This window comes from Leptodactylus fuscus, chromosome 5 (assembly GCF_031893055.1).
Source record: "Leptodactylus fuscus isolate aLepFus1 chromosome 5, aLepFus1.hap2, whole genome shotgun sequence".
NCBI lineage: Eukaryota > Metazoa > Chordata > Amphibia > Anura > Leptodactylidae > Leptodactylus > Leptodactylus fuscus.
The window spans coordinates 96,148,496-96,220,584 of NC_134269.1; the positions used below are offsets into that span (position 1 = coordinate 96,148,496).

The 72,089-nt window shown below is 41.2% G+C and overlaps 2 protein-coding genes across 4 annotated transcripts; one reads left to right on the forward strand and one right to left on the reverse strand.

Annotated features, from left to right (window-relative positions):
• Nucleotides 1-1,089: 1,089 nt before the first annotated feature.
• On the forward strand, nt 1,090-28,272 carry ETFA (electron transfer flavoprotein subunit alpha). Of its 2 annotated transcripts, none has more exons than XM_075276244.1 (12): nt 1,090-1,234; nt 1,397-1,546; nt 4,009-4,090; nt 4,609-4,691; nt 5,172-5,271; nt 12,745-12,855; nt 13,347-13,448; nt 13,993-14,061; nt 18,135-18,217; nt 22,902-22,967; nt 24,500-24,580; nt 28,080-28,272. In XM_075276244.1, exons 1-12 carry the CDS (start codon nt 1,199-1,201, stop codon nt 28,116-28,118), a joined length of 1,002 nt encoding a protein of 333 aa, XP_075132345.1. In that variant the 5' UTR covers nt 1,090-1,198; the 3' UTR covers nt 28,119-28,272. The 2 variants fall into 2 exon arrangements, with proteins under 2 accessions (XP_075132345.1, XP_075132346.1); XM_075276245.1 differs by having other exon boundaries at nt 1,122-1,234; nt 1,400-1,546.
• A 1,270-nt stretch (nt 28,273-29,542) lies between these two features.
• On the reverse strand, nt 29,543-53,477 carry TMEM266 (transmembrane protein 266). 2 transcript variants are annotated; one of them, XM_075273847.1, is made up of 11 exons: nt 53,400-53,470; nt 50,674-50,761; nt 48,856-48,952; nt 42,526-42,680; nt 42,215-42,288; nt 42,046-42,102; nt 41,722-41,860; nt 40,696-40,811; nt 39,987-40,164; nt 31,997-32,059; nt 29,543-30,382 (listed from the first exon to the last, which is right to left on the reverse strand). In XM_075273847.1, the coding sequence occupies exons 3-11, from the start codon at nt 48,867-48,869 to the stop codon at nt 29,850-29,852; spliced, it is 1,329 nt and encodes a 442-aa protein (XP_075129948.1). In that variant the 5' UTR covers nt 48,870-48,952; nt 50,674-50,761; nt 53,400-53,470; the 3' UTR covers nt 29,543-29,849. The 2 variants fall into 2 exon arrangements, with proteins under 2 accessions (XP_075129948.1, XP_075129947.1); XM_075273846.1 differs by lacking the exon at nt 50,674-50,761 and having other exon boundaries at nt 53,400-53,477.
• Nucleotides 53,478-72,089: the final 18,612 nt, after the last annotated feature.

Below are 72,089 nucleotides of genomic sequence, written 5' to 3' on the forward strand. Positions count from 1 at the left end.
TCAGAAATGCCTTTCTGACTGTAAAGTGCTACTTTACCGGGACCGATAGCGCTTTACACCGGGCACAGATCGGGAAAGCCGATAGTGCACACACTGGAAAATAACGTAAGAGTGACGATCCTTAGAATAAAAGATATATGAGCATAATTGGAACATGGACAAAATATATTCTGATGTTATTTCAGATGGCTTATTGTTTGACAGATGATAACATTGGTAATAAACAGGCTGGGTAAAACAATTTATCAAGGACATCCAAATAAGAACTCAGCGTGGTTCTGTAAAGCTATGGCTACACTGAGGGTTTTGATGTGCAATATTAATAGGGTTATCCAGCTTCCAAAAATGATCTGCAAGTACATCCCCAGCAGTGCTAAATTCTCTGTTCCCTTGTGCACCCTTTACTTGCCTTTATTGTACTTGCTGCACCTTGTATTACTTTTATTTACATGCAGTCAATCTGTGGACAAACTACATTTCCTGTGATTCCTCTCCCTCTCTGTGTAGCCCTCCCCTCTCCACTGTAACAACATCAGATGTAATAAATCAATCCCACGTCCGAGGGTGATGTGGTGTGATGTTTCGTTTGCAAGCTCACTAGATTCGTGATTCCCATTGAGCAACCAAAGACTAATGTCTCCCTGCAACTCCTTCACTAATATAAATGAATGGAGCCGCAGTGTAACTCCCCAGGGTGCTGCAATTGCAACTTCTATTGGTAAAAATACCAAGCACTGCAGGAGTATTAGTGATTAGAAGTTGCAGTAACAGCCCATGAGGGCTGCAGCCTGACTCCATTAGCTGACTCTAGTGAAGGGGTCACAGCGCAGTATGGAGGTTGAACTTTATATTTTGGCATGTAGCCCTGACCTAACTGTAGGAGACTCTCAATAAGCTCCATACTACGATATAAGCGTTTAGTCTGTAATATAAAGCTGAGCCTGCTAACACTATGCTGACTGTACGGTGTAATAAGCAGGAGCTACTTATAGGAGCGCACTAACGATCACAGGACCCCATAACCACGCCTTCCTCCTTTCAGCTGTATCAATCATTACAGCAGGCGTCTAAGCACGTGACCCCATACACTAGCGCTGGAAGGATGATGTGACGTAATTTTCGTGCGCCTTCCTAGTGTCCGTCCTAAGGTGTAGACGTCACTGTCCCGGTCACCTCTGTGTCAGTCTGTCAGGCCGGCATGTATCGAGCGCTGAATACGTGCACACAGCGGGGGGTGAGATCCTGTTTATTTGGGTTATGTGATGAGTTTTGTAAGAGTGACGTGACGTTACCATCGTGTCAGTGTGTGGTAGGGGTGGTGTATGGGTGTGTTATGTATAGCATATAGTGTGTTGTTACATAAAGCAGTATTAACTCATGGATTATTCTTGTCCAGTCCTCCACCCTGCGCAGATTGCTGAGTACTCTGGTTATTGCAGAACATGATACCCAGCAAGTGACCCCAATTACCCTCAGTGCAATAACTGCTGCTAAGAAGCTGGGAGGCGATGTCACCTGCCTGGTGGCCGGGACTGACTGCTCCAAGGTAACTTTGTACTGGATCACTTGAGTCTAAAAGTCTTCTTTTTAACCTGACTGCTTCTGAGAGACATCAACTGTACGGAAGGTCATGATGGGATCCTTCTATGATATGTAATGCAGGGGTCAGGGGAATGTCGCTAATTTGTCATGAAGGCTGGGTGACAGCCAGTCTGGATTTACAGCTAGAGTTGAACAACTATTCTTGGTGGTTAGGTAATAATACATATCTTGCACTAGCTGCTTGTCTAGGTATAACATCCTTTGTAGGAAACAAGCTTGTAATAGATATGTCTGAATCGTGTAACAGAACTAATAAAAAACTTTAGGCTAAGTCTCTTTCGGTGCCATTAGTTTCGGCACTGATATCCTTCCACTGTCAGGAGGTCGGGCCTTACTGCTTAGTGTCATTGCTGGGCTGTGAGGAACACTTTTCTGACAGTACTCTTCCATAGACTTGTAGTGTTAGCTGGGGCGTTCCTCACAGCCCCGTTATGACACTAGGCTGTAAAGCTTGCCTTTCTGACACTAACAGCCAAAACTGATATCTCTGGCACTAGAGCACATGAAGGATAAAGCTGACACTGTACTGAATTCAGCGCGCTGCCAGTTTTCAAGCACTATATAATACTGCTGATGTTAGAGGACATGAATGACCCTCTTTAATTTTCTGTATAACCAAGCCATAAAAAAATTAGAATTGGGGAAATAAAACAACAACCAATGGCTGCACCACTTTCTTACGTGTTCTGTTTTGACAGTGTGTATGCCGGTTGGTATGAGTAACACAGTTTTGTATAGTGTTGGTTAATATAAACACAGCAATACCAAAAAGCGAAAACATTAGTGGAAAAAAAAAAGTTTAATCTTTTCATTGTAATTTTCTGACCCAGGCTGTTGAGTCCAAAAAATGTTACAGTCTTTAGTTTCAAAATAAAATGATTAATTATTTTCAATTATAACATACAATTATTGGTATTGTATAGTTTAATGCATAATTTGTTATATATTTATTATATAGTTTTGCAGAAGAAGAAGTTGCAGTTGGACTGTAGAACAATAGGAGTCTGAGTCGGTGGTTTGGCCTACCAACTTCACTGCCCTGATTCTAACACCTGTAACTTTCATATACTGTATTTCTGTGTATGGAGCTGTACAAAGGCTCATTTATTGCAGTAAAAATCTTTTATTGATGACATTTTGGGGAATATCTGACATTTTGAAAACTTTTTTTTTTTTTTTTTCTAACATTATTTTGGGTGGAAAATGGCAAAACAAAACAACCGTTGCACCATATAGATTCTTTTTTACGCAGCTATGGCATTCACTTTGTGCGATTAAATATTTTAATAGGCCGACCTTTTTGTGCTGTGGTGATACCTAGAGTATGTGGGTGTGTTTTATTTATTTTTGTATGCATTCCAGAGCAGGATTTGGCCTACTGACTCCGCATTCTTGATGAATTCTAGGGAAAGAATTTGATTTTTTTTTTTTTTTCCAAGAATCTTAATTAGATTAGTGATTTTTATATTGCTTATACCATAGACTGCAATATATAACAGTATTGGGAAGCAGTCTATGGGAAAATGATTATATTACTATTGAGCCCTGCCTTCAGAATGCTCCCAGCTGAACAAACTGGCTCCTGCAATCTTGTGTGGGAGCTGGTAACATCCTGAAAAAGTGAATAACTTCTCAGATAACCATGGTCACATCTGACCACAGCATCTGAGGAGTTAAATCTACACTATAAAAGAGATCTCTATTCACTGCCAAAAAGTAAAACAGCAGAGATACAGTGGCTGTGGCTACTGCTCATGTGCCATGTTTAAACACAAAACTTCTACTCTATTGGCATTAAACGGATAACCCTTTTGGTTGTATACTCTCTTTTTCTTATAGACAAATCCAAATCACAATACATTGGTTTTATATATTCGAGTACTATGTGATATGCAGCTAAAATACTGGAATTTTTCATTCTGACAGGTCTACTTGTGTTAAATTTCTTTGCACATGTAGATTTGTCATACTAACTATTCAATCTGTGATATATAGGACTTGATGCTTTATTTCTTGTTAGTGGAGTCTATTTTTTTTTGGTGCTGCTGATAGGGCCTGTTCTTCTGTTTCCAGTGGTAGCAGCTGCAGTCTTCTGTTTCCAGTTCTCATTTGTGCCAGATGATCATTTCATCCAATGACAGACCTCGGCAGTGACCTCTTCACAAATGACATGTCATTGCTGAGACTAGTCAGTCACATTCTGTTGGTGAAGATGTCACTGCTGAGGTCTGTGATAGTGTCTAGCAGTCAACTGGCAAACAAAAGTCGCCAGTGGAAATGGTAAACGTCAGTAACATTGATTTTATTGGTCCTATCAGCTGCACAATTGAAATTTTTATGGAAAGGGTCTAAACACCCCTTTTGTGATATATTGCTTTATTTTGTGTTAATTGGTTATGTTTGCAGGTAGTAGAGCAGTTGGCAAAAGTTCAAGGCGTTTCCAAGCTGTTTGTTGCTCAGCATGAAGCATACAAGGGTTTTCTGCCAGGTTAGAAGTTTTTATCTTAGTTTCTGGATATAACAATTGTTTGCAAATTTGACACCTTTACTTATTTTGTCTATTTAATTATTATATTTGTTATGACAAGTGAAATTTGATTTATAACTTTCATTATTTTGTATTAGTAGTCTTCAACACTATGGCCCAGATTTCTTAATAATTAAACAGTGTAAATTTAGACAGGTAGTCTAAGTTTATCACAGAAGCTGAGGCTGGATGATAAATCTGGTGTACGTCTAAGCTGTCTAGTCTGTTTAGAACACCTTTCAGTTGGCTTATTTTGAGCTAGACGTTTACTTCAAAACTTTCATGATATTTTATGCTTTTAAGCCATGTCTCTTTCATAGATAAACAGATCTTTTTAACTGAATCCAAACCCTCCCCCCCTCCGGTTGGAAAAAATTTGATCTAAAATTAGATACATAAAAATGTGCCAAGGTTGAGTTGCAACCACAATCGTATAATTCGTTGACAAATCAAATTCAATTTATGCCTTTTATTTTCAGAGGAGCTGACTCCCTTGATTTTGCAAGCCCAAAAGCAATTCAGTTTCACTCACATCTGTGCAGGAGCATCCGCCTTTGGAAAGGTGAGTGGCCTGTATGGTCCTGTGTAGGAATGTCCCAAAATGAAAATGTCACTCCGTGATATATAGTTTCATCATGGTGATCTTGCAGATTAAAAATAGGAAACACATAAACCCTAAACTAAGGGGAAATATTTCTAAAATGCACACGTCTTAATTCACAAAGCTGTCAATAGAAGGCTTCACCTTCTCATCAATTACAGCATGCATCTATAATCATGAATGAGAGAACATTGCAAATTGTTTTACTTAACATTCTCTGTTTTGTCTCCCTTTTTGTTTACTCATAAGTTTCCATGATAACAGATAACAAATAAACTATATGTAGTCTGATCCTGCAGTCATAAGGCCATTCATCAGACTTGGAAAGTTGCTTGATTTTTCAGTTTGGTTGCATTGAAGTAATACATAATTAATCAGTGACTGCTTTGATTAGACTTATGCAAAACTGATAACATATTTTGCTTCTGTGTTTCTTTGTAGAGTCTCCTGCCTAGAGTAGCAGCAAAGCTTGATGTAGCCCCAGTGTCAGATGTAATAGACATTAAGTCACCTGATACATTTGTAAGGACAATCTATGCTGGTAAGTATCCCACGTGTTTATATACAGTATCTCACAAAAGTGAGTACACCCCTCACATTTTTGTAATTATTCTATTATACATTTTCATGGGACAACATTGAAGATAGGACACTATGATGCAATATAAAGTAGTCAGTGTACAGCTTGTATAACAGTATAAATTTGGTGTGCCATCAAATTACAGTGTGCAGTCCATATTATATGCTGCTACATGCCGGCAGAATTCCCTTTGTCCACTGTTTGTGACGTGTGCTGGCCAGCACCTCCTGTTTGACCCGTGCCCCATTATACATACCTTTTCTTCCTGGCAACTCTGGATTTGGGACATCATCACCGGCTGGCACCTCTTCTTTATGACATGTAGAGAGCCAGCGCACGTGACAAAGAAGAGGTGTGGTTGGTGATGACGTCCTGGGTGCGGAGCTGCCAGGAGGAACAGGTAAGTATAATTGGGCTGGTCTTTTCCACTCATGTTGTGGGTGTGGATATCGATTAGACTAAGCCCCAACAACATCTAATATATGTCGGTCACCAAATGCCACCAAAATGGGACATTGTACCCTTCATTTGGCTACATCTCCAGCATAGATTAGTAGAGTTCTGGAACATAAAATAGAGGGTTTTCTGGGACTCTGTACCATCTGGAATGTATTTTGTAGTTTGCTTCCTGTGCTTGACATGAGATGGAGAACTTATGGCAAGATTTAAAAGCTGCATGCCATTGGACTGTGGAGTAAGATGTTCCCAGCTTTTCCTCCCACCTCCTAGTGAAGGACATGCATGTGGTCTTTATTTACAGTAATGTCTAGCTAAGTTACCATGAGTGTCATCTGTTTGTGAACAACCAGTAAAGCAAAGATTTTCAGTTTAAATGCCACAACAATACACGTGACATGTATAGTAACAAATACTAGGCATTACTGCAGTTAAAAAGTCCATGCAATTCTTTAGGAAAAGCACCGTATGATCCTAGCCTTAAACTACTGGAATAGTGCTCCAGTCCTCAGCAGTCAGAGTTGAACTGAAGCTCAGATCTACCTGATAAAGAACACCAAAACCACCATTTTTTTTAACTTGTTTTATTGAAGTGTGCAAGCAAAAACACATTACAGTGAGCCAATGAATAATATATCAAGATATAAATGGAGAGGGAAAACATAAAGAATAAACAGAAATACAAATGTGTGAAAATTCGGGGTGGAGGGTTGACAGATCACCAGGTAGACAACCCAGTTCCTATAGTAAAGGCAGCAATTACAGTGTCACACTGCAGACAAGAAACATTGGGCGAGAGCATGGAGCAAGCATATGACTGAATCTAACAGAGTACAGGCACATGAGCAGTTATAGAGGTCATGGATCCTCCTGCCGGTCTCTTGCTTAGACAAGGAGAGATTGTAAAGTTGACCTATAGGATGGAGCCTTGTATAAAGACTTTTTGTAGCTTCTGGGGATAGCCTCTATCCTTATATACCGCTAGGTTAGAACCACAAAAATGTAATAGAAAACTGTGAAACAGCAAAAATGGCCAATTATATCAGGCTTTCAGAAAGAGTCCACAGATGAGTGCAGGTTAAACCCCAGGAGCTATTTAATATGCTCCAATTATGGACCCACAATACTTTCCCTCCACCACCTACATAAAATATATATATATATATACCAGGATCACCCTATAGAGTGTCATTGGAGTAGTGCTAGAGTTTGCACATTCCTAAATTATGATGCTGCCAGACATCCGTGCCAATGGGGAGTGGCAAATATGTTGAATGTACAATGTTACAATGTGACTACAATTAGAATGAATAGCAGTGCAGAAATACATTATATGTAATCCAGCCTTCAGTATCAATAGGTGTAATCGTGTTTCAGGATTATTATTTAGCAGTGTAATGTGCAGGCTCTAGCACTACTTCAATTTCATTTCATCAATGTTATTATTTTGGTTTTAGTGTTCTTTATCAGGCAGATTTAAGTGTGTTTTAGGAACACAAACCAAATTTATCACACTATTGTAGTCCGGTTTTTTTTGTACTGAATAAAAACTAATATCACTTTCCATCAATCAGTTTTGATCTATTTAACCAAAAAAATGGGATAAAAAGTGTGAACCCAGTATAATGGAGTTCCATAATAGTGGAGGGTGTATGTTAAAATATAATAATTTTAATGAAGTAAACCGAAATTGGAAAATATAGTTTGCTTCCTAAACGGCACTTCCCTTGTCTATGGGCTGTGACTGATACTGCACTATTCAGTTAAATGGTGTTAACCTAGAAATCGCAGCCTTATATGCATGTTCCATTGTGTTGTTATGAGGTGCTGTTTATGGAATATAGTACATTTTGGCCCTTTTTTTCTCCAAAAATCCTGCAAGTCTGCATTAAAATGCAGTGAAGTGCTGCTTTATTTGGGGTCTATTTGATTCAGATCCAAAATAATCCCATGTGCCTTTAAAGAGGTTTTTTGGTGGCTTTAGGTATTGATTACCTATCTTTAGGATATGTCATTGATCTCAGATTGATTAGTGTCTGACACTCCAGAGCTGAATTGCAGTAATTTGGCTGCTTCTGGCTCTGTACACTGTTCAATCCAACGGTCCCAACCTAATAAGTCATTAATATCTTAATTAAAAATAAATCCCTTTAAGTATATGTCATTGGATTATGTGAATGTTTTTAATTATTTTGGGAATAATATGTACATACATTAGATTGTTCCACAACTATTTCCATTGACCTGAGCAAATCATAATAAATTATATTCATGATAGACTGTCAATTATGAACATTTCCAGCTACAACCTATTTATCTATAAAGGTTTTCAGAAACATTTTGATTTGTTCCATATAAACTCACCTATATGGCTTATTACATTAGGATATGTTGTAGCCCAAACCAGGTTAAGGGTATGTGCACAAGGGAGCCTTCATCATGGAATTGTCAGTGGAGTATGGGCAGCGTTTTACAGTACAAGCAAAGTCGACCTAATCCACAACTTGTGCAAAAAGTTGTGGTGTGGATATCAAAAGCTGAATCTGTGGCAAATCTGTATGAAATCTACAGCAAATGATATATTTTTTTTTTTTTTTTTTTTTCTTGCCGGAACAGATTTCAGGCCTATGTGCCAAATCTTTCTTCGAAAAATTGTTAGCGAACATGTCCCATAACAAGTGCTATGTTTTGTCAGTCCATAAAAATTGAGGAAAGTTAATGTAATGTTGCAATACCTAGTTCTCATCCATGTGACTTGGCGGATTTCCATGGCTGTAGTGGTCATTGTGCTCTGCTAGTTATTGATTAGCAGCAGCCTGTGAATCATGTCTGAACCATGACATGGCAGATGCTAGAGAAACAGCCCCAACTTCGAGAGTGTTTCTCATGACTGCACAGATTAGAAGGATTATATGCCTTCTATGGGTCCTGGTGTACATGGACTGTGGTTCACGTTTGTTTATGATTGAACGAGCTGCTTCTGTTCTTATATTCATGTTGTAGTGGCTATACTCAGACGTTCACTAATATAATGTGTATGAACTTTTGATATTACTAAAAATAGCAGGGGTGTTAGCTTATTTTTTCAGGTTCTGCAAGATAATTATAAAAAGCGTATCAATTTAGCTGTGTGGATTTACCAACTGAGAATCTCATCTTTCATATGACACCAGAAGCACATTTCTATATTATTTCTAATGCCTAAGATATAATTGTTTGAAGTGACCACCCTATTCTTATTTTCCCTCCTTTACACACAACAAGGCAGTACACTATACACAGTAAGAAGCAGGTACAGCTGTCAATAGAGAAGCAAGGGATCGAAAATCCAGGATTTCACAGAAAGGAGACAAAGTATATTAATACATGCATTAATGACACAAATTCTTACAGGAAATCAAAAGTTGTTTGAAAGATTTGTTATGCTTTAATGCTTACCTCCAGTTACATATGACTTAAACTTGTGTAAATGAATAGTACAAGTGAATATAAGAAACTTTGTAATATATCTTAATAGGGAGCTCTGTTTCCTTCACTGCTTGTTAGGCTGCTGTTGTCCTCCTTTTCTTATGACCTCATTCTGTGCACTGGTCGCCTCTTATCTACACGAATAGCAGGGATAAAAGAGATCCCCAACTCACAAACATAGCAGAGTGTAGATGCAATTATTTCAGTGCATTTTACAGCAGCCCCCCTTCAAAGAGTAATATGTAGAAAGTAACTGCCTGAGAAGTGGGGAAAGAAACATTCCGTCAATCAGATCTATGACCATTTCTTTTATTCACCTGTACTATTAATTTATGCAAAGATGTTTATAATTGGAGGTATCCTTTAACCCCTTAGTGACCACTGTCTGTCTTGTACTTTAATGACAGCCAAATTTTGGAAATTTGCCCTGTGTGATTTTATCAGTGAATAATTATGTAACAGTATATTGCATCCTAGCGATTCTGACATTGTTTTTTCGTGACATGTACTTTACTGAGAAGGTAAAATTAGACTGATATAACTTGCGTAAACTTATGAAAAGACTTGCGAATGCTGAATATTTTGAAAATCTTTAAATTTTTTCCATTTTCAGCCGCGATATCTCTCATATACACAATAACACAGGGCAAAAAAGTTAGTAGTTATATATTTCCAAATGTTCCTTTTGTGTTTCAAGCAGATTTGAAATCATTTTAGCATATTTGAATAATTTAGACAATTTACAAGTTTATAAGCAAATTATGGAAATTTTGAGTATGTGATTTTTTTTTTTTTTTTTTTCCTGTACCAAGCTATGTTTGCAGACAGGAATAGGTGGCATAATGATAGAACCTCCCATTAAATGACCCAATTTGGAAAACTAGACCCCTTCAGGTATTCTTTGAGGGGTATAGTGAGCATTTTGATCAAACAAATATTGTTTTGCTAGAATTATTATAAATTACGAAAATAATAAAATTTTCATTTTCTTCAAATATGTGTCATTTTAAAGCCAGTTTTTTTTTTTTTTTTTTGCAAATAATACATCAAAAAGAAGAAACACACCCCAAAATATATCACCCCACTTCTCCCGTGTTAAAAAATGTACACTTTGTGGCCTTAGTCCTATGTATGCACATACAGTAGGGCCCAAGAGGTAGGGTGGGCCGACTGGATTGCAAAACACAAATTTTGCTTGCACATATTTTATGCCCATTGCACATTCAGATTTGGGGGGGGGGGGATTGTCAATATGTAAATCAAACTTTATTATGTGTGTTTTGTGTGAGGGGCTCTGTGTAAGTGGACCCTAAGTTTAGAGTTTTTAAGCCACATCTCCAACATTGATCGGAGATGTAGCCTAAAAACTCTAAACTTAGGCGACTAATAAAAAAAAAAGAAAATGGCGGCCGTCACTATGCGTGACCAAGGACAGAAAACTTCTGTCCTTGGTCTCACAAGTTCTTGATGTCTGATACCTCCAGTAGGGGGGTGGGGGGGTGTTAAATGCAGAGATCAGCGCAGCGGAAGGTAATTATAGGCCTAATCTATAGTTATTAGGCCACATCTCCAACACTGATCGCAGATGTGGCCTAAAAACCACAGATTTAGGCCACAAGGCCTTCCAAGATGGCAGCCGTCACTATTCAATGAATAGTGACGATCACCGGACTGGGGTCGGGTACTGGCCAGCCCACGGATGTTCACAGGGTTGTCAGCTAACATAGCTGAAAACCCGGTGAATTTCGGCACTGATAAGGTTAAAACCTATCCTGACTGCCGAAGTAATTTTACTATAGGGCGGTCAGGAAGGACCTGTCAGTGCCGATGTAATTTTACTATGGGCCGGTCGTTAAGGGGTTAATCTATTAGAAGAGTTTTTGGCCACATTGCATTTTTCATGCTTATGACCTGTCCACAGGATAGGTCCATAATTGATCAGGGTCTGACACCCGGACTACACACAGATCACCTGTTCTGGCAGCCTCTAGGTGCTGGTAGTTGTGGTAGTAGAAATGGGGTATGCGCAGGCTGCACATTTAGAAGTAATAGGAGCAGAGGTGCAACCCAATTTGTGGGCATCTGAAGCTCTGAACCTATTACTTGAATAGAAGCAAACTGCATCCAGTGCCAGTCCGGTGCAGTAGCTTCTGGCACCTCCAGTCTTTTTGTGGCTAGAAAACCCCTTTAGGGAGAGGCTTCCTTTGTGGAGTTTGTTTCATTTATACCTATAGGGAAACCACTGTTGTTTCCGTAGGTATAACTGACATGCTGCAATTTCAGAAACTGCCGTTTTTTTTTTAAATTGCAGTGTATCTGCAGCATTTTTTTTTCCAAGGTGTGGATAGGATTCCCTATTCCACATCTTTTTTTTTTTTTTTTGTTACAAAACCCTCTGAAATGTGAAGTACTACAAAGCATGCGTCTGTTGTATAATTATTGATGTTAAAGATTCATTTTATTTAATGCTACATTTCATCAGTATTAATGTTGAAGAGTCTGTAAAGAACTGTATAATATAAGGTGATATTTCCAGTAGTTAGCATATATCGTATGGCTGAAATGGTTGAATACTCCTGCTTCTATGTGGCTAAAAAGTTTATGCTTGGGAAAAATATTTAGTAGTTGCATTCACCCCATATGTACGTCCCTATCACCAAGTAATATCAAATGCTCGCCTCCCCCCACATGTCCTTTTAATTATTAATACATCCTGCTGTTCGGAGATCTCGTCGCTACAACATACAATCCGTGTCCTTGGGATGAGAAATCTCAGTGGGAGGACACAACACCGTATCCAGCTCCACCAGCGCTGTCCCATGGGTAAAGCTCAGGGCAGCATGGTACAGCTGTCACACAAATAGCCATTGTGTCATTCCACAGTGGTGGTAGAGAACTAAAGTTCTGTGTCCTGCAATCTTTTTAGTATAACATCAGTTAAAGTTCTCTCACTTCATTAGTATCAATGTCATTTTTTTATGTGGCAAATGACTGTTCTATATGGTCCAGGACAGAAAGAAACATGGCAGCTGGTTTACCATTTCGTGAAAGACCTAAACACTTGGAAATCTGAAGTTTACCCTTGACAATTTTCCAAATGGCTCTGATTCTTCAGGGAATGAGCAGATGTAGTTGTACAGCTTGTGCTATGAACCTGGATGTTATACAATTGAGCGTCTTCTGAGTTTGGTGAAGATGCCACCGGCTCTTTTAGTAAACTGGATTCTAAGCAAAATGTCCATTACAGCTGTTTGTGCGTTGGTAGCTTCCTTCCCTGCCAGCTGCTGCTCTGGGTATATGGCTTTTATACAATTTTCACAGCTGTGACCCTAATGGCTGCTGGGTGGATAGAAAGGGTGCTGGGAATGTGCATCTGCTTGTTTTCTATGTTACGCATAGAATATTGCTAACTTATAGTATTTAATGAACATGTAAATAGGATTCCTCTCTTTGTTCACTGTGATTGGGTTAGCTAGTGTTCTTGAATGTGTCAATGTTCACCTTTTATAGGAAATGCGTTGTGCACGGTAAAGTCTGATGAAGCCGTGAAGGTGCTCACTGTCAGAGGCACGTCATTTGAAGTTGCTCCAAGTTCAGGAGGCAGTGCTAGTGTTGATAATGGTAAGTGATTCTGAACCTCTATGTAATATACATCCTCCAGTTAATTGGGTGTTCCTAATTTATAATGTTATGGGATGTTACTAGGATTCAGCGGTTAATCAGTAGTGTTGCTGGGTGGGGAAGTATTGCAAAGAAGTAGTAGTGCTTAAAGGAATCCTTTCATTAAAATGTTTTTGTTTTTTTTCTGAATAACACATAGCTATTCTTCTCATACCTACCTCTTCCCGCGTTTTCTTCCGGTGCTGGGGTCAAACTTCTACACATGTGCAGTCAGCTCTGCCATTGGGCCTCGGACAGAGCCGACTGAACATGCACGCGGCCATTTTTTTTGAGGCCACTTACTACCGCTTAAAACCTGACTACTAGGTTTTCCTGTGACTATAGGACACTTGGGCGACTGTTATCATAGATTCAATAGTATAAAATAAGCCTGTGTAATTGATGAGCAAGTGAATAAATCATAACTTATAAATATATTTTCAATATTACAGCAACTCCGCCTGCAGCGGTTGGAAAATCTGAGTGGTTACAGCAAAGCTTGACAAAAAGTGATCGTCCAGAATTGACCAGTGCAAAGGTTGTTGTTTCTGGAGGTAAGTTCACAGAATGTGTTGAGACATATATTTGCACTGGGTGATCAGAAGTTGTTTGTTCTTCTTGTCTCTTGTTTAGTAAGTCTTCTGCATATTTGTGGACTTATATAAATACTATTGAAGCAGGAACCATGAAAATGTAAAAATAGAACTTGTGAATGTGAAAATAGAAACTGAAGAAGGTGTCAGTCCGTCCCCTTAATGCATAACCTAGAATGGAATTAATTTTCCCTCAATCCAGCTCTGAGGTTTCAGTAGCGCCTACTATCCTCTGTTTTGATCTTAATTTTTACTGTATTTTATGGCACATGTTGCTCTTTGTCATACAGATTTCTGAAAGGACATTACTTTTGCAGCTTTTAGTTGGTGATTTATTTCTTGAATAATATTATAATTTAATATTGAATTTATCATCTTTGGTTTTACAATGTCCTTCCAGCACGTGGAGTTAATAAAACATGAATAGTGTGTATTATGTTTTTTTTTTTTGTTTTTTTTAATGATTATTATTATTATAGTCTGTTCTTTTTATGTTTAATCCTAGGTCGAGGGCTAAAGAGTGGAGACAACTTTAAATTGCTGTATGACCTGGCAGATCAACTGCATGCTGCAGGTATAGGTGGATATATGTGTCTTTTTCTAGATGGATGGATGGATGTGCAGAAGCTGTAGATACGTACAATTAAGATATCAGCGGATGCAGAGGAGTTGAATACAGCGGTGTCTTAGGAACAAGAGGCTTGATGTAGAAATCTGGAGGGGGGAACAATCTATACTGTGGGGGCAACTGGTGGGGGGCATTATAATTTCTGTGGGGGGGGAGGGGGGACAGGTTAATGTCTCAGGAGCCACATGAATGGACAGGTCAATTTGTTAGGGGCCACAGGAGTGGGCAGGTTAATGTGTGATGGTCCATTATCTTAAATGGTGCCACTGCACTTGACTGTGTGATGGGCCAATGAGGGCATCAATGTGTTTAAAAACCGCCCTTCCTATACTATTTATGGAAAGTTGTACTTGTAGGTACACAATTAGGGCACATATTATTGGATGTTAGACTATAACCCCTTTTCTTGCTAAGCCAAGGCCCTTTCCATCTGAGCTTCAGCACCTTGTTGCGTTAGTTGGAAAAAATGGCTTTAAACTAGATATGACACAAAGCTCCAAAATGTGATGAATCTAAATAAAACTGTTTCTGCACATGAAAACTGTAAAAGTGGGCCATAGTCTTTATAAGGGAGATTAACCCCTTCCCGACATGCGCCGTAATAGTACGGCGCGTGTCGGGTCTGTAACTATGGCGACCGCCCGGGAGCCGGGTGGCCGTCATAGCTGCCGGGTGTCTACTGCTTTAAGCAGTAGACAACCGGCTCTAATACCTCCGATCGGTCCCCGGACCGATCAGAGGCATTAACCCCTCCGGCGCTGCTGTCAAAGGCGCCATTTTGGCCGGGATCGCCGGCTCCTGGAGCATGCTCCAGGGCCGACCCCCCATTGCCATGACAGCCGGGAGCCTTGTTAAAGGCTCCCAGCCGGTCTGCAAATTCTCTCTTTTGCAGGCTGGTGTATACAGCCTGCAAAAGAGATGATGCTTTTTTGCAATGCATTAGCATTGTAATGCATTGCATTAGTGATCAGACCCCCTGGGGTTCAACACCCCTAGGGGGTCTAATAAATGCAAAAAAAAAAAATAAAAAAAAAAAGTAAAAAAAAATATAAAAAAATATAAAAAGTATTAAAAGTTCAAATCACCCCCCTTTCCCTAGAACAGATATAAAAGTAGTTAAATACTGTGAAACACCTACATGTTAGGTATCCCCGCGTCCGAAATCGCCCGCTCTACAAATCTATACAAATATTTTTCCTGTTCGGTAAACGCCGTAGCAGGAAAAATAGTTAAAAGTGCCAAACCGCCGTTTTTTCACTGTTTTAATTCTGATAAAAATTTGAATAAAAAGTGATCAAAGCAATAACATTTCCCGAAAATGGTAGAACTAAAAAGTACACCCGGCCCCGCAAAAAAAGACGCCCTATATATCCCCGTACACCTATGTATAAAAAAGTTACGGCCGTCGGAATATGGCGACTTTTAGAAAAAAAAAATTTTAACACAGTTTTGGAATTTTTTTTAGGGGTCAAAATGTAAATAAAACCATATAAATTTGGTATCCCTGGAACCGTACCGAAACACAGAATATAGGGGACATGTCATTTTGGCTGCACAGTGAACGCCGTAAAACCAAAGCCCGTAAGAAAGTCGCAGAAATGCATTTTTTCTTCAAATCCACCCCATTCTGAATTTTTTTCCTGCTTCCCAGTACATTATATAGAATAATTAATGGTGGCATCATGAAGAAAAAATTGTCCCGCAAAAAATAAGACCTCATATGACTCTGGGAGCGGAGAAATAAAAAAGTTATGGGGTTTAGAAGGAGGGGAGTCAAAAACGAAAAACAAAAATCAAAAAATGCCATCGGCGGGAAGGGGTTAATCTCACTGCAAGCTTTTACCTGTCAGGAAAATACACACAGTCCTTTCTTAATAAAACATGAAAATTATTACAAAGATGTTAAGCTCCAAGGTCCTTGACTGTGCGTCTTGAGTTGCATATAATCCAATGTGTCTTCGAGAGTAATTTATCATATACATATGTATGGCTGGACCATTGGTTAAAACATCATTGAAACCAAACATCAACCAGGATACCCAACACAAATTTGTTCACATCTGTTATTTTGGCTTGGTTATTACAATATTTGCAAGGTTCTACTTAGAGTTTTGTTTGTACTGAACGCGTCCAAATTGGAACTGCTATTATACTAACAAGTAGAGGCCCAGGAGACCTAAAAAAAAAATCATAGAAACAAAAAAAAAAAACCTCTCCTGGGCTCTGACCGTTGACGCCAGTGATTGGTTCAAGTGGTGTTGTGACACATAGACACTGCATGACCCATGTGACCAGCCCCTGACATCAGTCAGAAGCATCAAAGACAACAGGGAGTTGCTTAGAGCCCAGGAGAGGTGAGTGACAGTTATTTTATTTTTTTATTATTTTTTTTATGTGTAATCATTTGCCTTGAGCCTCCACTAATTATATGCTAGGGTCTTTTTCACCCCAGAATATAATAGCAGTTTCAATTCAACCAGGTTCAGTCTGAGCCAAACCGCTGGGCGAGCCTTGTGAGATTTACCAAAACACCCTATATAAGGAGCATGAACTAAATAATTGCCATTAATTGTAATCAAGTTGAAAAGCCCGATTAATGGCGATTTTGATTTTGGCCATAATTGCCCAGCTCTATTTATGTTCTCTACGTCACCTGCTCACTATAATGTAGAGCAGCGATAGGCAACCTTCAGCACAGCAACGAATGTGGACAACTACAAGTCCCAGCATGAATACTTTCTCTGCTCTTCTTGGAATATAGATGTGAATGGTGGGTACCAAGAGTTTTATAGCAGCTGAAGGTTGCTGACCCCTGATGTAGAGGGATCTTGTGTCTGCAATATGAAATAATGATTTGTAGAAGGATAACATGACTCAAAGCACCACCATGAGCATAAAAAGTACAAAGGAACATACCCTGAAAATCCACATAACAGAAATATCAGAAGTCATCACCTCTTGTTTAAGGGCTAGTTCACATGGGGGCGTACTAGCAGATTTTGGTTCTGATTCTGACACTGGAAGCCGCATCAGAATATGGCCAAAATCCGCCTGCCGCGACTTCCAAAAGTCGCGGCACTCCGGTCCAGCGTAAGCCCAAATGAATGGGTCTAGTCCGGAGCGTGCTGCTGCGAGGCGGATGCCGTGGCTGAATCAGCTGAGGATTCCGCCTGAAGAAAGGGCAGCTCATTTCTTTTTTCCGCTAGCGGCAACATGATACTAGCGGAGAAAAGAATGCTAGCGGTCTACGTAACCACCATTGTGAGAGGGCGGATTATGACGTGGATTCCGCGCCAAAATCCGCCCTCTCTTGCCCCGTGTGAACGGGCCTTAGAATTGCTACTCAGTGGCCCACATTTACTGTTTTATGTCAGCAGTTTTGTACCATATAATTGTGCCTTTTTTGGAATTTTTCACCTCATTTTTCCCCAATTCATATAAAAGTGGGTAGAATTGAGCAATTTCAACAATGGGTCACGTAAAAATATGAAGGTAGTGGTATAGTGGAAAGGCATAGCCAGCATACAGATGAGTTCAGCCATCTCTTCCATATGCAGTACACTTTTTCTGGGGTCGCCTATTTTAATGGATGTATTTTACTATCATCAGTCAATATATCAGGATAACATGTTAATGCCGGTTTCATATGATGAAATAATATCTACAGTGAGACACAGCACTTGAAGTATAGTTCTTCCTCTTCTGTTCCCTATTGTTATCCTACTCCATTTTACCTTATTTTCATGTGCCATTTCCTGAAAGGGGTTATCCCACGGTAAGCATTTATTATCTATCTGTCTGTAACATAGAAGTGAATATAGTGGTCCTGTGTACACCGTCCTGCTCCAATTACAAAGCAGACTTGCGGACCCCGGTTTTTGTGATCACTACCCGTCCCAGCATTTAGACATGCATTACTTATGCGGTGCATAGGTGATAACTCGTTGTCTTAGGGTAACCCCTAATCCACACATAAATTCTTCTTTAGCGGTACTTACAGTAACTTTTGTCTTGTGCAGTGGGTGCCTCTCGTGCAGCTGTAGATGCTGGTTTTGTCCCTAATGACATGCAGGTTGGACAGACTGGAAAGATTGTTGCACCTGTAAGTATGTCTCTATAGTTTTGATGTTCTGTATACAGATATTCTACTGCCTATTGCACTTTTATTAACCCCTTAAGGACACCTTTATTTTCTTTTATTGCTTATAGAATAGTAAGAGGGGTTATTTTTTACAGGACCAAATGCAATTCTTAATGACACCATGTACTATTCCTTACATTGTAGTGGGAAGCTGGAAAAAAAAATTCCGAATGGAGTGGGATTGGGGGAAGGGGGGAATTCATTTGCACCATTTTCTTATAGGTTTATATTGTTTTTGATCAGTAAAAATGACATGTCTGTATTCTGTGGGTTGATATGATTACGCTGATACCAATTTTATAAAAGTTTTGTTATGTTTTAATACCTTTTACAAAAATTAAAACTTAAAAAAAAATAATTCTAAACTTCTTTACATATTTTGACACTTGTAGCTTTTGTTTATATTTTCATGTATGGTACTTTGTAAGGGATAGTTTTTCAACAGGGCAGGTTGTAGTTTTTATTATTGTTTTGAGGAATGGTGCACTTGCCTGTTTTTTGTTTTTTTTTTTTTTTTTTTGCTTTGAACATTCTTCTTATGTATTCAGCAACCATTGTTTCCAATTTACAACCTCTTATTTTCAGACTTTTGGCTCAGGGGTGTTCCCTAGCACTGGTGACACGATCCCTTCTCTGTTTTTATTTCATCTATATCTTTAGCTCTCCCCCTCCCTTCTCCTCTTTCACTGTCCAGTTGACATAACCATATGGGCACAATGTTATATGACAGAACAGGGCTCTCTGCACACTGTCATTTCTGAATCTTCCCTTGTTCTGCCTAATATCTGAGACTGTCTGTCTGTGTTTCTGCACAATGCTGAGATACAGAAAGCATAGCAATTGGGGAGGGGAAGATCCTATTTGAGGACTTTTCTGACAGATTATGCTGAGAACAGGACAGGGCAGCTTGCAGAATATAAGAGCACATGCAAACTGTCAGTTTTGCTATGCAAGTCTATGATGTGAGCCTCCTAGACACTTGAAGACACTAAAGACACTTGAGTACAGTATTGGTCCACGCAGACACTGCATGTACATGTGCATGTATTTGTGAGTCAGACTGCTGGTTACACAACAGGGGAACCAAGCAGAGACTTGATTGCAAGGAGGGTGAGTGGACTAACCTTTTACAAAATGAGCTCCCTAACAGTACTATAGCTTACAAGATGTCCACTACTAATGGCCTAAATAAAAAGGAGTATGACTTTAATCAGAATAGTATCATTAAAGGCTCTGCCCCTGTCCAACCCTCCTGTATTCTGGAATATATAATGTAGCAGTGTCTTCTATATGCTGATAGTGGACTGGCTTGACATTGGCCTCACATCTACAGCTGGTGAAAATCCCCACTGAAGCGCCAGCCTTTTAACTCTTTCATTTATGTAAAAGAAAAAAAATCTAGGAAGTCTAAATTGGAAACTTCCTATGTATAAGTATTGTAATATAACAATTATAAGAGTAAATTGGTGATGGAAGTTATTTTTAGCAATAATTTTCATGGTAATACTTTTATTTTGAATTGGCACTCAGTCATTTTCTTTAGGGAGTAAAATCCGTAACATGGGTGTGGAGTTGTTCAAGGCTTTTCTTCCTTTACGTGAAGGTGAGCTTGGACTGTTCTGTCAGTACAAGAGTTAATGAGACGGATTAAAGGGGGATCCAGAACATGCTGGCCAAATTGCTTTTATGTTTAACCCCCAGGGAGCAGAACATCAACTGCTTTCAGACAAATGCACTGACATATGAATATTTTACAGCAATTTAATGTTTTTTCCGGCTGCCCCAAAGGACTTGCGAATCAATTTGCGAATGTTGTTCTCATGCAGTTAAAGGCTGAGCTGGATAATTCAGGATGAAAGAGGCTGTCAGCCCAGAGCTTTTTAAGGGGCTTAATAAGAAAGTAGAAATCACTCCCACCCGATATCCATCCTCCTCCTCCTCCTCCTCCTCGCACCTACTTAAACTTTTATGCTTTGAAGTGGTCCTCTCTTATGCTAGCTCTGTTTTATATAACATTATTTCTTTGTGGCTTAATGCTTTATTCTATCCAGTTAAGACAAAAAAAAACAGTAAATGGAACTGAAAAGAGGAAGACTCTGAGTTACCGTTTAGGATGTAATGTTAGTAAGGAATTGTTTGCGCTGAGTTAGTTGGTAAAGTCTTTTTAAGGCTAGGTTCACAAAGCTTTTTTTGCAGGTGGATTTTTGAGGTAGAATCCATCTAAAAAAATAATCTCCTCCAAGCTCTTCCATTCATCGTCATGACCTATCTACAGGTGGATTCCACCTTGTAAAGCCCATTGAAATTAATAGAAGATTGGGGGAAAAAACGGCACCCATTCATTTCAGTAGTCTTTGCAAGGTAGAATCCGCCCAAAGATCATGATTATTATTTTTTCCTCTCTATGTTCAGGTGGATTTTGCCTTCCAGAGCCCATCAAAATGAATGGATGTTGTGTTTATTCCATCTATCAGTTTCAGTGGGCTTTCCAAATCTGAATCCACCTGAAGATAATTTATAATGATTCTTTTTTCTTCTAGCCAAAAAAATCAACTAGAGGAAAAAAGACTGTTACAGACTCCCAATAAAATGAATAAGGGCTAGTTCACACGGGGACATGGACGCTGATTTTGACAGCGGATTTCGCGGCCAAATCAGCGTCCATACAATGTATCCCTATGTGAACTGCTCGCTTTTTTTTTTCTGCTAGCTCGCTAGCAGAAAAAGAAGCGACATGACCTATCTTTCGGGCGGAAGCTGCTCGCGATGAGCCGCGGCTTCCGCCCAGCCGCAGCGCCCTCCATGTCGGCTCATTCATTTGAGCCGTCAGCGGAGGTGAAAGCCACGACCGCGATGGTCGCGGCGGGAGCAGTTCACATAGTGTGGACATTGTATGGATGCTGATTTGGCCGCAAAATCTGCTGTCAAAATCAGCGTCCATGTCCCCGTGTGAACTAGCCCTAAGAGCTGGGAGGAAAGATCTGAAGCAGGTCCTGCCTCAAAATCCACTGGCAAAAAACTAATGGTGGCCTTACTACCCCCTTCCCTCATAGATTGTAATCCCTCGCGGGCAGGGCCCTCTACCCCACTGTGCCAGTCGGTCACTGTTAGTATTATATCTACCTGTATATTCTGTGTATTGTATGTAACCCCCAAATGTAAAGCACCATGGAATTAATGATGCTATATAAATAAACAATAATAAATAATACTCCATTATCACCAGCAACAGATGAGAATCCTTCACTTGTAGCATGCAGTGTAGTATTTTTTTTTATTTTTTTTTTTATCGATTAAGACATTAGGCAAAGACTATACAAATCTCAAAACGTAATAAGAAATATATATATCTGTTGAATACAGATAATGACGAACAAAAAAAAATATCGTAGGGAAATGTTTATTAATAAATAGTAACCCTGTTATTAAAATAAGAGGAGAAGTGGCAATTGGGAGTACAATTAGGATAGGAGAATAGTGATAAGATGGCTAAGAAGGGAAATTACACTGTGGGTTTAAAGAGGACCTTTCACCACTTAGGGCACGTGCAGTTTTATATACTGCTAGAAAGCCGACATTGTGCTGAATTCAGCGCACTGTCGGCTTTCACAATCTGTGCCCCAGGTACCATAGCTCTTCACTGTCAGAAGGGTGTTTCTGACAGTCAGTCAGGAACGCCCTTCCTCACAGTAGCGTCTATAGCGCTGTACTGTGAGAGCGCATGTGCCCATGTGCCCCAAATGGTGAAAGGTCCTCTTTAACCTTTCCCCAAGTATATGGGGTAATAAAAAATAAGTACAAAAGGGTGTTTAAAGTTGGCCATACTCCTAAAACAGACAACTCACCTGATCCACAGCTGAGTAGTGCATATACAAGAAATGGGAGGGAGGAGATCACCTCCTCGTGCGTGTGCGCATGTGTGTGTACACAAGAATATGTCATCTACACTATGTGTGGGCAGGGTAAGCAGGACTCTGTCTCTTCAGGATTTACTCAGTTTTACTTAGAAATCCTGCTCTAAATCACATAAACCTATATATCACAGAGCTCAGCTTCTCTCCCTCTGTCATATCCTGCTCTGCTGCAGAGATCTCCTGATAGGTTTGCAATAAAGGGGTTGTCCAGGATATTTGGAAATCTCTACACTAATCTAAACACCCTCCTCGTTTCTAAATAATCTAATTAATAAAAAATGTATAGTTACCCATTTATCCTGATTATCCGGTGACTATCCGTTTCCCCATTTCCGCAAATGGATCGTTACTACTTCTTCCCTCCCCACGCCCATCCAACCCATTGGATTATACTATCCCTCCACGCTTCTTCCGGCGGGACGGTTTCTCCTTCTGTAATGATTCTGCAGGGTGCACAATGTTTTCCTCTTCTCCAAGCAATGTACGCACTGCTGCCGGTAATTCACCTCTACTGTGCATCCACACATACGCCATAGTGGTGGATCATCACTGGAGGAGAAGAGCCCGCACAGACAGAATTCTATACTATAACAAGTAATGCTGAAAAATCAAAGGACTTCACCTTAAATGCATGGAATATATGTCACAAGTTGCCAATCACGTACCATGCCTGTGGAGTATTTCTATTTTTGGTGCATAATCTGTAGTCAATTGGGTTTTTGTACTTGCAGGAATTGTATATCGCTGTTGGGATCTCTGGAGCCATCCAGCACTTGGCTGGAATGAAGGACAGTAAGGTAATGGTTCGGAAGATAAAACTATTTATGTGAAACTTTACTTTCTTGTAGATACATCTGAATAGGACTAAAATTGAGAGGCTTTTTTTTTTTCTTTTTTTTTTTCTTTTTTTTTTTAAACATGGATTTTGTTGCAGTCAGTCTAGTTGCAGAAAAAGCATTAAAACCAAGGCCGGTTTTCACAGATTGATGAAATTGATGCATGGCAGCCTTGTCAGTTTGCAAAAAAATGAACTAATATGTGGGCCTTGTTTGATGCATAGTCAATCTGTCATGTGTCAAAATCCAGAAGAAAAACCTATGTCCAAATATAACCTTGACCACTATGGCATTTTGGAAAAGCCATGCATTTAAAGCGTAACTAACCTTTCAGACAACTTCTAAGTTTCTAGCAGTATTTGTGTCCTAAATAAACTTTGTAATATACATTGCCAATTATTGATTTTTTTTTTTCTTTTTTTTTTCAATAGCAAACATTTTTTTCTATTTTGGGTTTAATTAAAATGATTGCTTTTGTCTTGGTTTCTACAACTGCATGTATAAGCACTGCAAGTCTTGGAATACCTTTACTAGCTACTCAGCTTGACAGCTCTTTTTTCAGTTCTTCTCTTTACAACATTTTAGCCTGATTTATGACCAGAACAAAGTTTGATCAGCTTAAGAGATCTTTCACGGGTGGTCAAGGGCTGCAGAAGGAAACCTTTAGCAGTTAGTCTGATTAGATAATAAACTGTATTGTAGCACTTATACATTGTAGAAACCAAACAATGGAAAATGTCTAATGAAACCCACTTACAAGAATGTGTTTTTGTTCCCAAAATATGTATAGTTCAGTAATAATTACATAAAAAATAGCTTCAGAACTGTACATAGCCTTTAAAGAGGACCTTTCACCACCTTTACCAACTCCACTTCTTAAAATCTGGCGCCACACCACTGATTCTGGCACTGCTGGAATCTTTTTTTCTCTAGCTCCCACCATTTCTGAGCACTAGGTGCAATTAATTTTGGTGCCTCATATTCTATATAGACTCTGTACTGTGAGATTGGCAGTGTCACGGAGGAGCAGACAAGGGTGTCAGAATTCAGAATCACATCCCTTGCTTGACCTTTTCAAAGACTTCTTTAGTCTTTGAATCGCTCATTACTTTCCTACGAGTCCAGGAATTAGATTGTGCACCCCGAAGCCTCAGCCCAGTGGACATCACGGTGAGCTCCCATACAGCACGTTTTATAACTCATTGCTTGACCTTGCCTGACACCACCTTCTGACAATAAAGAGCTTAAATTGCATATCAGGCACCAAAAGTAACAGCACTTAATGCACAGGAACGGTAGGGGCTTGAGAACAAATTACAGCTGTGCCTGAATCAGTGGAGTGGCGCCTATTGAATGATGCAAAGATCTGTATTTGGCTGAGGTGGTGAAAGGTCCTTTTTAAAATCCTTTTTTCTTAACTTTGTTGCAGTATTACATTGCTACGTTGCACCATTCCACTTGCTATCTTTCTCAATTTATGATTCTGTTTTCAGACCATTGTTGCCATAAACAAAGATCCAGAAGCTCCAATATTCCAGGTGTCAGATTATGGTCTGGTAGCTGATTTATTTAAGGTAATTTTAATTTTTTTGTAATGTACATCAGACTACTGTATTGGATTTCATACAGATTGTTTTTACTTGTGTTTAGTCACTCTAAACTATTTTCAGGGTCTTTTTTTTATTTTCAATGAGCGCTGTATACAGAGCTATGGGGCCGCCTTTATCTGACTCTCTCTTGACCCGGTGGTCACATGACCATGGAGAAGTTGACTACTCCAAGAGCTGCTTGGTCCTAGAGTACCCAGATCAGTTCTCGAGTACAGCATAGAAGGCTGTATTTCCCCTGCAACTGAAGCTGTATGTATCAGCTCCAGTGATAGGAGAACTCATCAAAAAGGTCAGTTAAAATACCCCCCTCCCCTCCAAAGGTCTATTGTGACCTTATGAGGAGCTACAATATGTTAATAAAGTAATAATACAAATTAAAAAAAAAAAGTAACAGCCCCACCATCACCATGACCACGCCCCTATCACATGTTCTAGCCCCACCCCCACGACACAACAAGTAAAAATGATTGTAAAAGAGGGGAAAATGTATTTATTTTTTTAAGTAGCACTTCATTTAGATGTTCTTGGATATTAAAATAAAGAAAAAAAAACCTGAAAGAGTAAAATCAACATAAAAAAGCCCCATTTATCACCAAAAAGAGATGCAAAAGTTATTAGAAAAATGTTATAGCCCTCAAAACCACATGTACGAGAGAACCCAAAAATGTGTCTGACCTTGATCCAGGAAAAATAGTCTGATACACAAGTGATTAAAGGTGCTTCCATATACCAAAGTAAAAAAAAAATGTTACCAAATTTTGTAATCCTTGAAAATCTGCAGCATTTTAGCATTATTTTATGGTAATGTGGGGGGGGGGGGGGGAGTGATTCCATCACCTTGAGTGAAATGTACCCTTACAGACCCCCCATAGCTCAGACATCACCTGAGACAGTTGAGGGGGTAGAGATTATATAAATATGTATATCTTATCTCTTTCACAAGTGATATTTCATGACATTCAGTGATCAGTATAGCGCTGCTGTTTCCTCGTTCTGAAGATCAGTGGGGGGGTCCCGGCCATTTGGACCTTCATTGATGAGTACGTGATGGCATCTCCCAGCAATAAATCTCTATTTACTATTCTGTTAAAACCACTTTAATGCCTACTATACTAAAAAGTAATACAAATAAGTTGTCTGTTGTGTGCACAAATTGGTTATATTATCACTAGTCAACAACATTTGCCTTGTTGACATTGATGCCTTTATACATCTTTCTGTGATCTACAGGGAAAAGCAGGTGGCAGTGCCAGTACTTAATGCTGGTCCTGAACTGTCGCCTGCTGGCAGGATCCAAGCCACAATCACTTAAACTATACAACATGTAGACTATTTCCACAATAAATTTTGTAGTAGCACATTAATTCCACTTGATGGAAACATAGATATTGTGAATAATTGAAGATTTGTTTTCTTCAGAGGTTTTTCATTGAGGACCACACTGCTTCATGTTACACAGATTTACTCATTTGGCTAAAGTCTAGATTAAACCCTATAGCCACTTGACATTTTTCAGGCTGTGCGTGATGATTTTGCATATACACTTGAGCTTGGCGTTTGGTAAAGGATACATATAAACACGTGCCACTGTTTATCTTGGCTTTCTGCAGCATGACAGGTTTTGTTTTTTTGTGCTGTGATATTTTATCTTAAAAGATTAAAAGACACCAGAAGCCATTGAAAACCCCTTGGAAATAATATGCTCTGCCACAATGTTGTTAATGCGCTGAGTTGTGTTAAGCTTTGCTACTTCTGTATATACAACTCCAGTTCTAAAAAAGTTGGAGTGCTGTGTAAAATGTAAAGAAAACAAGAATGCAAAGATATGGAAATCTTATAGAGCCATAACTTGCTCACAATAGAACACGTATCAGAAGTTGAAAGTTAGACATTTTCCATTCCATTTGAAAAATTAATTGATTTAGAAACTGATGGCAGCAACACATGTCCAAATAGTAGGGACGGGGTTAACAAAAGGCTGGAAAAAAGTGGTACTAATGATAAACAGCTATAGAGGGTCACATGACTGTATAAGAAGAGCATGTTGGAGAGGAAGAGTCTCTCGGAAGCAAAAATGGTCAGAGGTTCACCAATCTGAAAACTGTATCTAAAAATTGTGGAAGAATTCAGAAAAATGTTCAATTTTGTAAAATTGCAGACTGAATATCCAGCCATCTACAGTAAATAATATCATTCAGAGAATCTGAGAAATCAATGAACAGGATCCACAGTCAGTATTGGATTCTCATAAACTACAAGCCCTCATGTAGCACTGTGCAATCCACAAATGTAAGTTAAAGCTTTATCATGGAAAGAAGAAGCCATCTATCAACACAATCCAGAAATGCAGCCACTTTCTATGCGGCAAAGCTTATTTAAAATGGACTGAGTAAAAATGGAAAACTGTTTTTGGTCCAATGAATCAAAATTTGAAATTCATTATGTAAAGCGGAGAACAAGAAGAGAAAAATCATCCAGCTTTTATCAGCACACAGTTCAGAAGCCTGCATCTCTGATGGTATGAGGTTGTATTAGTCCCTATGACATGGACATCCTGCACATCTGAAAAACACTATCAATGCTGAGCAGTATATAGAGATTTTAGAACAAAATATCAAGTCAGGGAAGGCCTCACATATCTCCATAATAAAATGCTGAACTACATTCTGTATTCATCACAACAGCAAGGCTTCGTAGAAGAAGAGTACAGGAGCTGAGCTGACCTTTGACCTAGAAGAAAATGAAAAATCCAGCAAAGATAACCCAGACTATTGAGCAGCTAGAATCCTACATTAGAATAGAATAGGACAACAGTCCTCTCCCAAAACTCCAGACATTTACAGACACTGGAAAAACATTAGGGGATGATACACAATGGTAGCCTTGACCCTGTCCCAACTTTTCGCAATGTATCGCTGCCATTTTTTGCTGAAATTTCATTGATCTATTTTCAAATGAAAGGGAAAAATGTCTAACTTTCAACTTTTGATATTTGTCATATGGTCTATTTTTTATGTCCCGTCATTTCAATGTGAGTTCTCAGATGGAATCTGCCTGAAGAATACGCAGATTTTCCGTTACCTGGGGGGGAAAAACCCCAACCAGCAGCAAAAAAAATAAAATAAAAATAAAAATCAACTATTCACTTTGAAAAGGATGAGAGGCTGGTTTAAGGCGTATTATGAGGCAGAGTACACATCAAATTAAGCGCTATATTAGTATGTGTGAATACCCCTTTTAATGTTGTTGTTTTCCCATTGTTATTTGGTGCCCCAAGATTGCATTTCTTGTCTATATGCAAATGAACTATTTGGAGCAAAGAATGTGTTTCGGTGGCCCCCAAAAAGTCAGCCATCTGAACATGCCCTTAGATTGTCAGAGGATTTCTCGGTACCTTGGGCCAAAGCATGTCCAAAGAATCATGGCTGGTTATGTTTAACTGTGTCTATTTTGTATTTTGCAGGCCGTACCAGAAATGACTGAAATATTAAAGAAAAAATAACTGTTCAATGGAACAACTACCGCTTTTAGGAAATTTGCCATGTAATTAATTGTATAAGTAAATATGGATATGGCATCACAGATCACTGTATAAATTCTTGTACTTTTTTATTGGCAGTGTTACTACTTTAATAAACTCCAGTACTAACATTTAATCCGTGTCAGTCATTTATATGATATAATCAAAAGGATCAAGAAGATCAGCCGCAGTGACCTAGCCAGGGTTAGCCATTCTTGTAGTAACACAGTACCAATAACTTCTGCTATACCATAAAGACCCTGACTATACAGAAGTGTTTATTGCAATGTGTATTTCACACACTTTTTTAGTAACCTAAATGTTAAATTGCTATCAAATGAATTCAACATTTTCAGCTAGCTCTGAAGCTGAGGTGTCTCACATGGTATGTTAGTGAAATGCTCTTTAGTACATGGATTCACCACTGGTTAACCTTTATTTGTATCTTAAGGAAATAGATACAACCATTTCCTGGCATACTTTTATGTAATAGGAAAAATTGGTATTTAAGTCCCACCCAACAATAACTGAAGACAATGTTATCCATACCAAAAATGATAGAAATGCTAAACCAGTAAGACCGGTTGTTTAGAGCCGCAAAACACTTGCGTTTTGTTCTTAGAGCATTTATGCATCTTGATGTTACTTTCAGGTCAGATAGAAAATTCGCTACATACAATGCCACAGATTTACTATTGTGCACAGAAAATGTGGAACGTCTACTTGGAGCTTACAATTTTTGGATTTGTGGGGGTAAATGTTGCTGGTGGAAAAAGGAACCAATCGAAGTCAATGGGAGGCTTTTTTTCTACGTGGATTCTGAGGCAGATTCAGTGATAAATCAGCGCCAAAAAAACTCCCTGTGAATAGATCCTAAATGTGCCAGGATGTGCCAAAGTTGTAACACAAAATCCTATTTCATAGTAAACCAACAAGTAGGTGGTATAAACTTATCGACTATATAGACTGGGAGAGTTAACAAGACACCAGATTTATGTTTCCGTTTCAGCCACTGTCATAAATCTGGCACATTTTCACACTACCTAATTTTACCCCGTCTATTGGTAAATCTGGGTCAATGCGTTTTTGTTTCTGCCATTTTTGTGGGCACCAGGTATATAAACTGGAAAGCTTCATGAAAACAAGGATTCCTAATACAAAAGTGAATAATTTCTGAGAGAAGACACTACTATGTATCTACTTTACAGCTTCTTTTATTGCATTTTCAAGAACTGCCAAAACATCATTGTGCATTAAAAAATATTGCAGCATTTGTAGAAAATCTGTAGTTATGAGTAAAGGAAATCTTGCAGCTATGCGCCCATACCTGCTTACCAGATATTTCGGTGGAGCTTGTGTCCTGGCCATTGTTGTCCCATAGTTCATTGTACACAAATGCATGCATGAATGAATGAATCAGTCTTGTAAACTCTAGTGTGAGGTCCAGCAGCAGATTGGTATTTAGGAATTTCTTACATCTCCTGAGAAGAATGAATCTAGGCTTCTGATGACCATGAATCCAGTTTGGCTTCAATACAGTATCACAGTGACTGGAATCCCAATGGACTGGGTGATGTCTGGATAAGATGTCATGTTTAGCTCTGAACGATGCTTAGAAATCTAATAGCCTTGATAGTGTCACAAATGGCTGTTGACTTGGAGGAATTGAATGCTGTGCATTTCACTGAGGAGGTATAAATCTAAGGCTATGCTTTATTTTAACTTTGTATCTATAGGCTTATTCTCTAGAAGAGGGAGATTGAGTGGATTCATTGACCTGTCATGAAACACTCCATAATTCTCCCGGTTCACCCTGTTGTAGATATGTAGTCCACGTCTAGGACTTCCCGGATGTAAACCTACAGGATTGGTGAGGTGTAAGTTGGCTGGATCCAGTCCCTTCTGAATGAAAGACGAGTCGTCAGAAAGGGAAGACAACAGTTCCCGTACAACTGTTTTATTCACTCGATTTTTGACGGTTTGTGCCAGCGGACAGTATTCTGTAGATTCCTCTCTGGTACTGCAGTCTGTAGAGGAGCAGAATACTTGGCTGCTGATACTCTGTGCTAGTGTTTCTGAGCTCTCTGGAGATCTGGATACACTCACTGAGGTAATACTGCTGGAGTTGCTGGCCTGTTCTGGATTGAATGGGACTTCTGCTGAATACAGGTCAGATGATATGTTGGGGTGATGATGGACATCGATAGCTGCTGTAGTGATTATACATGTCCCAGGTACTCCACTTTCTGCAGCAAACATATTGGAGAATTTCATAAGATATGATTGTGTGCCTTCCAGGGGTATTCTCATAACATAGTATTCTCTATCCACTTGATGGAGAAGAACTGCTAGATTTATATGGGTCTGATACCTGGAATCCTTGTTAATCATGTGAACAGGGGCCCCAAGTCACCCCAGTCCTAAGGTACTGCTGAAGAGATGGTGAGTAAAGCGCAGCTATTCCTTGTAGACCCATGAATCTGAATGGAGCAGGGTGCATACGCAATCAGACCCTCACTAATCTAGCCGTTCTCCCCTATTCAGTGGATAAGCTATAACCAGTTACCAGAATACCCCTCTTCACTGCGAAAATTCACTGTGCCTGAAATCTATAATTGTTGTGCAATTCTTTATAATATTAGAATAAGGAGATTTTTCTGTTTTTTTTTTTTATCCATACCCCCCCCCAAAAAAAACCAAAACAGATCATTGTCTATCAGTCTGACAGTGTGAAACCCCACGTATCAGCTGATCTTCACTGCTTACTAAGCACAGTGCCATAAATTGTATAGTGTTTGTCCTTGACACTGCAGCTCAGCCCCATTCATTTGAGTGGAACCGATCTGTAACAAGGTCTTATGACCAATGGACATGGTATCACTGGCTAAAAAAAAAGAAAGTGGAGTTCACCTTAGTGCCGCAAGCTCTTTAAACAGCTGGTATGCATGGGGTTTCTGGTGTTGGACCTTACTGATTTTAATATTGATAGTCTATCCTAAGAAGGATAGGCCATAAAAGATATAATCCCGACACACCTTTTTGATGACCAGCTTTTTTTTATTGTACAATATTGGTGAGACTGGTCATGCATGCATAAGTCTCTGGGGGGATTCATCAAGTAAAATGTCTGTCTTAATATCTCCCAAGCTATCATAAATTAGACACTGCCTACCAGCGTCTTTGCATCTAGGTGCAAATCTAATGCAACCCTGCGGCTGCCGAAGAGTCTAACATCATTTCCGTGGCTCAAATGATAAAGAATTTGGTTTGCGCAACTGCACCGCCCACATCACAGCCTGTTCACTTTTAGAAAAATGCTGAAACTGGCACAAAAATTCAGCACTATTTAACGCCACAAAAGAATTTGTTGAATTTGGGGCTGCTCAGTGACTGCCTCCAGCTCTGTAGAAAAAAACCAGGAAGTCTGTGTCCCTCAAGTCTGTGACCCTGTTAGAGCCGACTGCGCATGCTCAGTAAGGTCCGTACAGCCCTCCGACGCCTGGATGAGTTCACTCGTGCGTCGAAGGGCTGTATGGACCTTACTGAGCATACGCAGTCGGCTCTAACAGGGTCTCGCTGTCAAAGCCGACTGCACAGGCGTCAGACATGACGAAGAAAGAAGACAGACAAGGGGAGGAGGCAGATGAAGAAGAAGGACGCCCCCATTGCTGCCAAGACCTCATTAGCATACCGATAAGTACCGGTATTTCTAAGAAACGGCGTGAAGGAGACCACATCTAAAGGTAGGAGACGAATAGCCTTTCTTAAGGCTATTCCAACGTGGTAATTAGAAAAAAAGTTGCTTTAATGGTAGAATCCCTTTAATCATATTTAACTAAATTTAAATAATCTGAACTTACCACTACTGGCTTCATTATAATACTGTGTTATATAATTGTTCATATCGTCCTTCATAATCACTTCTGCAAAATAAAATGAAAGGGAATGCATCATCAGAAAATGGCATTAAATAGAAATAAACTTTCCAACAGTTTTTCTTGACATTCATGTGACCATCCATAATAGGTTGACAATGCTTGTCTGTTACTCACTTGTTCTGCTGTAGTCTGGTAATCTCATTACCATTAAGAGTATTGGAGGCTCACATATCAGTGCATTCACATTACCTGATGTTTGGATGGATGAAGGCCAATTGATAATGTAACATGTCGGTCAGTGCTTGTCTACATTGGCTTTTATATTGATTGATGCAAACTACATGGGACAGGAATAATCCCTACTGCCTGCAGTCATTCCTCCCCATTTAGCTTCATTGATTGTCCGCAGCACACCCCTGTCTATACAGGGAAATAGGCTCCACACTATCCAGCTTCTTTTATGCTGCATGAAAGCCACAATATGAAATCTTGCAATCACACTTATTATAGCTCCAACTAACATATATCCACATACACACTATTCTTCTTTTCCTCAATTGTTTCATAAAGAAAATTGGCTTCAAAAAGAAACTTTAAGAACTGTCACAGATACTTTTCAAAAAGACCATTTTTTTTGTATCCTTAGACGTAAAGGAAGTATTCCTCATTCTTTCAGAAAATTCCCGGGAGTTGCCAATCTTCATCAGGTCACAGTGTTAAAGTTCAGCCTTACCTCTTCTCCCAAGGTATTTACAAAGCTGGCAATTGAGGTGGTAGCTGCTCTGCATCTCCATGCCATTCAGGTGTTCCCCTACTACAACAGTTGGCAGGTAGTAGCCCCATATTTCCAGTAACTGCAGACACAATTTCCCCAGAGGATTGCCTTGCTCATCAATTTGGAAAATCACTATTCTCTCCAGCAAAAATAGAAGACAGTTGTAAGGATTCAGGAAGCGTTTCGGGTCATGTGATGTCCCAGACATCATTGAAGATGGCCGACACCACCGAGAAGTGCAGCAGAGTAACAGTGTTTTTCTATGTTGGTATCTCCCGTCAGTACCCAATTATTATACCATGGGGTCTGGGGGGTTGGTCGGGGGGGGGGGGCCATGTCAAAAGTTCGTCACGGGCCCCACCATTACTAGTTACGCCACTGGACACAACCAATGGCAGAATGTAATCCTGACCAATTCCTTCAATGATACTTTATAACCCCATCTTTTTAGTCATTCCAGGTTTCATAATCTGAGCAATGCTAAAGCAATAATGATACCATCTCTAGATTACTAGGCATCATGAGCTCTGTGCTGGTAAAACAGCATTTTCAGCAATGTTTGTGGTTTATTGGTTTTAAGTGCTTCAATGTTTCAAGAGCTGGGTACCGGTAAGAGAGTGTTACCCACTTGTCTTGTGGTTTATCAACTGTAAAAAGCTGTAGAGTTTCAGGAATGTTCCAGTTTCCCAGAGAGCCATATATCCCACAGTCCTCTGGGAATATGCATGGCTCTCGACAGCACTCTGCGGTTTACAGGTGAAACAAACAGATGTTTTCTGTTCAACATTTTCTCCACTTTAACTGACCCAAACCACCGCCTCTAACTCCTCTGCATCCTGAAGACAATCAAAGCTGACAAAGAGACGGAATAAATCTGCCTTCCCATTCTGGGCTCACGTTTAAAAGCTTTTTTGGCGTGTTGAGGCTGAATTGCCTGGAGTCAAGGGAGGGCCGTGAGCTAATGTAAGAGTTTAGAGTGAGCATGAGTGTAGCTCTGGGCTGTTAGACTATACGAATCATGCACAGCTATCTGATGCTCCATCCTTCCATTGTTTTCATCTATAATTCACTCTTGCCGCCGCATGACCACATAAATCCATGCACACCTTTACCCTTTCATCACTAATGACCCATAGACAATGAGCATGCAATTTTACAGTGTATTCTTCGATCTCTACATACAAATAGATAAATCTATATCTGGATTCTTTAAATATGCAGCAGGGGCTATTTATTATGCACTATTGTAATGTCCTTCCACTGCAGATACGTGTACATGCAGATGTAGTCAAAAACCTTATTTGTTGCTTACGACATATAGCAGAATATGGTACAAATGCCATTTAGATGACAGGCCATGAAATGATAGTCAGTGGCAAATGGGTTAATTTAACAATTTTAACTATGTGATACAAAACTGGTGTTCACAGAGCCTTAAGACAGCCAAACTACACCGAGTTTTATTCCTGTAGGCTAAAAACCATAAACTGTGGCTACAACGGATACTGGCACAAATATTGTAGAGATTTCATCTGGTTTGATCCAAATGGAGAGACTATAGTGTAAGCCTAGGGTCAGACTTTCAAGCTAGTGAAGGCAGTTTGGGAATATTTGTATGGCACACATTTGGCCCTTTAGTACCATTTGCATTGATCAAATCCCACATCATATCAGGATATTGGTATTGACCCTATCGGGGTATTGGTATTGACCATGTGCTATGTCCACACCCAGACCATTTTGTGGTGCTTTTTAAATGTGTTCTTTGGGACTCTCAGTCAGAACATAGTAAGGCTGTACAACATCTTATTTTATCCCATATTTAATGTATAAATTGGGTAAAAGGGATAGAAAAGTTTCTATTCATAAAAAAAAAGCATAAGTTAAATGCTTACAGAGTTTATGAATATTAAGAGCTACTGGGTACAACACAAGGCATGCACTGCAGCTAATACACTGTTACTTTCACACACCGTACTATACAGGCACACATGATAGAAATAACGCTGAAATCAGCACAGAAGGGTAGGAGCGCCATGTAGTTTTTGGAGCACAGAGTTAGACGGTTTGGTTTTTGGACATCAAGCCACTTTTGCAGAACCCTGAAATGCCAAGTAAGTGGAATCCTCTGACCTGTGACCTCATTTTGGAAACTGCACCCCTGAAGGAATTTATCCAGAGGAATAGTGAGGATTTTTAACCCTCAATTGTTGCTATAATTTATTTTCTAGAAGTGAATACAAATCTGATGGTGAAAGGAAAAGTGAAATTTTTTCCAGGAATATGTCAATTTGTTGCGTAATATGTTGTGCCCAGCCTGTATCAGAGATGAACACTCCAAAAGCTGCTGACACAAGCTGGGCACAATATATTGGGCATTGAAATGGGAATACTCACTTTTCATTATCAGCTGCTCATTCATTTCTGGAAATGAAATCAATGCCTTGCTCAAGAGTTATTAAAAATGCTCGCCATACCACTTGATAAATCCTTTCAGTGGGGTAGTGTCCAATATGCAGTGACACGTCTGCAGATTCCACTTTAGTGGCAATTCAGGGGCTCTGCAAAAGCGGCATGATATCCAAAAACCAAACTGTGTTCCAAAAACCAAATAGTGTTCCTTTCCTTCTGTGCCCAAATAGCAGTTTATACCCACATGATATTAAATATGTTATCCCGGGTAAAATAGTGTCATACATGTGGGCATAAACTGCCATTTGGGCACACAGGAGGGAGTAGATGTGAAGGATCACCATGTGCTTTTGAAGGGCATATTGGTTTTAGACAACATGTCATATTTGCACAGACCTTAAAACTGCCCATGGCATTCAGAAAGTCCCTCTACATCTATACGCCAAAAGCTAAGAAAAGTGGTGCTCCTTCCCTTCTGAGCCCAAAAAGCAGTTTATGCCCACATGTACCCCTTTTTTGTATCCAGGATAACCCACTTAATAGTTTTAGGAATGCATGTCTGATGACACAAAGTGGCCTCAATGTACTGGCCACTGAAATGGCATATTTCTTTTAAAATTTTTAACTTTCAATTTGTATATGAATTTTTAGGATGCAATCTTGGGCTCAAAATGATAATCTTCAACAAAGAAAAAAGACCTAGTGTCTTGAAACGCGTCAGTCTGAGATGTAACAACTAGCATTATTTTAACCACATTTATGTTTTTTCTTGCTTTTTTCACTTGTTTGTCTATGGTCCTTGTACCATATTTTTAATATGAAGAAATAAAGTAAATTTTTATTCTGAACAAGAGCTGCGGATCTCATCTGTTGATACAATCAAAATGATAATACGCCTTTAAAAATTTCTTAAGGGGTTTCCATTGTCCTGGTACTTTAGGGGCTCTGCAAATGCGACCTGGCACCTGAAAACTATTCCAGCAATATCTGCCCTGAAAAAGCAATATAGCGCTCTTTCCATTCTGAGCCCCACCATATACCCATAGAGCAGTTTACGACCACATATGGGGTATTCCCATGTTCAGGAGAAGTTTTGTAACAAACTTTGGGGTGTTTTTCTATTTTATCCTTTTGTGAAAATTAAACATTTGCTGCTAGCTTGACAGTTTATTGAAAAAAAAGTAATTTTTAATTTTCACATCCCAATTAGAGATGAGCGAGTACTGTTCGGATCAGCCGATCCGAACAGCACGCTCGCATAGAAATGAATGGACGTAGCCGGCACGCGGGGGGTTAAGCGGCCGGCGTCACAGCGGAAGTACCAGGTGCATCCATTCATTTCTATGGTGCGTGCTGTTCGGATCGGCTGATCCGAACAGTACTCGCTCATCTCTAATCCCAATGTTAATAACATCTGTGAAACAGCTCTGGGGTAAAAATGCTCACTTTATCCCTAGATATGTTCTGTGAGAGGTGTAGTTTCTAAAATGGGGTCACTTTGGGGGCTTCCATTGTACTGATACTTTGGGACTGTGCAAATGTGACATGGCACCTGAAAACTATTCCAGTAAAATCTGTCCTTTGAAACCCAAATAGTGTTCTTTCCATTTTGAGCCCCACCATGTACCCATACAGCAGATTACAACCACATATTGGGTATTGCCATGTTCAGGAGCAACTGTTTAGTTTAGGGTGCTTTTTTCCATTAACCCCTTGTGAAAATGAAAACTTTGGGGATAAGGTGATTTTTAGTCATTTTCAATTTTTCCACCGCGGCCAAACCATGACGTTCATGCCATGTGGGGCCCTGGCTTGAACTTATTATTTAAAAAAAAATGAAATGTCTAAATTTCACATCCATATTGTTTTCATTCCCATTAAATGCTTAAAGGGTTAACAATCTTCCCAGATGCTGTTTTGAATTATTTTAGTGGTGTAGTTGTGAAAATAGGGCAATTTAGGGGGCAGGGGTGTTCTAATATATTGGGCTCCTTCAGAACTGAAGTGGTCCCTAAAAAATTAGTTTGGGAAATTAGTTTGGGAAATTTTCTTGCAATCGCTGTTGCACTTGTAAGCTTGAAAAGATGAAGACAATATAAAGCAGAGTTATGGGAGATAATATTTATTAATGTATTTGGGTGGTATGACTATCTGTCTAAAAAGCAGAGCAGTTCACATTTTGAAAATTGCCATTTTGTTCAAAATTTGCACCAAATGTCCTATTTTTTTTACTAAATAAATAAATTTTTTTTTTTTTTATCAATGTTTACCTCTGAAGTATAATGTGTCACAAAAGAACACTGTCAAAATCACTTATCTAAGTTAAAGTGTGTCTCAACGATATTGCCATATAAAGTGACATCAGTTTTGAAAAATGAGGCCTGGTCATTAAAGGGATCCTACCATTCAAACACTTTTTTTTCTGACTACCACGTTGGAATAGCCTTAAGAAAGGCTATTCTTCTCCTACCTTTCATTGTCTTCTCCAGCCTGCCGTTCGCCTGTAATCCCGGTTTTTGTCGGTATGCAAATGAGTTCTCTTGCAGCACTGGGGGCAGGCCCCAGCACTTAAACAGTACTGTGGGTGTCCTCAATGTTGCGAAAGAACTCTCTCCAGTGATGCCTCCATCTTCTTAAGGTTTCTCCTTAAGGAGGAACATTATCCTCAGAATCTGGTCTCTCAGCCTCTCACTTCTACCAAGTCAGTTCTCTCTACGCTGCGCTGACTTGGTCCAACCAGACCGAAACGGCCGTCCATAGCTGAGAAACTGACTTGGTATAAATCCCATATGCAGTAAAGGATTCTGGGAAAGTCGGGCATGATGTTCAGGGTGCTTCCTATAGAGGGCAGCATAACAGAGGCACTGTCTCCCTATTTACATCTTGGGAGACAGATTTGCAGATTCCTCTCATGTTCCCTTGCAGTGGAGCGACTATGGCTGTATAAGTCTCCACACACCTAATAGGTGGTTTCTCCTCTAGGAGGAACATTATCCCAATAATCCACCTTCGTCAGCAACCGCCTCCTTACGTCTTCTTCCAGCTGGGGTCACACGCCTGCGCAGTCGGTTCTGCCATCAGGCCTCAGGCAGAGCCGGCTGCAGATGTTGGCGGCCATTTTTTTGTGGCCGCTTATGCAAGCATGCGTAGTACGCTCTGTACTCCGTTGAACTACAGGAGCGTACTGCAAGGCTCACATAAGCGGCCACAAAAAAATGGCCGCCGGCATCTGCAGTCGGCTCTGCCTGAGGCCTGATGGCAGAGCCAACTGCGCAGGTATGTGACCCCAGCCGGAAGAAGATGTGAAGAGGCGGTTGCTGAAGAAGATGGATGCGTCGCTGAAGAGAGTTCTCTCGCAGTATTGGGGACGCCCCAGTGCGGTTTTTGCATATTGACAAAAACCGGGATTACAGGCGAACGGCAGCAAGGAGAAGACAACAAAAGGTAGGAGAAGAATAGCCTTTCTTAAGGCTATTCCGACGTAGTAGTTAGAAAAAAAAGTGTTTGAATGATAGGATCCTTTTAAAGTACTTTTAGGTTGTGTCCCCAGAGGGTTAAGCAAGAAGCCAGCGAGATCTGACACTGCTGGACCCCGCTCACTTTAAACTATAAGATACAGGAACATTTTAGCAATGTCTTTGCTTGGTAATTAGTGTATCTTAGTATATATTATACATTATACATAAATATACATATATTAAAACATTTTGGGAGAAGATATATTATCAAGGAAAAAGTTTCAGAATAATAGTGTAACCTGTGCCAACATACCTTGTGCCACATTTATCAAGTGGTTTTGTCTTTTTTACAACTTTTCCGAAAAAGGAGCATAATTTTGTGTGGCATCTTTTTTGCTGTAAACTAACCAACTAATAGGAGATATAAAGTTAGCGTAGACAGTCTTAGACAGCTCAGACGCTCGTATCACAATGAAAGTAATAAGGTAAAAAAGCCTCCCATTGATTTCAATGGGGAACGCGCGTATGCCGGCACCCATTCAAGTCAATGGGATCTGTTTTTTACGCCGCTCACTCTGAACGAGTTATGCGTTCAGAATGAGAGAGCGTAAACTCTGTGTGCAGGCTCCCTTAGTCAGTAAGTTCACTTTGCACCATAAAAACAATTATTTTGTATCAATCTACCTCCAGAGTGAAATAATTTTAGTTACATTTCACTTATCATTTAGAGATTGGATGGTGGATGTACCTATGTGCCCTATTTTTGTACACCTAGATTGATTATTTTGGTGTTACATTTGTTGTCCATTAGAAAGTGTAGGTGCCCCAGCGAGAATCACTAATTGAGGTATAGTCTAGGCTGGAGGGCGTGGGATGCACATGTTCATAATTTAAAGGGCATATACCTCTAACCGTACCTTTATTCAGGACTTACATTTTTTTAGCCATTTATTTTTGTGGATTGTTAGTTTTATATTAGTTCTATTGGAGTGTATACTGTATGGAGGTCGATAAAATGGAAAATATACTGTGTTGGGGCCAGTAAATCAGGCAATATAATGTATGGAGGGGCATGAAGAGGGGATTATACTGCAGAAAATGGGGCAGTATACTGTGAGCCAGCCAATTAATAGAAGAGTATACTGCCCCCCTTTACTGTGACCAGTAAAGGGGGCAATATACAGTATGAGCCCCCCCCCCCTCATCTAATCTACCCACCCCCCTCTGAAAAATCAGGCCATAGTGTTCTTAACATGATACTTGTGATTTTATACATCTGTATAAATGTAATATGTACGATTGCTACTTAGCATTATTGTGAACTCACCATGTGAAAACTCTGTGATATTTTCTGTTGCTTCCTCATCAGAATCTCTACCCGCCACCACCTTGAACCGCTCGTTTTTGTTCTGTAGTTCATGAGGGAGTTTTAAGGCTCGTTCCCTTTCGGCAACCAGATCCAGATCTTGTTGTGCTAGGTGAGCCCTTAGCTGCCGAATTTCAAACTAGAAAAAAGGATGGCAGATCCATCATAAAAATAAAGACACGTGGCAACATGGTGGCTCAGAGGTTAGCAAAAAAAGAAAATAAATAAATAAAGACACATACAGAATTTTCTGTTGTTGTCGGAAACCTTACATCATATTTGTATTCTGTAAGTGTCACATAGATGCCCCATACCTGTAACACACCTTATGTAGAAGCAGACTTGGTGTAACTTAGCAATATAATAAAGCATACTGACTGATTAATTCATTCACTGCATGCATATAACCAGTGAAATAATGCCACCTAGTGTTAGAAAAGTAAAACACAATCAATATACATACAGTAGTGTAATTGATACAGCTCACCTGAAACCTACTACAATCCTTACTTACATCATGACACTGTATTTTCATCCTAACATAAAGACAAGAATTGTAGTAACACATGCATAAATAATGTAAAAGTTTGTGCTATTATATGTGCTCTACCCTCCACATGGTGTTAAAATATAAGATACGGATAAAGAGAAAATAACAATCACAACTGACCGCTTGCTCTTGGCACATCTGTGTCAGTCTTTCCAATTGCTCCTCCTGGATTAGCTTTGTTTTCTCATACTGCTGTACCACAATCTCCATCTCCAGTTTCACAGGTAAGACATAAGCTGCAAGAAAGATTTTTTGTTATTCAAAAGGCCTGTGTAAGGAAATCTGAGATTACCTACTTTATGCCCGACATATAATAAGCACACATATACAGTATGTTAAGCTACTTCGGGTTGTGGCAAAGCATATTGCACATGCTCAGTACGCTTTTGTATTTTGCGCTGTGTCCGAACGTACTGAGCATGAACGATATGCTCATCCGCGACCCAAAGTAGAAGAGTGTACTGTGCATGGGTGGGAATTGAGTGTTCAGCTCCATGACAAACTCTGGATGACAAAGGTCTGAAGAGGAGGAGGGGGCGGAATACAGCAATGGATGAACGTTCTCTGTGATGACATGGCTGTGCTCTGGAAAGCAAGTGAACGCCCTCTGTGTCCCATGATCTCATTTGGATAAACATAAAAGCGGTTATTACATGCAAGGGGACAGGCAAATCTCTGGACTTGTATCACCAACGTTATCATACCAGTAGTTTTTAAATGCATGATATAGATGAGAGAGTCGCTTTAACGGCCCATCCACACGGTGGAAACCTTTTCCACCGTGTGATTTCTCCATGCGGCCAGCCCGAATGAATGGGCCTAATTGGGAATGAGTCTCGCGCTGCGGACGCCGCGGCTGCGTCACCAGAGAAGTCCGCAGGAAGATAGGGCATGTCGCTTCTTTTTCCCACTAGCTGAAAAAAATCGCTAGCGGGGAAAAAAAAGCAAGCGGCTCCCATTGAAATGAGGGGAGACTTTTTTGCAGGCAGATTTTAAGGTGAATTCTATCATATTAGGATTAGGAAGAAAACACTGAATGACGGGGGAAACAATCAAATGGAAAATAAGAGGAACAATAAGTGGCAAAATTACTTTCAGACTATATATTTCCAAAACCATTTGCAAAGAGTATATAACATCACTTACCTTCAATAATTCTCTTCAATCTCCATATCCTCAAAGAAATAAAGAGGCTGATGGCATCCCATGGACTACTAGGTCCATTGGCAACTGTAGACGCCACCATGGGAGCAAGTGAGAGAATAATGACAGCACCATCCAATACCTGTCCGTTACAAAGACGTCATTATTAAAATTGTAAGAAAGTAAAATTACTGATGAAGCTATAGGCAAGAGAAAAATCCAATACAAGGAACCACTCAAATGAGCTGATAAATTCTTGTACAATAAATGGTAAGCCTGACTGACAAAAATATAACAAGTAAAATAGAATAAGTAAAAAAACCTCACCTCAACCTTGTTTTCAATATAATCCCAGATGCCCAGAACAATGATCCTTAGCATTGTCTGAAACCATAGACAAGCTTGCATTATATTCAGTATCTAGGCTTTATTCACTCATGTACTTTAGAGGCTGAGTAAAGCAATTCTAGGAAGTATAGAAAAAAATAAAACCTACCTCTACAAAGAACAAGGAAAGAATGGACAAACTAATCCAGTGAATGATTCCTGAACACTGCGATGCATTTGAGACTAAGAAAAATGGGACAAAATAAAACAATGTAACCAGAGACAATAGTTATGTTCACAAATGGCTTCTGCTACTATTCTACTATAGCTTTTACATGTCTAGTGTATTTCTATAATAAACAGTGCACAATACTACACGGCTCTGAACTAATCTCGTAGCTTGACAGATACATCCAGTTACTAGAATACTCTGGATCCTTCATATCCAATATAGGCAACACAAAATTTAGACTAACTCACATTGCAGAAGCTTTGTGTCTATCAGGAGCTCCATAGTCATTAGAATGACCACTATGATGACACAGGCCACAAGGAAGCTATTCACTCCTGCGCTCAGTAGGAATACATGCCACACTGTAGCCCTTTTTCCGCAACATGGCTTCAGCCAGCTTGACCTATACACATAAAAAAGTAACAGTAAAAAGCAAGTTTCCATCTTTGTATTATTCTTCTGTTACTATTAGCTATAATTTAATATCCTCCGTACTGAGAGACTTCTGGACTTTACCTGTATGAAGTAGATTTATAAATATACCAGTTATAAAAACAAGTTTAGACTGGGTTCACACCTGCGTTCAGGGTCTCCGTACTATGGTTTCCGTCTTCTGCATGGCAGAAGATGGAAACCATAGACCGGGTCCGGCCGTGCGCGGCGGTGAGCGTTTTGCGCTCTCCGCCGCGAAAGCGGATTTTTTTTATCCGGACACAGAGTAGTGCATGTCCGACTCTGTGTCCGGATTATAAAACCCGGTTTCGCGGCGGAGAGCGCAAAACGCTCACTGACGCGCACAGCCGGACAGCTTTCTCACCCATTCAAATGAATGGGTGAGAAAGTCTCCTGCAGGCTTCCGTCTCCTGCATCTGTTTTATGCAGGAAACGGAAACCTGCAATAAGGACAGTGAACGTAGATGTGAACGAGCCCTTAATGGGATATATTTTCATTTTTTTATGTCATGTATAAATATCAACGCTTCTACTATTACTGGAAAATGTGACCACATGGATTAGCATGCCAAGATGGCAATGATGAGTGGCCCTGTCGGGAACGCTGTATTGATAGGTTTGTGGTACAATGCCGTGCCAAGATTTTTCAATCAATTGTACAACAGTATCCTAATAGCAGAATGGTGTTAATCAGGAGATAGCTGGACTGTAAATATACAGTCATAGACAAAAAAAAAACCCACAACACACCCAGATAGAAATTTGGATTGCTGAAAGACTTGACATACCTCAGATAGAAACACAGCAAACAAACCCCAGACTGCATAGAAAAACCACAATTAGAGAGAACCGTTTAATCTGGCAATAGGCACCTGCAGTGCCCACAGGCTGTGGATCAGTGTACAGAAAGGGCCACAACTTTTGGAAACTATATAGGAGGGGAAAACACACATTCTCCAGCACCAGTGCCTGTCAGAACAAAAGAAAACAAATCCCTCATTGGCTGAAGAAGCCAATGAGATGTACAACTCAGGCCAACAGTCTGCTCCTGAGGTTGCACACTTTTATATCACAGGGTTCATTTAGTCTGCCTTTACATTATTACCATTTTATCTTAGGATATATGTGTTTATCCCAGACATGCTTTTAAATGTATTGTGAAAAATGACAGAGGGCCCCATTAGTTGTTAATCACAGTGAAGAGAAAAAAGGTGGCCAGGAACAGTGACTGATGTAACAAGCCCAGCTACTGCAACTAGACAGCAGAGGTGGATTGAAATCTAGGAAATGAGCTGTAAACATTGAGTACAGGGGTATACCTACCATGTTAGCAGCGGTAGTGGCTGTCACGGGGCCATAGTGGCCCCTGCACACAGTATTATTACCCACAGTGGCCCCTGCACCCATACGATCCCCCATAGTAGCCCTGCACACAGTATTATCCCCCATAGTGGCCCCTGCACACAGTATTATCCCCCATAGTGGCCACTGCACACAGTATTATCCCACATAGTGGCCCCTGCACACAGTATTATTCCCCATAGTGGCCCCTGCACCCAGTATTATTACCCACAGTGGCCCCTGCACCCATACGATGCCCCATAGTAGCCCCTGCACACAGTATTATCCCCCATAGTGGCCCCTGCACACAGTATTATCCCCCATAGTGGCCCCTGCACACAGTATTATCCCACATAGTGGCCCCTGCACACAGTATTATTCCCCATAGTGGCCCCTGCACACAGTATTACTCCCCATAGTGGCCCCTGCACACAGTATTACTCCCCATAGTGGCCCCTGCGCACAGTATTATTCCCCATAGTGGCCCCTGCACACAGTATTATCCCCCATAGTGGCCCCTGCATACAGGATTATCCCCCATAGTGGCCCCTGCACACAGGATTATCCCCCATAGTGGCCCCTGCACACAGGATTATCCCCCATAGTGGCCCCTGCACACAGTACTATGCTCCATAGTGGCCCCTGCACACAGTAATATGCCCCATAGTGACTATTGGGAAAAATACTGTGTGCAGGAATGCGGGGGGTGGGGGTTGGTTGGGATCTTCAAGGTAGGGGCATGCTAAAAGTTCGCCACGGGGCCCCACCGTTCCTAGTTACACCACTGATTGAGGAGGCATAATGAGCAGTATCTGGCAAATGGAGCAATGTACTAGGTAAAACACTTCAGATAGCTTAAGCCACAAGTTTAATCATGATGAATACCACGTTGCAGAAATGCAGCTTTTTTTTGTTACAGTTTTGGTTGCAATTTTTGAGCCAAAGCCAAGAATGGCTACAAGAGGAATGCAAGACATATAGAAAGTACTTATACTTCTCCCTTCTGCTCAATACACTCTGGGATTTGGCTAAAAAGGGCAACAAAATCTGCAAGAAATAAAGCTGTGTTTTCACAATGTAGGGTTTTAGCCTAATTTGGTTTCTAAGCAGCCATAAATATGGATAGGGTAATAATATAATAATAATAATACATTTTATTTATATAGCGCCAACATATTCCGCAGCGCTGTACAATTTGTAGGGTTAAAATACAGACAGATACATTACAAAGAGAATCATTTCACACAATGGGACTGAGGGCCCTGCTTGCAAGAGCTTACAATCTATGAGGTAGAGGGGGTGACACAAGAGGTAGCAGGGGCGGCATTACTTATACAGGGGTCAGACGCTTCTGTAATAGAGGTGACTGTCATTACACAAACATAAAACTTCATCATTTGTTATATGACTTTAATATTAGTTTGGCACTACCACTTTTGCATACCTCCCAACTTTTGAAGAACCGAAAGAGGGACAAAATGTGTGGCGCGCGTAGCGCGCCGCGGCAAATTTAGCCCCACCCACTTTTGTGTTGACTCCACCCACTCGATAATTTTTCATGTGCCCGCACACAATATAATCCTCCTACAGTCACCCGTAAATTATATGTCCCCCCTCTATCTCTCCCCCAGTTTCATATACACCCTTCATCTGCCCCCAGATTCATGTCCTCTCCATCTCTGCCCCCAGATTCATGTTCCCCCATCTCTGCCCCCAGATTCATGTCCCTCCATCTCTGCCCCCAGATTCATGTCCCCACATCTCTGCCCCCAGTTTCATGTCCCCCCCATCTCTTCCCCCAGATTCATGTCCCTCCATATCTGCCCCCAGATTCATGTCCCCCAATCTCTGCCCCCAGATTCATGTCCCCACATCTCTGCCCCCAGATTCATGTCCCACATCTCTGCCCCCAGATTCCTGTCCCTCCATCTCTGCCCCCAGATTCATGTCCCCCAATCTCTGCCCCCAGATTCATGTCCCTCCATCTCTGCCCCCAGATTCATGTAATCTCCATATCTGCCCCCAGATTCATATCCTCACATCTCTGCCCCCAGATTCATGTCCCTCCATCTCTGCCCCCAGTTTCATGTCCACTCCATCTCTGCCCCCAGATTCATGTCCCCACATCTCTGCCCCCAGTTTCATGTCCACTCCATCTCTGCCCCCAGATTCATGTCCCTCCATCTCTGCCCCCAGATTCATGTCCCTCCATCTCTGCCCCCAGATTCATGTCCCCACATCTCTGCCCCCAGTTTCATGTCCACTCCATCTCTGCCCCCAGATTCATGTCCCTCCATATCTGCTCCCAGATTCATGTCCCCACATCTCTGCCCTCAGATTCATGTCCTCTCCATCTCTGCCCCCAGATTCATGTCCCCACATCTCTGCCCCCAGTTTCATGTCCACTCCATCTCTGCCCCCAGATTCATGTCCCCACATCTCTGCCCCCAGATTCATGTCCCCACATCTCTGCCCCCAGATTCATGTCCCCCAATCTCTGCCCCCAGATTCATGTCCCTCCATCTCTGCCCCCAGATTCATGTAATCTCCATATCTGCCCCCAGATTCATGTCCCCACATCTCTGCCCCCAGATTCATGTCCCTCCATCTCTGCCCCCAGATTCATGTCCCCACATCTCTGCCCCCAGTTTCATGTCCACTCCATCTCTGCCCCCAGATTCATGTCCCCACATCTCTGCCCCCAGTTTCATGTCCACTCCATCTCTGCCCCAGATTCATGTCCCTCCATCTCTGCCCCCAGATTCATGTCCCTCCATCTCTGCCCCCAGATTCATGTCCCCACATCTCTGCCCCCAGTTTCATGTCCACTCCATCTCTGCCCCCAGATTCATGTCCCTCCATATCTGCCCCCAGATTCATGTCCCCACATCTCTGCCCTCAGATTCATGTCCTCTCCATCTCTGCCCCCAGATTCATGTCCCCACATCTCTGCCCCCAGTTTCATGTCCACTCCATCTCTGCCCCCAGATTCATGTCCCCACATCTCTGCCCCCAGATTCATGTCCCCACATCTCTGCCCCCAGATTCATGTCCCCCAATCTCTGCCCCCAGATTCATGTCCCTCCATCTCTGCCCCCAGATTCATGTAATCTCCATATCTGCCCCCAGATTCATGTCCCCACATCTCTGCCCCCAGATTCATGTCCCTCCATCTCTGCCCCCAGATTCATGTCCCCACATCTCTGCCCCCAGTTTCATGTCCACTCCATCTCTGCCCCCAGATTCATGTCCCCACATCTCTGCCCCCAGTTTCATGTCCACTCCATCTCTGCCCCAGATTCATGTCCCTCCATCTCTGCCCCCAGATTCATGTCCCTCCATCTCTGCCCCCAGATTCATGTCCCCACATCTCTGCCCCCAGTTTCATGTCCACTCCATCTCTGCCCCCAGATTCATGTCCCTCCATATCTGCCCCCAGATTCATGTCCCCACATCTCTGCCCCCAGATTCATGTCCCTCCATCTCTGCCCCCAGATTCATGTCCCCCATCTCTGCCCCCAGATTCATGTCCTCTCCATCTCTGCCCCCAGTGTCATGCCGTCCTCTCCTTCATCTGCCCCCAGATTCACGTTCCACCTCCACATTAAACTTACCTTCTCCTCCGCTCCCTCGCCGCTCTCTGCCCGCCTCTCTCGCTGACAGATGCGGCTGAAGGAAGGAGCTGACACAGGTCAGCTCCTCGCTTCGCCGATGCCCGCCTCTCTCCCTGACACATGCGGCTGAAGCTGCTCGCGTGCTCGCTTTGCCACTGCGTCTCTCTCTCGCTGACACATGCGGCTGAAGCGAGGAGCTGACCTGTGTCAGCTCCTCGCTTCGCCGCTGCTGTCGGCTCCTGGCTTGTACATCGCGTCTACAAGTCCAGGAGCCGGCGGCAGCAGTGAAGCGAGGAGCTGACACAGGTCAGCCCCTCGCTTCAGCCGCATGTGTCAGCGAGAGAGAGACGCAGTGGCGAAGCGAGCACGCGAGCAGCTTCAGCCGCATGTGTCAGGGATGCAGATCTGAGTTGAAATCGGGACATACCTCCCTCCAACCGGGACCGCGGGACATGTCACCCAAATCGGGACTGTCCCGCGGAAATTGGGACGGTTGGGAGGTATGCTTTTGGACTTTGCAAGGAGCAGATGCCACTCAGTATACTAGTAAAGGCCATACTCATATACACCATCAACACTTCTATTACCCTGTAGCTAAGAAAAAAACAGATGGACACAATTTTTATTATCATTTTTACAGTAATTAGGAAAAGGGCCAAGGGGATGAGCATGGGGCCATCACCCTCTTGTAGAGCTCATCTTTATAAAATAAAATGACAATAATGTGTGTCGCTCCTCCCTTGGTCATCTATTAGCAGCTAGTAATGCAGGAAAGAACATGCAGCAGCCAACCAGCAGAGGGCACATCACAGGAACATAATACACAAGTCAGTATATGGGGTGAGAGGTTTCTACTGTGATTTATAGTGCAGAAAGGATAATGCTGAAAACGTTCTTGAAATGAGATGGAGCCATTGTGGATCTACTTGCAGAAAAAAAAGCTGCAACACTTATATGCTAGGACTCATCTAAACAACCAGAACATTAGTATTTGTTCCCACAGATTCCAGGAGGCAAAAAGTAAAGCATTTAAAAAAAAAAAAGAAAGAAAGGAAACAAAAAAACCAACAAGGGCTCTTTACCTCATAGTTACATCATAGTTATGCAGAGGAGAAATGCAGAAAATACTCAACCAAAGGTGATACCTACAACTCATCATGAGATACTTACTGTGGGTTAGCCATGATGATTTGTGCAAAAATCCCACATTCATATTTCAGATGTTATTTAATCCAGACGTGGAAGAAATGTCATTTCCCGAATCCATCTAAAACAAACGTTATATGAAGAAACATCATAAATTATTAAACATCATTACTAATATTATGCTCAAATGGCAATGCTCTAATATATAATATTATCAAATGTATCCCTTCATATTAATTTTGCAATCTGACGGAGATGTCAAACCTCCTACAAATCATCCCGCACTTATGTAGTACATTGCCTTCTCCTATACCACTGTCATAGCCAGGCAGAGCCATATAGGTTGTCACTTACGGAATACAAGGTATGTGAAATTTTGAAGGCGAGATGCCAGCTATAGATTAGTGAACAATGGTCTTTAGCAGACCAGACCAGTATATTGAGCAGGTAAACCGTAGTTTGCGGAGAAAACCAGAGTACCACCATCCTCAGCAGCTCAGTAGTGAATCCTACAGTGCTTTTCCCACCATTAGATCTACGTCACATTCTGAATACTTGCGACAGCAATAGCTCTGCGCCAAATAGCTGCTCTACTGCCATTAGAAATCCAACAAAGCTAAAGGAAAATGTTTAATGGTTATTGTAAAAAATGAACACATGAAGCTACATCATACTAAGCACAACACTTATTATGTATGATTTATATACTTAAAGGGAATGTCCCTTCAAACCTAGTCATAGAATTACAGTCACATAACTCCTTCATCCTTACAGACACACAATGATAAAAAGTGACAAAACAGTGATACACATGAAAAATAATAAATAAGTGGATGGCGTGCCAGTGAAGGTCCGGTCTACCTGCCAGCTCTTTAAAGATTACCCATGTTGGTATAGACCAGGCATAAGGGCGGGTGCTCTGAAAGTGTAAATAGTGCTGCGCAATGTGCCATCACTCAGTGGTATCCCATCCCCAGTCAGTTAGGGCACCCTGAGAGCCACCTCATACCCCGGGGGCACTTGCACTTTAAGGTCTCCAAAGTGCAATCCGGCCCATGGCTTGATTCCCAGGGGTTGTCACTCCCTGATGTGGTTCTCTGCCTGCTTTCACAGCGTTCTATTGGCTCCCTACAGCAGGGCGCCACTACTACTGGCGGAGCCAATTACTAACCGCTTCTGACAATGCAGGTACTACACAAGTGGTTCTCTGATCCTACTTTCACAGCATTCCGATCCGAACAGCACGCTCCCATAGAAATGAATGGAAGCACCTGTGACGCTGACTTTGCTGTTACCTGCTGGAGTTACTCCGGCAAGTAATTGTTCCCATTTCCTATACAGTCCCCGCTCTTGCCCACGGCCGCCTCCTCTTACCCTTCAGCCCCCAAGTGGGCTGTCGCCTCTTATAGGACATTATACTGTGTGGAAAGGCCACTGTGGGACGTTATATTTGGTTAAGGGGCTACTTTGGGACCTTATAGTTTGTATAAATGGGCTTTATGCCATTTGGGGGAAAGTAAGATAAGATAAGATAATCTTTTAATAGTCCCACCACAGGGAAATTCAGTGTGTTATAGTAGAATGTATGATACAGTAATATAATTCAAGAAAGAACACATACAAGCTCATAGCAGATAGAAAATATACTAGGAGTCATAGCAACTAGGAAGATAAAAGAAAGACTCAGGATCATTTAGTTCTCTGTGTGGAGTGATCTCCACTTAGCCTGATGTTGATTATACAGTGCTATGGGGCACTATGCTGTGTATATTCTAGAAGAAGAGGGACATTACTCCAGTACCTTGACCTAGCTTTTATTTTAGTAAGTACAAATATGCATACATGGATCCAGAGTCACAGTGCCACTCAATATAAGTGTAGCCATTATATAATGTAGAGCAATGTTTTGGACCGAATGCCCTTCATCTAGCTATATGGGAAAGGAAGCAAAAAACAAGCATGAGCAAAACACAATAAATATACAATCAAAAATTATATAACTGAGGACAATAAACTAGGAGAATGAGAAAAAAAGGAATTAGAATTGTAACATAACAGATAAAAGGTGGCATATAAGAAAAGAAAATCATATAAAAGAAGGCCCCCCAGGAGGGTGAGAAAATTAGTAACATCCCAAAATAACAGTTTCTCTCCTGGGGACCGATCAGTAGTCTACTGTCTGGCTTATGTCTTCAACTAGGGCCCTCTAATCTCCATGAGCCAGAGATATGTGCTCATACAGCAGCAGGCCTCAGGCAGCAGAAAGACTCTGTAAGAGATTGGTTATGGGCCCCCAGCAGTGTGATTAAGATGGGGCCCAGGGAGTAAGGATACTGGTGGGCTCAACACCTCAGCTGTCCAATGTGCCTACAGTACTCTACCCAGTATATTATACCCACACATACTCTGGTTGAGATGCTGTATGATGAGTGTCTGTATGCAGTATAATGAGTGTACTATGCAATGCCAGGGTGAGCTGAGGACCCATCAGGGCATTCACCTAGTCACCTGTGGGCCAGTCCAACCCTATAAAATAATGGTGAATACTACAAGTGGCATATGGTAGATGTGCAACAAAAGGAGACAAACTTGATCCTAAGTGGATACCTAGAAAATAAGCATAAATGAATGACTAAATAAACTGTAGATGTGGATACTAAAAATGAAATAGTGGTACGCAAGGAAATGGGACAAATACCAGAAATGCAAATGCGGCTACCATATCATGCAGATGGGCATTACTATCAGGCTAAGCAAGATCATATACCATGTTAGGTAAGTGGGTAGTGGGCAATACAGGAAACTGTCAAATGCCAATACAATTTAAATCTACGTACAAGTACATGAACAAAGGCCAGGCGATAAACTACTAGAAATGTGCAGAATTCATAATAACTACTCATCAATGTCTATGTTTGCATAATAACTACTCATAAATGTGTATATATGTATAATAATTACTTATGAATGCGTATGTATGTATAATGACTACTCAGCAATGTATATGTATGTATAATAATTACTCAGCAATGTATATGTATGTATAATAATTACTCATCAATGTGTATGTATGTATAACAACTACTCATTAATGTGTATATATGTATAATTACTTATGAATGTGTATGTATGTACTGTATGTATAATGACTACTCATCAATGTGCATGTATGTATAATTACTCATCAATATGTAAGTATGTATAATAACTACTCCTCAATGTCTATGTATGTATAACAACTACTCATTAATTTGTGTGTATGTATGTATAATAATTACTCATAAATGTGTACGTATATATGATAACTACTCCTCAATGTGCATGTATGTATAATAACTACTCCTCAATATGCATGTATGTATAATAACTACTCCTCAATGTGCACATACGTACAATAACTACTTATCAATGTGTACATGTGTATAATTACTCATAAATGTGTGTATGTATGAATGCATATTAACTGTACATCAATGTGTATGTATGTTTAATAACTACAGATCAATGTGCACGTATGTATAATAAATTACTCGTAAATGTGTGCTTATATATAATAACTACTCCTCAATGTGCATGTATGTATAATAACTACTCATCAATGTGTACTCATGTATAATAACTACTCGATGTGCACATATGTATAATAATTACATAAATGTGTATGTACTGTATGTATAACTACTCATCAATGTACCCATATGTATAATGATTACTCATCAATGTCTATGTATGTATAATAACTACTCATCAAAGTGTATGTATGTATAATACTCATAAATGTGTATGTATCTATAATGACTACTCATCAATGTGCACGTATGTATAATAACTACTTATCAATGTGTATGTATGTACAATACTCATAAATGTGTGTATGTATGAATGTATATTGATTGATTGTACATCAATGTGCATGTATGTATAATAATTACTCATCAATGTGTATGTATGTATAATAACTACTCATCAATGTGCACGTATGTATAATAACTACTCATCAATGTGCACATATAACTACTCATCAATGTGTATGTATGTATAATAACTACTCATCAATGTGCACGTATGTATAATAACTACTCATCAATGTGCACGTATGTATAATAACTACTCATCAATGTGCACATATAACTACTCATCAATGTGTATGTATGTATAATAACTACTCATCAATGTGCACGTATGTATAATAACTACTCATCAATGTGCACGTATGTATAATAACTACTCATCAATGTGCACGTATGTATAATAACTACTCATCAATGTGCACGTATGTATAATAACTACTCATCAATGTGCACATATGTATAATAACTACTCATCAATGTGCACATATATATAATAACTACTCATCAATGTGCACATATGTATAATAATTACTCAGAAATGAGTACTGCTCATAAGAATTGCTCATTAATAATTACTAATAAACATGTACATCTCATAATGATTGCTCATGATCAATTGCAGAGAATCCTCAACACAACCAACAAATCAAGGCTCCGGATTATATGCAAAGATAGGAAACAAACCCCTCGAATAATAAACATATAGAGGGGACTTACCAGATAATGAGAGATTGTGTGTATGCAGTGACATGCGCCGCTGAACCACGAGGAGCCGGGTTAAGAAGGACAAACCCGGAAGATATGCTGACGTCACCATAGCGACGCAGGGCAGCGTGGGGTGGCTTCATCACGTGAAATTAAATATAATGTGGTATGCTGGTGCCCTCAAGTGGGGAAAAAAGAAAAGGCATCTTACTCAAATGTTCAATGTGTAAAATACCGTTGATTACAATAAACTTGCATAAAAGTCCTAAAATTGGACACATGAACAAGAGTAAAAGCTTAAAATCTTAAATACACCTATTGCACTGTTCATGGTCTCTGACTCCTGCTCCCTCTGTTCCTCTTCCCTTCTCCTTTGTTTTATTATTGATTGAGTTATTGAGTTTTATTTGGTAGGATTTTGTGCCACATGTTGTGGCTTTGTCCATATTCCTTTCTACATCAATGTATGTTATTTTGTTGAAAATTCTTAATCAAAGTCACAGTTAAGCAAAAACAAATCTTCAATAGGGGATCTGAAAAGGTTAACCTGGAATTATACGAAATGGATTTATGGTGGATATATGACTGTATGAAAACTAGAGATGAGTAAACAGTAAAATATTCAATATTCGTTTCGAATAGCTGCTCAATATTCAACTATTCGATAGAATATCAAACCCCATTATAGTCTATGGGGAAAAATGCTTTGTTTCAGGGGAACCCACCATTCAACTCAGAAGTCCATTATGACACCTCAGCAAATGATGCCAACACCTCTGCAATGCAACTGGGACAGCATGGGAAGCATGCCCCACATCACAGTTTTACCCCACCATCACAGCCTATCAACTACACACTTTCCGCACTCAAAAAAATCTCTATCAAAGTGGGAAAATACCTGGAAGCCTTCTTTCTTCCCCCAAATGGATGGACACAAACCCCAATTTAAGCAAAAGAAACATTAATAAGCTCTCCTTTAAATCACGTTGCCCATGACAACCACAGATGGAATAGGCAATGGGAAATCCAGAAGCCCCCACCCTAAATTGTCATTGTTTATGTGTGTGTGATGTGGTGAGCCCTTCAAAAATTCACTTTTCTGGCCCTTAACGTGAGCCCTTCCAAATTAAGTTAGGGGCCCTTAAGCTGAACTATCAGCAGAGATTGAGGCCCTTGAGGTGACTTCAGTCTCTTACCAGCAGAGTTTTAGGCCCTTTAACTTAGTTCAGCCTTGCACCAGCAGAGTTTTTTGCCCTTTGGGTGAGTTAAGCGTTGCACCAGCAGAGTGTTAGTCCCTTTAAAATTCTTAGCCCCTAAAACAGTGGTTCCAGAACCATCACTCTCATTGTGTTGGATTGATGCAGTGGATTGGACTGAGGACCCAGACATTGACCTTGATTTTGATTGGGAAATTGATAACATTTTGGCATCAAGTCCTGGGGGTAACTTTTATTTAGAGGACCGCAAAGGTGGAGAATTGGCTGCAACCACTACTACCGGTAATGGTCCTCTAATATCGGACTCTACATTACCTCTACAGGGTTCTGATCAGGTGTTAATAGTCCAAACAGCATGCTCCAATACTTCAGATGTAGATCAGAAACCATTTTCCCTTCTGACACCAGATTTAACCAAGCTTCACCATCATCATCCTGCTGAGATGGAGCCACTAAAGGAAACCTTGCCTTCAAAGGCATGTTCTGGAGCTGTGACTGAGCCAAATCTAAACACAGAGTCCTTTGGAATGGAACAAAATTCACCAGCAGTGTTTTTGGCCATTATGGTGAGTTGAGCCTTGCACCAGCATGTGTCCCGTAACATCAGGCGGGCCCTAAGTTGTACAAAGTTCCACTTGACCACCGACGCGTGGACAAGTGCATGTGGCCAGGGACGCTGCATCTCAATCGCGGCACACTGGCTGAATGTAGTTGAGGCTGGGACTGGGTCTCAAACTGTGGCGACCTTCCTTGTCTCCCTGCCGAATATTCCTGGCAGGAGTGCTGAAACACTTCCCTCCTCCTCCACCGTTAAATCGACCCCCAGCTATGAGCTGAAAACGCTGCAACACTGGCGTGGGGAGACGTCAGCAGGCTGTGCTGCAGCTCATCATCTTGGGGGACAGACAGCACAGTGCCTCTGAGGTCAGGGATGCCATTCTGGATGAGATGGCAATGTTTTTTGCCTCGCTGCACCTGGGCCCAGGTGCAGGTTGACGTATGTGATAATGGCCGGAACCTGTAGCAGATCTGGAGCTTGCCAGACTCAAACATTGTCCACACATGGCCCTTGTTTTCAAATTATTGGTGCAACGGTTTCTAACAACTTACCCCAATTTACACAAGCTACTGGTTAAAGTGCGGCGCTTGTGCTCCCACTTTGGCAAGTCTACAGTACCTGGTGCTAGCCTCAATACACTCCAGCAACACCTCCATCTGCCTGAAGCATCGGCTGTTGTGCAAGGTCACCACATGCTGAAACCCTAGATACCATATGTTGAGCAGGGTGTCTGAGCAGCAGAGACCTTTGATGGAGTTCCATCTCCAAAACCCAAGGGTTCATCAAAGTAAGCTCCCTCAGTTTCTGCACCATGAGTTTCCATGGGTGGCAGACTTATGTGAAATCCTATCCCATCCTTTCCACTGGACAAGAAACATTAGCATGCGCTCATCACAATTCCTGATTTGACAGCTGCGTTAAGCAGGATGCAGGGTACAATGCAGACCAGGTACGAGCACCAGGAACAGGTGTTACAATGGCTATCGGATTATGTTTCCAGCTGCTTTTCCAGCAGCCAGTCAGTCACTACCTGCAGTCGTGTTCATACCCAAGAGTCTGCCCCTCCTTCCTCCCAACTTGCCCAATCTTCCCAACAGAGTCATCCCACCCTTTCCCCCTCCCAGGATCTCTTTTCGGGTCCTTTTACTGTCTCTCCCTCTGTTGAACCACTTCCCAAATCCCAGGAGCTACCAGACGACTTTGTGTGTACTGATGCCCAAACACTGGAGCATCCGGCATCACCTGGCGATTTTGTGGTTGTGGACCCGCAACCAGCATTTTCCGTCTTCAGTGATGATGATGAGACACAGTTGCAATCAGGGCATGCTGTTGTCATGTGTAGTTTGCAGTAAGAGGAGAGTGAGCAATTGGAAGAGGAGTTGGTGGACGATGAGGCCACCGACCCTAAATGGACAGGGGTGAAGCGGGGAAAGCAGTGTAGATGTGGAGGCAAGTGCAGCAGCAAAAAGGTGGCTAGAGGCAGAGGCATGTCCAGAGGCAGCAAGGCCAAAGATTTTCCGTATACTACCCACTCATGCAAAACTCGCCCATGTTGCCAGACTAATTCTTCCAACAGGCTAACAACTGCCATCCGGTCCACACCCACCAGGGGCACACTCTACAAGGTCTGGGACACGTTAATGGCACCCCTTGGCCAAACTACCATCACTGAGGGGCCTAGTGTCACCAGGAGGGACAAGTATAGGCGCATGTTGCGGGAGTACCTGGCCGACCCCAGCCCTGTCCTCTCCGATCCCTCTGCGCCCTACATTTAGTGGGCCTTCAAGTTGGATTTGTAGCTGGAACTTGGACACATTGGAGGTCCTTTCCTGCCTTGATGCCAGCGTGCTATCGGAAAATGTCTTCAGCGCTGCCGGTGGCATCATCACGGATAAGCACAGCCAGCTGTCAGTGCTGACTGGCTAACGCTGATCAAAATGAACAGCCACTGGATAGACCAATCATTTTCATGTCCAGCAGTGTCAAGCACCCTGACATGAAGTTTGATGTGTGTGCTCACCCTCTACAATTCTTCCTCCTTCTCATACTCCTCCACCATTAGCGTTGCACAATTCTGCTCCTACTAGGTTCAATTCACACTAATGCCCCCAAACTCTCCTGGTTAGAATTTCAATCCACCCTGATTCCCCCAACTGTGCTGGTGAGAAGCTCATTATAATGTCATGCCAAGTAACACACTGGCACACATGGCTGACTTCATGTTAGGTTGCTTTTCAAGAGACAAAGGCATAGTTCACATCATGGAGAGCAAACAATAATGGATTTTTGCAATCCTCGACCCTCGGTATAAGTTAAAAATCTCATCCTTTGTTCTGGTACAGGAGAGGAATAAACCGCACAAATGATACGTAAATATGGAGGCAGGCTAAGCAGCAAAAAAGGTGGCTACAGGCAGAGGCATGAAGAGGGGTGATGTATAGCAGGGAAAGAAGTGTAGATGTGGAAGCGAGCTAAGCAGGAAAAAAAAGTGGATAGAGGCAGAGGCATGTCCAGAGGCAGCAAGGCCAAAGATTTTCCATGTACTAGCCACTCATGCAAAACTCGCCCATGTTGCCAGACTTATGCGAGATCTCTCCGTGTCTTTGAGGAGTCCACCAAGAGGGTCAGCTTTGATGACGTATTACTGATTTTAACAATCCCACTGCTGTGTGTGATGCAAGAATTCCTCATCACCATCAGAGATAACGCATTGTACGCTGAGGACTCGGGCATAGGAGCAGAACCATTCCAGCAGGATAGTCAGTGCACACTCCTGTCCACTTCACAGCGTATATTGATGGAGGAAGAGGAGGATGACGAAGTGGCAGATGGTTCATTGTCATTGCCGTTTTGGCCTGCACCATAATGCGCCTCTTCCCAGCCACTCCCCATCTCCCAGGTGTTTCATTGCAGGCAGGAGTACAGCGCAAGTCACCCACATGCCCAAGCCTTTAACGGCCTCATCTAAAAACTGCTGGCCCTGGAGATGTTGGTGTTTATGCTTCTGGATACCCAGGCCTTCCGTCACCAGATGGCAGCTGGGGCACCTCCCTAAACTGGGAGTAGCCGTTACTACTTCTCTTGGTGTGCTGTCCTCGCCTTGCGCCTGCACGTGTCCCATAACATCAGTTGGGCCCAGAGTTCCGCGCTTTGCTGCAAGGTCCACTTGACCACCGACACATCGACAAGCGCCTGCGGTCAGGGATGCTGCTTATCTTTAATGACAGGCTGGGTGAATGTAGTGGAGTCTGGGCCCGGGGTGCAAACTGGGGTGGCCTATCTCCTCTCCTAGCCCAAAATTCATGGCAGGATTTCTCTGAAAGCCTACTCCTGCGCTGCAACCTCGACCCCAGCTACGATTTGGAAATGCTGTACCACTGGCATAGGAAGATGTCAGCAGGCTGTACTGAAGCTCATCAGCTTGGGGGACAGACAGCATACTGCCTCCGAGGTGAGGGATGCCATCAAGGATGTTTACGTATGTGATAATGGCCGGAACCTGGTAGCAGATCTGGAGCTTGCCAGACTCAAACACGGTCCACGTTTTCAACTTGTTCGTGCAAAGGTTCTTTGAAACCTACACCATTGTACCTGATATACTGGTCAAAGTGCAGCCATTTTCGTAAGTGAGAAGTAGCCTCTGCTAGGCTGAAAACATTCAGAGCACACTCCTGTCATCTTCGCACCGTTGGCTGGCGGAAGAAGACGAGGGGGATGAAATGGCATTTCATGTCACTGTCCCACACGAGGCTTGAGGGTGAAGTTCAGTGCATGCCATTGCTTCAGCATGGATGGTGTGAAGGGTAGTGGGAAATGGAGAGTGACCCTTACAGTTGGGGGCAGCGAAGTCATGCCAAGTAACACACTGGCACACATGGCTGACTTCATGTTGGGTTGCTTTTCAAGAGACAAAGGCATAGTTTACATCATGGAGAGCAAAAAATACTGGATTGAACAAAAAATTGGATTGCTCTAATATAGCGTGACTGAATTGCTGTGTCTCCCACTTAGCTTAAGGGGGGTACAGCATTAAAAACAGGTTTGACCATACATGGCCTGACTGAATGAACAGCTGTCTCCCACTTAGCTTCGGGGGGTAGACCCTTAAAAATTGGATTGAGCTGATATAGCCTGATTGAATTGCTGCGTCTCCCACTTAGCTTTGGGGGGTAGACCCTTAAAAATTGGATTCAGCATACATAGCCTGACTGAATTCCTGTGTCTTCCAGATAGGTTTTGGGGTTACACACCGTGAAAAACTGGATTGAGCGTACATAGCCTGGCTGAATTTCTGTCTCTCCCACCTAGATATTGGGGGTACACACCGTGAAAAACTGGATGAGCATACATAGCCTGACTGAATTTCAGTGTCTCCCACCTAGGTTTTGGAGGTACACACCTTGGATATCTGGATTGAGCGTACATAGCCGGACTGAATTTCGGTGTCTCCCACCTAGGTTTTGGGGGTACAGTCCCTGGATATCTGGATTGAGCATACATAGCCGGACCTAATTGCTCTGTATCCCTGTTTTGGGGTTACACACTGCTTGAAAAGCTGGTTTGCGCGTATATATAGCAAGAACTAACTGCTCTGTATTCCTGCTATTTTGTGGTGGGGACACCCCTAAGAAAAGCTGGTTTGCACGTATATAGCCAGTTCTAACTGCTCTGCATTCCTGCTAAGAAAAGCTGGTTGGAACGTATATAGCAAGAAGTAACTGCTGTGGATTCCTGCTATTTTGTGGGGGGACACCCCTAACAAAAGCTGGTTTGCACGTATATAGCACGAAGTAACTGCTGTGGATTCCTGCTATCTTTCTGGGGGGACACCCTTCAGAAAAGCTGGTTGGAATGTATATAGCAAGAAGTAACTGCTGTGGATTCCTGCTATTTTTTGGGGTGACACCCCTAACAAAAGCTGGTTTGCATGTATATAGCAAGAAGTAACTGCTGTTGGGGGGGCTCAAGACCCCCCTGGGTTATGTTTGTCGTAGTTCTCATTGCAAAAAGAGAAAGTTACGAGCGCTCGGATGACACACACAACAGACACAGTTGTCAGTTATTCAAGTGCCACACTTTATTGTTCAGCAGCACAGGTTTATAAAGGAAGCACAAATGCATACAGGTCACATGACCTGACATCTAAATATGGTCTCATGGATCCGGTAGCACGTAGCATATATTGTCACATACATATATATATATATATCTTCAACTGAACATCTGCCAACTTATGTGACAGTTAGCAGAACATCCTAGATAAGCACAAAATGTTACATATACCACGGCACTGAGCATCAACGGTCACTTACACCACAACTTCCCGTATCTACAGTTTTTTAGAATGATAACAGACTATGTCTAACCACTGGCATGCAGCTATCTATAGATCAGCAGAATGAGTCTAACTGCTAACGTGCAGTCTGAGACTTGTGGTTTTGCTGTCCAACTGACTTTGTCTCTTAATAAAAGAGCAAGTTTATTTTAACCCTTACAATTCCCCCATTTTTAGACATTATTCTCCTATCAGATGAGTACATTCACCTACAATGTAGATGCCACGCCCATTGGATTCCCCATCTGATATTCCTATAATGTCTACCATTTATGTCTAGCTTTATCAGAACATCGATTAAAACACATCAAAATTAACTTGAGAAAGCATGAAGCAAGTAATGTCCATCTCTTCATTCCTGCCGTGGTTCAGGAACCTTTTTACAATGGGAAGCGTGTATCCAGGTAGATTTTCCCTCCAATTTGACTGAAGTGACAGTTATCAGCAGCACTTGGAGGGACCGTCATATCTGGGTTCAAGAGACTTCCTGGTATGTCTTTTCACGACCACCCAATCACTGGGCTGCAAGCTATGTGTTCCTGGAAAATCAAAAGAGTCTGGAATAGAAGAAAACACCTGTTTATATGTTACTTTCAATCTTTGACACAGGCTCTGGACATAGCTGGCAGTGCTATCATAATTGAGTTGTAAATTCTGGGGAAAATACAACGCTAGTCTAGGCACACTTCCAAAAAGCACCTCAAATGGTGACAGACCCGTCTTTCTATTAGGATTGGTCCTCACCGAATATAATGCTAGAGACAGGCACTCTGGCCAGGGCCTTCCTGTCTCTGCCATGGCTTTCTGGATTTTTAACTTGAGTGTGCCATTCAACCTTTCCACTTAGCCTGAACTTTGGGATGGTAGGGTGTGTGGAAAGCTTGCTCAATCCCTAATACAGACATTATTTCCTTCATTATTTCACCTGTGAATTGTGTACCTCTATCAGATTCTATCACCTCAGGTATCCCCAATCTACACACAAGCTCAGACATCAATTTCTTGGCAGTTATCTGTGCGGTTGTCCGGCTCACAGGATAGGCCTTGGCCCAACCACACAAACCAATACGTACTCGTACATTCCAGACTTAGGCAACTGTATGTAATCTACTTGTATTCTCTGAAATGGATACAGGGGTATTGGTGTGCATGCGGTGTTTTAACTACCTGTCCTGGATTGTGTAGAGCACATATGTGACATGCATTTACGTGATTACCTGCAATCCTTCCAAAACCTAGGGCAAACCATAGTTTACCCACTAGTGACTCCATGGCATTTTGAGAGGCATGCACCTTACTGTGGGCCAAACCAACCATTTGGGGATATGCTGCTGTGAGCGGACACAGTCTTTCCCCCATTTTCCACATTCCTTCACATTCTCTGGCACCAGTCACCTTAGAGTACAGACCCTTGGGGTCTGCTAGGTCAATGTCTCACCTGGTTGAGACCCTTCCATGGTAGTAGCACCGCTGCTCAATCAGCCTTTTCATTTCCAATACTCTCAGGGTCTCTTCCCCTTGTGTTAGCTCTGACTTTCACAATTGCCAACTGCTTAGGGAGCAATATGGCCTCCATCAACTGACTTACTAAGTTTCCATTCTTAATTGGCTTACCCTGTGCCGTCAGGAAGTTCCTGGACCTCCAAATTGGACCATAACCATGTGTAATGCCATACGCATACCTGGAGTCAGTGTAAATGTTTGCTGTGCTATCCTTAGCTACTTTGCAGACTTCTATTATTCAGCCTCTTGTGCTGACATGTGTGGTGGAAGGGCTTCTTGTACTATGGTGTCATGTATAGTGACTACAGCATACCCTGTAACAAATTTGCCTTTTTCTGTTAGGTACCTGGAACCATCCACAAACATCTCATAGTCAGGATTCTCCAATGGGGCATCAGTAACATGACTGAAGCCGCCTCTTCTGAGAGGGAGTTTAAAAATATCTCATCATCTACTCCCCCCTTTGAATCATGAACTCCTACTGGTAAAAGAGTTGCAGGATTCAAAAGTCAAACAACGCTGAAATGGGATGTTGGAGGAGGATTGTAGAGCAAATTCCATCTTGCTCTGTCTTGCCAAAGACAAATGACGTCTGTCTACCTGTGTGAGGATTGCATGGATGTCATGTGGTGTGTATACCACCAGGGGGTGATCTAGGACAATGTCGGAGCTTTTTTTTCACGCAGGGCCTGTACTAAGAGTTAGAGATGAGCGAACAGTGTTCTATCGAACTCATGTTCGATCGGATATTAGGCTGTTCGGCATGTTCGAATCGAATCGAACACCGCGTGGTAAAGTGCGCCATTACTCGATTCCCCTCCCACCTTCCCTGGCGCCTTTTTTGCTCCAATAACAGCGCAGGGTAGGTGGGACAGGAACTACGACACCGGTGACGTTGAAAAAAGTAGGCAAAACCCATTGGCTGCCGAAAACATGTGACCTCTAATTTAAAAGAACAGCGCCGCCCAGCTTCGCGTCATTCTGAGCTTGCAATTCACCGAGGACGGAGGTTTCCGTCCAGCTAGCTAGGGCTTAGATTCTGGGTAGGCAGGGACAGGCTAGGATAGGAAGGAGAAGACAACCAACAGCTCTTGTAAGAGCTAAATTCCAGGGAGAAGCTTGTCAGTGTAACGTGGCACTGACGGGCTCAATCGCCGCAACCCAGCTTTCCCAGGATCCTGAATGGAATACACTGTCAGTGTATTCCCGTATACCCGATATATACCCCGATACCCGTTCCAACGGTGTGCCCCCCCACCTTCACCCCAGAAATACCCTGCAAGTCCCCTAGCAATAGAATTGGGGCTATATACACCCACAATTTTTACTACTGGTATACAGTGCCATTGTCTGACTGGGAATTCAAAGAATATATTGGGAATACAAATACCCTCATTTCTTGCTACTGCCATATAGTGCCAGTTTCTGACTGGTAATTCAAAGAATATATTGGGGTTACGTGCACCCACAATTTTTACTACTGGTATACAGTGCCATTGTCTGACTGGGAATTCAAAGAATATATTGGGAATACAAATACCCTCATTTCTTGCTACTGCCATATAGTGCCAGTGTCTGACTGGGAATTCAAAGAATATATTGGGGTTACGTGCACCCACAATTTTTACTACTGGTATACAGTGCCATTGTCTGACTGGGAATTCAAAGAGTATATTGGGAATACAAATACCCTCATTTCTTGCTACTGCCATATAGTGCCAGTTTCTGACTGGGAATTCAAAGAATATATTGGGGTTACGTGCACCCACAATTTTTACTACTGGTATACAGTGCCATTGTCTGACTGGGAATTCAAAGAATATATTGGGGTTATAAATACCCTCATTTCTTGCTACTGCCATATAGTGCCAGTTTCTGACTGGTAATTCAAAGAATATATTGGGGTTACGTGCACCCACAATTTTTACTACTGGTATACAGTGCCATTGTCTGACTGGGAATTCAAAGAGTATATTGGGAATACAAATACCCTCATTTCTTGCTACTGCCATATAGTGCCAGTTTCTGACTGGGAATTCAAAGAATATATTGGGGTTACGTGCACCCACAATTTTTACTACTGGTATACAGTGCCATTGTCTGACTGGGAATTCAAAGAATATATTGGGGTTATAAATACCCTCATTTCTTGCTACTGCCATATAGTGCCAGTTTCTGACTGGTAATTCAAAGAATATATTGGGGTTACGTGCACCCACAATTTTTACTACTGGTATACAGTGCCATTGTCTGACTGGGAATTCAAAGAGTATATTGGGAATACAAATACCCTCATTTCTTGCTACTGCCATATAGTGCCAGTTTCTGACTGGGAATTCAAAGAATATATTGGGGTTACGTGCACCCACAATTTTTACTACTGGTATACAGTGCCATTGTCTGACTGGGAATTCAAAGAATATATTGGGGTTATAAATACCCTCATTTCTTGCTACTGCCATATAGTGCCAGTTTCTGACTGGTAATTCAAAGAATATATTGGGGTTACGTGCACCCACAATTTTTACTACTGGTATACAGTGCCATTGTCTGACTGGGAATTCAAAGAGTATATTGGGAATACAAATACCCTCATTTCTTGCTACTGCCATATAGTGCCAGTTTCTGACTGGGAATTCAAAGAATATATTGGGGTTACGTGCACCCACAATTTTTACTACTGGTATACAGTGCCATTGTCTGACTGGGAATTCAAAGAATATATTGGGGTTATAAATACCCTCATTTCTTGCCACTGCCATATAGTGCCAGTTTCTGACTGGTAATTCAAAGAATATATTGGGGTTACGTGCACCCACAATTTTTACTACTGGTATACAGTGCCATTGTCTGACTGGGAATTCAAAGAGTATATTGGGAATACAAATACCCTCATTTCTTGCTACTGCCATATAGTGCCAGTTTCTGACTGGGAATTCAAAGAATATATTGGGGTTACGTGCACCCACAATTTTTACTACTGGTATACAGTGCCATTGTCTGACTGGGAATTCAAAGAATATATTGGGGTTATAAATACCCTCATTTCTTGCTACTGCCATATAGTGCCAGTTTCTGACTGGTAATTCAAAGAATATATTGGGGTTACGTGCACCCACAATTTTTACTACTGGTATACAGTGCCATTGTCTGACTGGGAATTCAAAGAGTATATTGGGAATACAAATACCCTCATTTCTTGCTACTGCCATATAGTGCCAGTTTCTGACTGGTAATTCAAAGAATATATTGGGGTTACGTGCACCCACAATTTTTACTACTGGTATACAGTGCCATTGTCTGACTGGGAATTCAAAGAGTATATTGGGAATACAAATACCCTCATTTCTTGCTACTGCCATATAGTGCCAGTTTCTGACTGGGAATTCAAAGAATATATTGGGGTTACGTGCACCCACAATTTTTACTACTGGTATACAGTGCCATTGTCTGACTGGGAATTCAAAGAGTATATTGGGAATACAAATACCCTCATTTCTTGCTACTGCCATATAGTGCCAGTTTCTGACTGGGAATTCAAAGAATATATTGGGGTTACGTGCACCCACAATTTTTACTACTGGTATACAGTGCCATTGTCTGACTGGGAATTCAAAGAATATATTGGGAATACAAATACCCTCATTTCTTGCTACTGCCATATAGTGCCAGTGTCTGACTGGGAATTCAAAGAATATATTGGGGTTACGTGCACCCACAATTTTTACTACTGGTATACAGTGCCATTGTCTGACTGGGAATTCAAAGAGTATATTGGGAATACAAATACCCTCATTTCTTGCTACTGCCATATAGTGCCAGTTTCTGACTGGTAATTCAAAGAATATATTGGGGTTACGTGCACCCACAATTTTTACTACTGGTATACAGTGCCATTGTCTGACTGGGAATTCAAAGAGTATATTGGGAATACAAATACCCTCATTTCTTGCTACTGCCATATAGTGCCAGTTTCTGACTGGTAATTCAAAGAATATATTGGGGTTACGTGCACCCACAATTTTTACTACTGGTATACAGTGCCATTGTCTGACTGGGAATTCAAAGAGTATATTGGGAATACAAATACCCTCATTTCTTGCTACTGCCATATAGTGCCAGTTTCTGACTGGTAATTCAAAGAATATATTGGGGTTACGTGCACCCACAATTTTTACTACTGGTATACAGTGCCATTGTCTGACTGGGAATTCAAAGAGTATATTGGGAATACAAATACCCTCATTTCTTGCTACTGCCATATAGTGCCAGTTTCTGACTGGGAATTCAAAGAATATATTGGGGTTACGTGCACCCACAATTTTTACTACTGGTATACAGTGCCATTGTCTGACTGGGAATTCAAAGAATATATTGGGAATACAAATACCCTCATTTCTTGCTACTGCCATATAGTGCCAGTGTCTGACTGGGAATTCAAAGAATATATTGGGGTTACGTGCACCCACAATTTTTACTACTGGTATACAGTGCCATTGTCTGACTGGGAATTCAAAGAGTATATTGGGAATACAAATACCCTCATTTCTTGCTACTGCCATATAGTGCCAGTTTCTGACTGGTAATTCAAAGAATATATTGGGGTTACGTGCACCCACAATTTTTACTACTGGTATACAGTGCCATTGTCTGACTGGGAATTCAAAGAGTATATTGGGAATACAAATACCCTCATTTCTTGCTACTGCCATATAGTGCCAGTTTCTGACTGGTAATTCAAAGAATATATTGGGGTTACGTGCACCCACAATTTTTACTACTGGTATACAGTGCCATTGTCTGACTGGGAATTCAAAGAGTATATTGGGAATACAAATACCCTCATTTCTTGCTACTGCCATATAGTGCCAGTTTCTGACTGGTAATTCAAAGAATATATTGGGGTTACGTGCACCCACAATTTTTACTACTGGTATACAGTGCCATTGTCTGACTGGGAATTCAAAGAGTATATTGGGAATACAAATACCCTCATTTCTTGCTACTGCCATATAGTGCCAGTTTCTGACTGGGAATTCAAAGAATATATTGGGGTTACGTGCACCCACAATTTTTACTACTGGTATACAGTGCCATTGTCTGACTGGGAATTCAAAGAGTATATTGGGAATACAAATACCCTCATTTCTTGCTACTGCCATATAGTGCCAGTTTCTGACTGGTAATTCAAAGAATATATTGGGGTTACGTGCACCCACAATTTTTACTACTGGTATACAGTGCCATTGTCTGACTGGGAATTCAAAGAGTATATTGGGAATACAAATACCCTCATTTCTTGCTACTGCCATATAGTGCCAGTTTCTGACTGGTAATTCAAAGAATATATTGGGGTTACGTGCACCCACAATTTTTACTACTGGTATACAGTGCCATTGTCTGACTGGGAATTCAAAGAGTATATTGGGAATACAAATACCCTCATTTCTTGCTACTGCCATATAGTGCCAGTTTCTGACTGGGAATTCAAAGAATATATTGGGGTTACGTGCACCCACAATTTTTACTACTGGTATACAGTGCCATTGTCTGACTGGGAATTCAAAGAATATATTGGGAATACAAATACCCTCATTTCTTGCTACTGCCATATAGTGCCAGTGTCTGACTGGGAATTCAAAGAATATATTGGGGTTACGTGCACCCACAATTTTTACTACTGGTATACAGTGCCATTGTCTGACTGGGAATTCAAAGAGTATATTGGGAATACAAATACCCTCATTTCTTGCTACTGCCATATAGTGCCAGTTTCTGACTGGTAATTCAAAGAATATATTGGGGTTACGTGCACCCACAATTTTTACTACTGGTATACAGTGCCATTGTCTGACTGGGAATTCAAAGAGTATATTGGGAATACAAATACCCTCATTTCTTGCTACTGCCATATAGTGCCAGTTTCTGACTGGTAATTCAAAGAATATATTGGGGTTACGTGCACCCACAATTTTTACTACTGGTATACAGTGCCATTGTCTGACTGGGAATTCAAAGAGTATATTGGGAATACAAATACCCTCATTTCTTGCTACTGCCATATAGTGCCAGTTTCTGACTGGTAATTCAAAGAATATATTGGGGTTACGTGCACCCACAATTTTTACTACTGGTATACAGTGCCATTGTCTGACTGGGAATTCAAAGAGTATATTGGGAATACAAATACCCTCATTTCTTGCTACTGCCATATAGTGCCAGTTTCTGACTGGTAATTCAAAGAATATATTGGGGTTACGTGCACCCACAATTTTTACTACTGGTATACAGTGCCATTGTCTGACTGGGAATTCAAAGAGTATATTGGGAATACAAATACCCTCATTTCTTGCTACTGCCATATAGTGCCAGTTTCTGACTGGGAATTCAAAGAATATATTGGGGTTACGTGCACCCACAATTTTTACTACTGGTATACAGTGCCATTGTCTGACTGGGAATTCAAAGAGTATATTGGGAATACAAATACCCTCATTTCTTGCTACTGCCATATAGTGCCAGTTTCTGACTGGTAATTCAAAGAATATATTGGGGTTACGTGCACCCACAATTTTTACTACTGGTATACAGTGCCATTGTCTGACTGGGAATTCAAAGAGTATATTGGGAATACAAATACCCTCATTTCTTGCTACTGCCATATAGTGCCAGTTTCTGACTGGGAATTCAAAGAATATATTGGGGTTACGTGCACCCACAATTTTTACTACTGGTATACAGTGCCATTGTCTGACTGGGAATTCAAAGAGTATATTGGGAATACAAATACCCTCATTTCTTGCTACTGCCATATAGTGCCAGTTTCTGACTGGGAATTCAAAGAATATATTGGGGTTACGTGCACCCACAATTTTTACTACTGGTATACAGTGCCATTGTCTGACTGGGAATTCAAAGAATATATTGGGAATACAAATACCCTCATTTCTTGCTACTGCCATATAGTGCCAGTGTCTGACTGGGAATTCAAAGAATATATTGGGGTTACGTGCACCCACAATTTTTACTACTGGTATACAGTGCCATTGTCTGACTGGGAATTCAAAGAGTATATTGGGAATACAAATACCCTCATTTCTTGCTACTGCCATATAGTGCCAGTTTCTGACTGGTAATTCAAAGAATATATTGGGGTTACGTGCACCCACAATTTTTACTACTGGTATACAGTGCCATTGTCTGACTGGGAATTCAAAGAGTATATTGGGAATACAAATACCCTCATTTCTTGCTACTGCCATATAGTGCCAGTTTCTGACTGGTAATTCAAAGAATATATTGGGGTTACGTGCACCCACAATTTTTACTACTGGTATACAGTGCCATTGTCTGACTGGGAATTCAAAGAGTACATTGGGAATACAAATACCCTCATTTCTTGCTACTGCCATATAGTGCCAGTTTCTGACTGGTAATTCAAAGAATATATTGGGGTTACGTGCACCCACAATTTTTACTACTGGTATACAGTGCCATTGTCTGACTGGGAATTCAAAGAGTATATTGGGAATACAAATACCCTCATTTCTTGCTACTGCCATATAGTGCCAGTTTCTGACTGGTAATTCAAAGAATATATTGGGGTTACGTGCACCCACAATTTTTACTACTGGTATACAGTGCCATTGTCTGACTGGGAATTCAAAGAGTATATTGGGAATACAAATACCCTCATTTCTTGCTACTGCCATATAGTGCCAGTTTCTGACTGGGAATTCAAAGAATATATTGGGGTTACGTGCACCCACAATTTTTACTACTGGTATACAGTGCCATTGTCTGACTGGGAATTCAAAGAGTATATTGGGAATACAAATACCCTCATTTCTTGCTACTGCCATATAGTGCCAGTTTCTGACTGGTAATTCAAAGAATATATTGGGGTTACGTGCACCCACAATTTTTACTACTGGTATACAGTGCCATTGTCTGACTGGGAATTCAAAGAGTATATTGGGAATACAAATACCCTCATTTCTTGCTACTGCCATATAGTGCCAGTTTCTGACTGGTAATTCAAAGAATATATTGGGGTTACGTGCACCCACAATTTTTACTACTGGTATACAGTGCCATTGTCTGACTGGGAATTCAAAGAATATATTGGGAATACAAATACCCTCATTTCTTGCTACTGCCATATAGTGCCAGTTTCTGACTGGGAATTCAAAGAATATATTGGGGTTACGTGCACCCACAATTTTTACTACTGGTATACAGTGCCATTGTCTGACTGGGAATTCAAAGAATATATTGGGAATACAAATACCCTCATTTCTTGCTACTGCCATATAGTGCCAGTGTCTGACTGGGAATTCAAAGAATATATTGGGGTTACGTGCACCCACAATTTTTACTACTGGTATACAGTGCCATTGTCTGACTGGGAATTCAAAGAGTATATTGGGAATACAAATACCCTCATTTCTTGCTACTGCCATATAGTGCCAGTTTCTGACTGGTAATTCAAAGAATATATTGGGGTTACGTGCACCCACAATTTTTACTACTGGTATACAGTGCCATTGTCTGACTGGGAATTCAAAGAGTATATTGGGAATACAAATACCCTCATTTCTTGCTACTGCCATATAGTGCCAGTTTCTGACTGGTAATTCAAAGAATATATTGGGGTTACGTGCACCCACAATTTTTACTACTGGTATACAGTGCCATTGTCTGACTGGGAATTCAAAGAGTATATTGGGAATACAAATACCCTCATTTCTTGCTACTGCCATATAGTGCCAGTTTCTGACTGGGAATTCAAAGAATATATTGGGGTTACGTGCACCCACAATTTTTACTACTGGTATACAGTGCCATTGTCTGACTGGGAATTCAAAGAATATATTGGGGTTATAAATACCCTCATTTCTTGCTACTGCCATATAGTGCCAGTTTCTGACTGGTAATTCAAAGAATATATTGGGGTTACGTGCACCCACAATTTTTACTACTGGTATACAGTGCCATTGTCTGACTGGGAATTCAAAGAGTATATTGGGAATACAAATACCCTCATTTCTTGCTACTGCCATATAGTGCCAGTTTCTGACTGGGAATTCAAAGAATATATTGGGGTTACGTGCACCCACAATTTTTACTACTGGTATACAGTGCCATTGTCTGACTGGGAATTCAAAGAATATATTGGGGTTATAAATACCCTCATTTCTTGCTACTGCCATATAGTGCCAGTTTCTGACTGGTAATTCAAAGAATATATTGGGGTTACGTGCACCCACAATTTTTACTACTGGTATACAGTGCCATTGTCTGACTGGGAATTCAAAGAGTATATTGGGAATACAAATACCCTCATTTCTTGCTACTGCCATATAGTGCCAGTTTCTGACTGGGAATTCAAAGAATATATTGGGGTTACGTGCACCCACAATTTTTACTACTGGTATACAGTGCCATTGTCTGACTGGGAATTCAAAGAGTATATTGGGAATACAAATACCCTCATTTCTTGCTACTGCCATATAGTGCCAGTTTCTGACTGGTAATTCAAAGAATATATTGGGGTTACGTGCACCCACAATTTTTACTACTGGTATACAGTGCCATTGTCTGACTGGGAATTCAAAGAGTATATTGGGAATACAAATACCCTCATTTCTTGCTACTGCCATATAGTGCCAGTTTCTGACTGGGAATTCAAAGAATATATTGGGGTTACGTGCACCCACAATTTTTACTACTGGTATACAGTGCCATTGTCTGACTGGGAATTCAAAGAATATATTGGGGTTATAAATACCCTCATTTCTTGCTACTGCCATATAGTGCCAGTTTCTGACTGGTAATTCAAAGAATATATTGGGGTTACGTGCACCCACAATTTTTACTACTGGTATACAGTGCCATTGTCTGACTGGGAATTCAAAGAGTATATTGGGAATACAAATACCCTCATTTCTTGCTACTGCCATATAGTGCCAGTTTCTGACTGGGAATTCAAAGAATATATTGGGGTTACGTGCACCCACAATTTTTACTACTGGTATACAGTGCCATTGTCTGACTGGGAATTCAAAGAATATATTGGGGTTATAAAT

Bases quoted from the DNA above. Each gene is read 5' to 3' on its own strand.
- ETFA (XM_075276244.1), top strand. From the start codon at position 1,199: ATGTATCGAGCGCTGAATACGTGCACACAGCGGGGG. The intron at 4,091-4,608 runs GTTAGAAGTTTT...TTTTATTTTCAG, and splicing joins ATACAAGGGTTTTCTGCCAG to AGGAGCTGACTCCCTTGATT. The intron at 24,581-28,079 runs GTAATTTTAATT...TGTATTTTGCAG, and splicing joins TGGTAGCTGATTTATTTAAG to GCCGTACCAGAAATGACTGA.
- TMEM266 (XM_075273846.1), bottom strand. The intron at 42,103-42,214 runs GTAGGTTTTATT...CTATGGTTTCAG, and splicing joins TTTCCTTGTTCTTTGTAGAG to ACAATGCTAAGGATCATTGT. The intron at 32,060-39,986 runs GTGAGTTCACAA...TTTATTTTGCAG, and splicing joins TATCACAGAGTTTTCACATG to AAGTGATTATGAAGGACGAT.